This window comes from Perognathus longimembris, chromosome 6 (assembly GCF_023159225.1).
Source record: "Perognathus longimembris pacificus isolate PPM17 chromosome 6, ASM2315922v1, whole genome shotgun sequence".
NCBI lineage: Eukaryota > Metazoa > Chordata > Mammalia > Rodentia > Heteromyidae > Perognathus > Perognathus longimembris.
In genome coordinates this window covers 36,810,178-36,882,266 of record NC_063166.1, presented here as the reverse complement: position 1 = coordinate 36,882,266, position 72,089 = coordinate 36,810,178, and the positions used below count along the sequence as shown (strand labels likewise).

The 72,089-nt window shown below is 44.3% G+C and overlaps 1 long non-coding RNA gene across 1 annotated transcript; it reads right to left on the bottom strand.

Annotated features, from left to right (window-relative positions):
- Window positions 1–20,276: 20,276 nt before the first annotated feature.
- On the bottom strand, window positions 20,277–36,620 carry LOC125353097. The gene is made up of 2 exons (XR_007211263.1): window positions 36,112–36,620; window positions 20,277–20,514 (listed from the first exon to the last, which is right to left on the bottom strand). It is a non-coding gene; the product is annotated as an uncharacterized LOC125353097 (long non-coding RNA).
- Between the last annotated feature and the right edge of the window lie 35,469 nt (window positions 36,621–72,089).

The following is a 72,089-nucleotide window of genomic DNA, read 5'->3' as shown; positions in this document are numbered from 1 at the left end:
ACATAAATCACAATACAATAAGATTTAAAAATAAAAAAAAAATTAGAGACTAGCTCCTATTATGTAGCGCAGGCTAAGGGCTGGATTATAGGTATGTGCCCAGGTTGAATTTTTACTTTCAGTACAGTGGCTTGAACTCAGGGCCTCAGGCTTATTAGGCTGGCACTCAACCACCTAAACCATGCTTCCAACAGATTTTTGCTGGTTAATTGGAGATGGAATCTGCCAGGTTTTTCTGTCCAGGGTGGTCCCAAACCATGGTTTTCTAGATCTCAGAAGTTAGGATTATAGGCATGAGCCTCCAGTGCCTGACTAAAATGTTTTAATCGCATAAAAGATTCCCTTATACCTGGAATTGGAAGGGCCAGGGGCCAGCAGCCCGGCCAGGGCAGGCAGGAGGGTGGCAGCTCCTCCTGAGTGCCATCTGCAGCAGTGGCCACCTCTGAACTATTTTATAGAGGTCACTTGCTGACCTGACAGTTACAGACGCTGTGAATCAAACACCCACAGGAAGCGGAAGCATGGTGCAAGTGAGCACAAAAGCCACCGGGCTCTGGCCCAGAGGCTGGCCTTCTGTACCACCCCCCCCCCCGCCCCCATGCCAGGAGCCTCCAACCCCACAACCCTGGCCACAGGCTGGCAGGATGACAGACGCCACTGGGCGTGGGCAAGACGCTCTAAACCAGCAGCCAGGGATGGGTCTTGACCCAACCAGCACCAACCAGCACCAGGCAAGCCAGCTGCCCAAGGGCTGTGACTGTTCCCCACAATCAGGTATCAGGATTGTGTGAGCATGTATGACCTTTCCCGCTGGGGTAGCACCAGAGAGTGCAAGCTCATGCAGTCAATCAACCGTGCTTAAGGGCGCCCATGTGTCCTAGCAATGTTAAAATACACCAGCAACAGCGGTGCAAGCTGATTATCTGCTTGTCTCAGATCCAGGGCGCAGAAGGAACACCAGACTGTTGGAAGGGGCTGTGGACCAGAGCCCTGAACTCAGAGAAACAGGTTGCCATTCATTACAAACCTCCCACGCCATAATGGCTAGGGCCAATGACCTCTCCTCCTCCTCCCTCTGGCCAGTACCTCAAGTGCCCAGCAGCGCAGAGGCTGGCAGAGGTCCACTTTCACCACCAGGTTGTGTTCATCCCCCATCCCACCCTGCACTCCCCTACACATAGCCAGGAGTTGACACAATAATACACAAGTCCCAGGGCACCCTCCCAAGGCTCAGGAAACCATGGACGCTTGACGGCACTATCACCACACAGAACCCAGACCTCTGCTAGCTGCATTGATCATCTCTTGGATTGATCAGGGGACCAATGCATTGATCCAAAAATACATTTCTCCCTAGAGCTCTGTTTGCAAACTTGACACATGTGACCCCTTCAAGACAAGCAGAGTTCAGATGGCAGCCTCTGGGAGGCAGCAGGAGCCTAGCCTAGTTTTGCTTTGTTTCAACTGCATAAGCTTCCTCCCAATGTTCAGATCTCAGATAAGGGGATGAGCCTGGAGGGCTGCTGTGAGACACTATCACTCTCGCGCGTGTTCCGCCCTGTCCTGCGGGTGGAGCAGCTGGAGTGCAGTCTCACGTGCAAGCCTCGGACCGAGTGTGGAAGCGAAACGCCCCTCCCCGCCTCACACGCTTAAGAATAAGGAAGCAGGACCCGCGGGCTTCTCGGGGGAAAACTTCTTGGAATTGCACCGGTTTACTCATGGGAGGGGTTTATATGACAGTAATGGCGGCAGGAAGGGGAGGGATTTGGAGTGGCTAACTAGGCACTGAAATAGGCTGATTATGAGCTGTCCATCACTGTGATGTCAGGGAACTTCCCCCAGAGGCAGAGATCACAGCCCACAGAACCGCCTCCTGGGCGCCATTTTGACATCCATGTGCTCCGAGGTGGGAGGCAGGGCTGATTGGACCACCTTGCCAGTTTGGGACCCAGGGAAAAGGTAGGAGTGGATAACAGCCACGCATCCCCAGGTCAGGAGAAGGGGTGGTCTCTCAGGACCGCCCCCTCAATGCCAAGCTGATGCCCAACAGGCTGTGTTTCCCTCGCTTCCACCTTGGCAATGTGTCTCCTGTCCATGAAGTGGGCAATATCCTGGTTTTGACCAAAGCTTGGGCCTTAGCAGAGTGTGAGAAGGATATGGACCATTTGAGGATGCCAGGCCCAGCTAGAACTCCAGTCTAACCTTGGCAAAGTCCAGCATCAAAGTGTATTCTTCCACTCTGAGGCCAAAAAGGTCTGGGATACAATGGCTGGAGGATCTAGGGCTGCTGGTGGGACTTCTCAGCAGCTGTCCTCCTGCAAAGTCGGCCCAAACCAGGTCAGAGAGAAAAGCAGGCCAAAGCTGGCATCTGTTGTTTGTAACTGTATTAAAATACTTGAGGCTGGGTTCATGATAAAGGCAAAAGGTTTATTTTGGCTCATAGATCTACCTAAGGTTGGGTGGGGCATATGCAAGCCTTGGCTTTAGCACATGGTAGCAGCAGTGGGGGAGGGGGGCGGGAGGTAGCAAACTGTTTCCAGACAGAGGACCTAGCACACTAAGACTCCATACCAGGTCCTCAATGATGGGCAACCACAGAGCCCATGGCCCTAATAAGAGTTAGCTATGTGACTAGGTGCCTGACTTCCAGGCCTCTCTGTGCCCTCATTTCCATAATGTAAAATGGGGTAATAAAGCCTGAACATTGGCTATAGAACTCATGGGACAATGGCTGCCTGCAGGAAACCCTAACCAGTAGGAGCCTTAAGCAAGAAGAGCTCACAGACATAAACCCAGACCCTTCCCCATCTCCTTTCAAGAGGTCATTCCTTCACATAGAGAGACAAAGAAGCTTGAGTCTTCTTACTTTCCATTTAGAACCACTCTAGTCTGGTTATCATGGCAAAGTTACAATTTAACATGTCCGTAATTTCTCTAAAGCAATGTTTTTTGCCAGGAAGGGGGCATGGAATGATGGACTGCTCCAGGTTAACCTGGCTTGTCACTCAAAGGGTTTCTCTCTCTCCCCCACCTCTTACACACACAAACACACACACACACACATTCACACACTGACCTTCAAAGAATCATATGTTGCTAAGCTAACTCAATACCAGTTTGGTACCAGTTTGGCCTTTTAGCCAAGGGTAACAAATAATTATCACTGCTATGCCATAAATTAAAGGGCACTTGTGGGTGAAGGCATTCATGAGAGGTTAGGCTATGCACTACTGTGGGGTCTTCCTGCCTCAACAGCCTCTCACTTGGCTCCTAGGTAGCCACAGATTTAGATCATCTGCCTACCCATTAAGAGGGTGTGAGGGGGCTGGGAATATGGCCTAGTGGCAAGAGTACTTGCCTCGTATACATGAAGCCCTGGGTTCGATTCCTCAGTGCCACATATATAGAAAATGGCCAGAAGTGGCGCTGTGGCTCAAGTGGCTGAGTGCTAGCCTTGAGCAAAAAGAAGCCAGAGACAGTGCTCAGGCCCTGAGTCCAAGCCCCAGGACTGGCAAAAAAAAAAAAAAAAGAGTGCGTGAGTATGGGTGTGACAACTGAGCAGGCAGAAATGCCGCCCTACTATGTGAGACAGAAGGCCATCCTATGGCTTGAACCTGATCTCCAGGGGTTCATGTGTTGGAAACTTGAGCCCCCAACTCCTATGCTGATGGGATTTGGAGGTGTGGCCTCTTGGACATAATTAGGCCTAGATGAAGTCATCAGGATGGGACCCCCATAAAGGCATTAGTGGCTTTATAAGAAGAGGAAGATACACCCAAACTAGAAATAAACCTCTTTCCCTTTCAAATTTCCCATTTTGTTATGCAACAGAAAATGTATGACAACAGACCTCAATTCTGAATGCTAATATAAAACCTAAGGAAAATTAACACTCAAAATAAGAAAGTAATTCTGATGTATATTATGGATTTGTCTGCTTTCTATGACTATATTGACATACTTGAGGTTGAGTAAGTGATAAAATAAAAAGGTTTCTTTCAGCTTATATAGTTCTGATCCATAGCAAAGGGGCTGGATCTAGTGGTGGCCTTCTTGCTGGCTCATGAGGTAAGGGGCAACAGATGGCAAGAGATAGAGAAACATACATGTGTATATTTTCCAGCCTCTTTCCCTTCTTAAACAGTCACTCAGGCAGTGCACCAGAGGCTCACCTCTGTAACCCTAGCTATTCAGAAGGCTGAGATCTGAAAATCATGGCTCAGAGCCAGCCTTTGAAAAAGGAAAGTCCATGAAACTCATCTCCAAGTAACCACCAAAAATGCTAGCAGTGGAGCTGTGGCTCAAGTGGTAGAAAGGACAGCACCGGAGTTCAAGCCCCAAGACTGGCAAAAAACAAAACAAACAACAACAACAAAAAAAAAGTCACTGCATTCAGATAATTTTTATCTAATCCTAATCACCTCTCAAAAGCCCAACTAGGGTACCAAACTTAGAGAATTTAGTAGATCTAAAGTTCCTCTAAATACCACAGTCAGGTTACATTTCCACCTGCCTCAAACCCCAGTGGGAAAGGAATTTGAAGATGAACCCTTGAGGAACCCACTAAATTATACCCAACCTATACATGCTACATACATAGCATAGGAGCCCAGAGGACCTTGTGTTCAGTGAAACAAACCAGCTCCAAAAGGACAAGCTTTGTATGAATGGACTCAGGAAAAGAAGCAATGATTGTCAAATTCCTAGAGACAGGAAGTAGAATGGGGCTGTCAGGGGCTGGGGGAACATGATCAATGGACAAGCTTTCAGTCTCAGAGGAGGAAACAGTTCTGGATGGTGGCAATGGCCACAGAACATGATGTGCCTATTTCCATTCACCTGCTCCATTTAAATGGCTAAGAAAGAAATTTTATGTTATATACATTTGCCACAATTAAAAACTAAAATTAGCCTGATGCCATTGTCTGTGATCCTAGCTATTCGGGAGCTGAGGATCACAGTTCAAAGCCAGCCTAAGGTAGGAAAGTCTATAAGACACTCATCTCCCAGGACCAGCAAAATAATAATAATAATAACAACAATAATAATAATTTTAAAGGCTGAGGCACCATGCCTCTTTGGAACAATCAGACCTTGTGGAGTGGTCTCTCCTTCCAAGCTGATTAGGGCAGCAATCAGGGAGGGCTCCTCCAGGGCTCTGTTGTACTGGTAAGCCATGGCTGAGCAGGTGCAGGGCGCAAGGCTCATGGACCAGGTGCTGGTATCAGCATAAAAATGACAGGCAAGTGATGATGCCCTTGCTTCAGTTTAACAGATGTCACTTCCCCTAGTCAAAACTCTTGAAGCAACAGAAGAAAGGAGAAGATCTCCTAGCTGGTACTGGTGGGTCAGGCCTGTAATCCTAGCTACTCAGGAGGCTGAGACTTGGAGGTTCTCAGTTCAAGGCTAGCCCTGGCAGAAAAATCCTCAAGACTCCATCTCCAATTAACCAGCTAAAAGCAGGACAGAAGGTATGGCTTAAGTAGTAGAGTATCAGCCCAGCTCTTAAGTAAGCCAAGCACAATTGAGGCCTGAGTTCAAACCCCAAATCTCCTTTTTCTTTTACCTTGGACTCAACTTCCTTTTTCTCCTTCACCTGTTCTTTCAGGCTTTTTTTTTTTTAAGTCAAAGGAAATGCCTTTCTGGATTAGAATATTTGAAATATTTCTGCACATTTACTAGATATTGTGTGTGTGTGTGTGTGTGTGTGTGTGTGTGTGTGTGTGTGTGTGTGAGTGAGAGAGAGAGAGAGAGAATGTCTTTGCCAATAAAATGTGGATAGAGTTGGGTACCAGTGGCTCATACCACTACACAGGAGCTACTCAGGAAGTTGAGACCTGAGAATCGCAGTTCAAAGACAGCCTGGGCAAGAAAGTCCGTGAGACTCTTATCTCCAATTAACCACTAAAAAACAAAAAGAAAGCCAGAAGTAGAGCTGTGGCTCAAGAGGTAGAGCACTAGCCTTAGGGGGAGAAGGGGGAGAGAGGAGAAGCCAAGCCTCAGCACCCAGAACCTGAGTTCAAACCCTGAGCCAGCATGCACTCCCAGACACACACACACACACACACACACACACACACACACACACACACACACACACACACACACACACACACACTGCAAATGATCCTCCTCAGGTTCCAAGTGACCTTGTTCCTGGAGGCACAGCCAGTGGCTTCTCCACTGAAAGCCAGGTCCTGTCCCACACTGAGGTCGTTCACAGGGCTGCCCTGGGTGTCAGGCACGTGTTTGTAAAACAGACTAGGTGCTCTCGGAAATTAGTAGGAAGACAGAGTCCAGCCTGGGCTCTGCAGAGCCATGGAATAGTTATAAGATGTCCGAAAAACTCAAGAGCCTATGGGATTGGTAAACCAGCCCAGCAGGTGGAGCAGGAAGAAGTTTCTACCCACCCTGCCCTAGGCTTGTACCCCAATTCCAGGCTGTCTTGTGGGAGAAGGGCTGTCTAACCACAGAGGACCCTGACCAGCTCAGGCAGAGATACCTGGCTTCTCCCTTCCCTTAGCCCTTCAGTTGATCCTCCTGAACTCTGGGCTGAACACAGCCAGAAGTCGGTGCAAGGCATTCTGGGAAATGTAGTTTAAAGGAGGCAGATCTCTATGCTCCAAAGCAGAGCAGTGGGATCCAGACTTGTGATGCAGTGGCAGTAGTAGGTGGTCCCCAGTTTGGGGGGAGATTTTTTCAGTCAGCCGTGCCCTTTCTACATTACCTGCCCCATATACGAAGGAACTGCATTCATTCTGGCATTTTAATGATCCTGAAGAGTTCACAAGTGACTGATTGTCCACTATATCTTAATTTCCAGTACCAGTTTGCATTCTCTAGCTCCTCAGCTCCAGAGTCCATCTGGCACCCCCTGCTCTGCAAGCAGTAGGCACCAGGTTTACAAGAGCTGAATCCCTGGGGCTGCTGGTGAGGAGGAGCCTGAGCAACTGGTTCCACCCGCCTGGTAGAGATCGGAGGTCACTGTGTCCAGGGGGCAGGGCCATAGATTAGGAACTCAATTGCTCTTTGTTTAAATCCAGCGGAGACTCCCAACCTTGCCTGACCTTGAGCCAAACACAACTCCTCTAATCCAACCGGCTCAACAAGAAGGAAGGATAACAAAGAGTGAAGGCAGGAGGGAGATAAAACCTGGCATTCATGCAGGGCCCTCCCTCCAGGCTGCTTGATCTAGTTTCTTCCGGACATCATCCTGGAAGGAAGGGGAGGGGCCAAGGGTCTCATCTTAGGCCCAGAGAAACCCACACTGGGAACTCCCACCAACCAGCACTGGTGTCTTAAACTGGGATTTGAGGGCCACCATGCTAAGTGACATCCCTGATGACATTCTGTGCCATGAAGTCCAGGAAGGGAAAGAAGAGGGGAAAAAAATGACAGGATCAAAGAATAAAGGAGAGAGGGAGGCCAAGAAAAGGGAAGGAACCACCCATGGTGGCTGCAATGGAAATTTCTGGGCTACCATAATGACAAGATAGTTTACCAGCCTTAGAGGTGCTGCTAACCATCATCCCCCACATCTCACCAGGACTGAAAATATACTACACACTGCATCTAGAAGCCTAGAGAGCCATTCCCTTCACTTTCCTATTGGGAACCCCTATTCTCAATCAGCCCTTTTTCTTCCCCAAGGCAAGTTGAAGACACCTGGCATTTTGTTCCCTCTCCTGGAAGGTGGGAGCAGAGATACCCTCCTGGGCATTTACCTGAATCTCTACAGTGGAATTCTCAGAGGTGGACTGAGTGTGGTGCCCAGGACCTTTCCTTAGGGCTTGTGGGTTCCTCTTCTCCCCACCCACGGTGACAGGTTGGAGCTCTCATTGCAGACAACTGGGTAAATGTCATTTCTCAGGCACAGCCAGGGATGAGAGAGGTATGATCAGAGAGTTTCATTTGTACAGTTACAGCCCCAGCTGACTCTTTGGCTAACATGTGGAACATCAATCTATTGTTCTGACAGCTTCACACAAGCTGACAGGTCCTGAACACACACACACACACACACACACACACACACACACACACACACGCGCGCACTACACTACACTACACTCTGGCTAATTTTCAACCCCAAGAATGTTCCAGAAAGCAGACCTTTTAGACAGAAAAGCCGCCTGGATCACAGCAGAGCCCTGTCTGTGAACCGGAGCCAGAATTATCATTGCACCCTGCAAACCAGTAAAACTCACTCCTGGGTATGTCCACTACACACTTTGCAATTTCCATAGTCCTCTGGATTGCAGCGGCCCACCTACATTGTTACAGGCACACTACAGGCTATGGGTGCAAGGCTCTTTGCAAAGCATGTAGGGAAAATGACTCTGGCTAATGCTTATCTCTCAGGCTGGTCTCCAGAGTTGGTAAACAAATAACTTGTCCTTGGATCAGATACCTCCTGTTTCCTGAGCTTCACACAGCTGTGTAGACTAACTGGTATCCCTGGGCTGGGTACAGAATTGGGAATTCTTGGCCCTGTGAGTCCTGCTACCAAGGTTGGAGGACACCAAGTGATTGATGGGGACAGATGCCTGTCACTCCATGTCACCTGCTTGAGCCTGATTTCACTTTTTCTATAGACCCCTTCATTTGGGAACAGCACTCCTGGCTCTGCCTAGGCTACCCTGTAAGCATCTCAGGCTGAATTTGCCGAGGTGAGTTGCTAAATTTAATTGCCAGTTTCCATGCCGTGTGATGGCCTGTGGCAGGCCAGCTCAGCCAGTGAGGTCGCCAGGCGCTTTAAATAAACGCATTCTGACGGAAAGGATGATAAAGGTTCCTATTATTCACTGGGAGCCTAGAAATCAAGCAGGACCAGTTTGTATGCTGGAGTCACTGCAGTGTCAATCTCATGAGCTCTGTCACTATTTCCCACTATGGTGGTGAAGACAACCAGGCAGTCAGGAAATCCTTGCCAGCCCAGCCTGGCTGAGGTCTCTGTGACCTTGGGATGCAAATAGCTCTGGGGACCAACCTCCGCTAGTCCAGGAAGAGAAATGGATGGTAAAATCTGTAGGACAAGGGCTAGCACTTGGAGTTTTCAGAAAGCATGTTTGAGATGTGCAGAGACATCATTAGTGAACGCATCCACACAGCACCAGGCCACCAAGCACAGAGAGCAGCATTCTTTAAAATCAAGTGAGAAGGAAATGGTTTGCCCCTTGCATTTTTCCCTCATGATTTCCTTACAGAGTTCTCCGACCATGAACTGTTCCCTTAATTTCCCAATGAGAGAGACAACTCAGAGCTGACAAACAGCAGCCCCCACCTCACCTGGGAGAAATTTAGAAACTCACCACCAGTCCTGCTCAGACAGGTTAATTCACACCCCCCCCACCCACAGTGGCGCATGTGTGTTACGTTTTGATAAGCTCTGATCTACTACAGGGGTTGTCAAATGTGACAGCACATTAGAAACGCCTGGGAGGCTCGGTGAAATTTCCCAGGCCCTGCCACAGGGGTCCTGGTCAGGACCTGAAGATTTTACATCCAACACAGCCCCCTGGTGAGGACAATACTGCCAGCCCAGGGACAGGTCTTTGTTACCCCCAGGTCACCCAAAGCCATCATATGTCCCTTTATTGTGTACAATGGCTCCCTTGTTCCTGGAGTTACTGCATCCTCCATGTCTTTCTTTTGCATTTTTAGTGCTGAGGCTCAAACCCAGGCCTTGTGCATGCTGAAGCAAAAGTCCTACCACACCCTAGATTCTTCTTAATATGTCATTAATTCTTCCTCTTATTGTGTGTGTGTGTGTGTGTGTGTGTGTGTGTGTGTGTGTGTGTGTGTTTTTCATACTAGGGTTTGAACTCAAAGCCAGGGCACTATCCCTGAACTTTTTCACTCAAAGCTAGTTCTCAACCACTTGAGCCACAGCTCCACTTTCAGCTATTTTTTTGGTGAAAACTTTTAATTGGAGATAAGAGTCTCCTGCTTGGTCTGGCCTCAAACTGTGATCCTCAGACCTCAGTCTCCTGATTAGCTAGGATTACAGTTGTGAACCACCAGTACTGCTCTGCTTTCTTTTTTCTTTTACAGCATCAGGACTTGAACTCAAGGCTTCTTGCTTGCTTGTTTGGCTGGTACTCTAACCACTTGAGTCTTGCTTCCAATCTAGTTTTTACTGATTAGTTGGAGATTGAGTCTCATAGACTTTAGCACCCAGTCTAGCTTTGAACCATGACCTTCCACATCTTAGCCTCCTTAGTAGCTGGGATTACAAGTATGAGCCACTGGATACCAGCAGATTTCATGACATGTTTCTTCATATCTCTTTCACTCAGATCCTCTTGATTAGAAACACAAGACCAGCCAGTTCTGTATTGTGCACAGAAAAGAGAGAAAAAAATTTCATAAATATTCTACCTTTTCTCCTATGCAGTTACTTTTAAATTCCACTAGTGTTTTTAGCTACAGTTCACATAGCCTTATTATGATGTGAATGCCACAGAATCACCAAACTTATGACCAGAACATCTTTTTAATTTATTTCAAAATAGTAGCATTTGTTTACAACAACCAGCACTGAAGAATAACGAATTAAAAAATAAAAGCCAGCCTTTACATCCCCATACTCCCTGCTACCATTCTCCTCTGTTGCACACATCTAACAAACATTAGCATCTATGTTCATATTTTTCTAGGTACATACATTTGCACGTAGAAATATAGCTGAAAGTTAAAAGAAATAGACTCTGCCAGTTTTCCTTTTTTCTTTTTTTGCAAGGGTATAGGAGCAAAAAAATGCATTTTCTTCAAGCTTCTCCCTCTCCCTCTCCCTCCCTCGTGCCCTCCTTCCTTCCCTCTCTCTCTCTGTCCCTCTCTCTCTCTGTCTCATCAACCCAGCTTCTGAGCCCAAGTGATCCTTCTGCCTCAGCCTCCCCAGATGCTGTGACTGCAGACACACCACATGTGCCAAGCTTCTCAGCTAACTTTTAGTAACTTTATCATTTGTCACATAGGACCTGTAGTTTTTGTATCATACAGTTTTCACAAAAGTCCCACATTGGCTACAAATCAGCAAGCTGTGTTACTGGCAGGGAAAATTATCTCTTGGATATGAATAGAAAGAACTTAGAGGAGGGAGTTGTAAATGAGAAGTCATGAGTAAAATTTAATAAGGAAATAAAGAAATTTTGCAGCCCAGGTATCTCCGGGGGTGAAGCTCTGAGAGGCTGTGTGTAAGGCACAGACACATACATAGGTTCAGGGATGGGAAATCAGCAGAGGAGCTGAAATTAAGTCAGAGGGGCTTGCTGTGCCCTCTGGGCTGTCTCTGTCTGCACCTCTTCCAAGCAGAAGTGCTGGCTGCCCCTGCCCCAGCCTGTTTTTTCAAGACTATTTACATAGCTATTTACATCATGGAAGTTAGCACTGCACACTGGTGCAGGGAGCTGCCTCATTTCCTGCCCAGCAGAATCATAGTGTCTTTCTGCCTCTAGGCAAAGGCTGCCAGGTTTGCTCACAGTAAAGCCCTCATAGAAGACTGTGGGTTCCTAGACTCAGGGCTCTTGTCCTGGCACACACCCACTCCTCTGTGTGTCCCCCGACTCTGTTTGCCAACCTAAGGAAACAGGTCCAGCACAAGACAGTGAGTTCACTCTGCTTTTGCTATTAGTATTAAAGTGTCTTTTTTTAAGCCAGTACTAGAACTTGAACTCAGGACCTTGGCACTATCCCTTAGCTTTTTAATTCAAGATTGGCCTTCTTCCATTTAAGTCATGCCTCTACTTCTGGCTTTTGCTAGTTAATTGGAAATAAGAGTCTCATGGACTTTCCTGCCCAGGCTGGTTCAAACCTCAATCCTTAGATTGCTCAGGCATGAACCATAAATGCCCAGCCATAAAATGTCTTATCTGTACCCTGGGAGGCGTATCTTCTGCCAGAATCCAGGAGATTTTGTGGCAGGATAACTAGCTTTTCAAGAAGGATAAATCTCAGAATGATCACCGTTTTTGGCAGTTGCCATGTAATGACAGGTAAAAAACATTCAGCTCTCCTATTCTCTTTTTATGGTATTAGACTTTGAACTCAGGGCCTTGAGCTTGCAAAGCAGCTTGAGCCACATCCCCACCCCTTTTTACTGTGGCTATTTTTCACATAGAATCTCCTAGGTTGTTCTGGGGTTTTTTTGGTTTTTTTGTTGTTGTTTTTTTTGCTGTGGGCCAACCTCAGACTTCAATCCTTCTACCTCTGCCTCCCATGTAACTGGGATTGTAGGTGTGGGTCACCACACCCACCTCAACTCTTTTTTGGCAATTCTGGTTTGTCTAGGGGTTAATTGGAGCTACAAGTCTCATGACTTTCCTGCCTGGGCTGGCTTCAAACCATGATCCTCAGATCTCAGCCCCCTGAGTAGATAGGATGACAGGCCTGAGCCACTGGTACCTGGTGCCCATCTCAACTCTTGTTTGGCAGACTTTCTTCTGCTGTGACACAAAAAAGCATCTAACCACTGGGCACTGGTGGCTCCTGCCTGTAATGTTAGCTACTCAGAAGACTATATATCAGTTTGAAGCCAGCTTGGCAGAAAAGTCTCCGAGATTTTTTTTTTTTCAGTCGTGGGGATTGAACTCTGGGCCTGGTTGCTGTCCCTGAGCTCTTCAGCTCAAGGCTAGTTCTCTACCACTTTTAGCCACACCACCACTTCCAGTTTTCTGGTGGCTAATTGGAGCTAAGAGTCTCACGGACTTTTCTGCCCTGGCTGGCTTTGAACCGCTAACCTCAGATTTCAGCCTCCTGAGTAGCTAGGATTACAGGCATGTGCCACCAGTTCCCTGCTGTCCCTGCAATTTTTAACCACTAAAGACCAGAAGTGACAGTTCAAGTAGTAGAGGAACACCAGCTTTGAACTAAGGGATGGTGGATTCTAACACTACATCACAACATGGTGGGTGCCATCATGGTGGAAACTTGTGTGAAAAGGAGCACTCATCTGACCAGACAAGAAGCAAGAGGGGTTCAGGGACCAGGCTGGATCTTCTCGGTAACTTGTTCTTGAGGGAGCTACCTGGAACTACATTAGTCCCTGCTGAAGCTGGAACCTGCTGAAATCAAATTATCATTCACTAGCCCTACCTCTTAAATGATCTGCCACCTCAGCACCCCATTATTGGGGCCAGGCTCCCAGCGTATAACCCCTTGGGGGAAACCCTCAAGCCATAACTGAACTCAATCACCCCCTTGCTAGGCCTGAAGAAGCACATCCCCCTTTCATTTGCAGATATTCTTGAATATCCATATGGTACTAGGTTTACATCTTACTTCTGGTTTATCTCTTCTGGGACTGGCTATTTTCTAAAAACAAATCAAACTAAAAATACTTCATAAAATCTAAATATCTAAAATATTCTCTAGGCATCATTGTAGAACTGTAAATAATAGAAGCATATAATATCATGTGGCAATTGAGGGCTTTTGTGAATGCAGCCCATTCTGCCCTCAGTGTGAGGGTCACCTTAGCTTAAACTTTAGGGAATGCTACACTAAAGTGTAGGTTATGGGTATGGTTTGAGTGTCCTTCTAGGGTGGCTTATGATTGAAGGCCCAGTCCAGGGCCTGGAAGTACAGGTGGCTGGCAGCCATATTGGGACATGGGGCCTAGTGGGAGATGTATATATGTGTCCTGGACAGGATTGTAAGAGCCCAGTCTTCTCCCTCCATCCCTTCTTCCTTTTCCCCCCTCACTCCTTCCCTCTCTGTCACCTATCTGTTTGTCTATCTGTCTATCCTCTCTCTGCCCTCCTAGTTCAAGATATATTCATGTGTGTGCTTCAACACACCTTCTGCTATGTCCATTAGCATATGCCACTCCCTTTCACCAGAGCCTGTGCTATTATGTTGTTTAAACCTTGAGCTCCCCAACTGTGGGCCAACTAAACAACATCTTGGGGCTGGGTAAACATGGCCTAATGGTAAAGTGCTCGCCTCGTATACATGAAGCCCTGGGTTCAATTCCTCAGCACCACATATATAGAAAATGCCAGAAGTGGAGCTGTGGCTCAAGTTGGCAGAGTGCTAGCCTTGAGCAAAAAGAAGCCAGGGACAGTGCTCAGGCCCTGAGTTCAAGCCCCAGGACTGGCAAAAAATAAACAAAAAACATCTTCTTCATAAGCAGCCTGTGTCAGGTTACACAAAGTTGGCCAGTACACTATATGTTTTAGTTCTGTCTTATTCTTGACATCCACAGTTGGCTCTGTAAGAACAGAGGGGCTGGGAATGTGGCTCAGTGGTAGAGTGCTTGCCTAGCATGCATGAAGCCCTGGGTTTGATTCCTCAGTACCACATACACAGAAAAAGCCAGAAATGGTGCTCAAGTGATAGAGTGCTAGTCTTGAGCAGAAGAAGCTCAGGGACAGTGCCCAGGCCCTGAGTTCAAGCCCCAGGACTGGGAAAAAAAATAGTATGCATTGAGAAGTTCATGTTCTTGGTGATTTTTCTCCACATTGCTGGACACATAACACACAGGGGGATGTTGTCAAGAGAATCATGCTGTACGAGGAAGATGTGGTATGACAGGTAGAGGCTCCTGTGAGTTCACCCTGAGTCTTTCAACTTGAACAGGATGTTCTGTCAAAGATGAGCAACCAAGGGTGTGGTGAAACGACAAGAGATGTGCCAGGCAAAGCCATGTGGCAGCAGGGAAGGAGGCTGTAGGGCCAACAATGGCAGACCAACCCCAGTGTGCCAGGCTGTCACCTCACTGTCATTCTCATTTTCATCCAGATATCCTTGCTGAAACAAGAAGCTCAGACACTCAAGATCCAAGAGACACACAGACAGACACACAGGAAGAGAAACAGAGAGGTTAGAGATATGGCTGAGTTGGTAGAGTACCAACCAAGGAGTGAAAGAGTTAGGTACCAAGTTCAAGACCAAAAAAGAGAGGGACAGAAAGACAAACAGAAAGAAACGGCTGGAATTCTGAAGAATCTTAAGGTTAAAAGACTTTCAACACAACGGGAAAGAAAGAAAATGACTGTGAATTTCCTCAAGTGTAGTGTATTTGTCTTCAATGCCAAAAATCCAGTTCAAATCTAACACAGTAATCCTCTTACTGTGGTTGAAACCTGAGGTGTAAAAAGTCTTACGATGACAAAGATTTGAGTCAGCTGCTGATTCTAAAACAACCTGTAAAAACTTGTAATTTAATTTTAGCTTTATAATAAATAAGTGTGTTTCTAGCCCTCTCAAGGCCCTGGCTGTCACTTGGTCTACTCTGAAATCAGACACTAGCAAAAGATTTCATTATGCCAAAAAGTGCAGGGGCCAGGACAAAGCCATTCATCATTTTTAATGGTTTTTGTGAGCTGTCTAAACAAGTGTGAAAGTACCCCAACAGCCTCTTCTAGTCAAGTTCTGCTGTGCATCTATACAGCCTGATGTGTGTGTATGTGTTCTATGTTAAAATATATCAGAAAAAAAGATTTTTTAAGGCAGAGATAAAGCACTGAAATTAATAAGACAATCAGGTGGTGAATTCACCTGCTTTCATTAACATAACAAAATACCTGAGGCTGGGTGCTGTGTAAAAGGAAGCATTATATTTAGCTCACAATTTTGAAGACTGAGATTCAACGCAGTGTGGCATCCGTTCTACCTAGGAACTCCTGTTGACATGGCATCATGGTGGGGGATGATCATCAGAGTGTGTGTGAGGCAGCGAGATGGCACAGTGAGACAGGAAGTCAGAGAAGAAGGGAAAGGAGTCCTCCTGCTCTTTTATAACAATCTCCCAAGAGAACTAATCAGGATCCCATGAGAAGCGCGTTCATTCTTTCCCAGAGCTTCAGTGACCTAATTGCCCTACACTAGTCTCTTCCTCCCCATATCACCTCGCTGGGGAGCAAACTTCCAACACAGGAACTCTGGGAACATACCACACGCTACACAAACTACACCAAACCAAACCAAAGTAGATGGTATTCACTTATTCACTCAACAAATGTCATTTCCTGTGCTCCTTGGCCTGTAGCAGGCCCTGTGATGGTCTCAGGGGAGGCACAGAGGTAACCCACACAAATTGCCATGGAAGTTCTAGTCCAATTCTAATTCTAGGGCAAGCATACCTTCTTGTGGGGGTCTGTGGAGAACAATTACCATCACATATCTCCCAGTGGTCCCAGGAACGTCTGGAAAAGACCTCATTGAACAACTCCTTCAAGGATGAAGGGTGTTCAGGCTCTTATTTCAAAGAAATAAAAAGTGTACAGATAGCAGAAGAATAGGGCACATGGATGAATTTATGGAACATAAAAGGGGTGAAAGTGATAGCTACATAAGGAATATGTAAAGTGCTTAATTTTTTTTTACTTTAAAATGCAGTTATTTTTGTTTTAATTTTTTGTTTTTTCTTATTTATTGTCAAAGTGATGTACAGAGAGGTTAGAGTTTCATATGTTAGGCATTGGATACATGTCTTGTACTGTTTGTTACCTCCTCTCACATTCCCCCCCTCCCCCCTCCCCTTTTCCCTCTCCCCCCATGAGTTGTTCAGTTGGTTTACACCAAACAGTTTTGCAAGTATTGCTTTTGGAGTCATTTGTCTTTTTATCCTGTGTCTCTCAATTTTGGTATTCCCTTTCACTTTCCTAGTTCTAATACCAGTAAGTGTGCTTAATTTTAAACTATTGAATTTCAAATCCCAGATTAAATCCTGTCACTGTGAATAAGAAGAATACACAAGACAGAAAGAAATGGGCTTGGGTATCCTAGATGCCATCATCCTAACAAGATGTGTTTCCAAGGACTCTCCTGGTCTCTCCTCTCATGTCTCATCCTAGCATGCGCATTAGTTAGATAATGAGCAGTATGCAAAGCCAGGCGAATTTTTGGTCAGGAAATAAGATCCTCAGCTGCGTGCCGGTAACTCATACCTATAATCCTAGCTACTCAAGAGGCTGAGATCTGAGGTTTGTGGTTCAAAGCCCGCCCAGGCAGGAAAGCTTGTGAGATTTTTATCTCCAATTAATTATCAAGAAAAAAAGTGGAAACTAGGACTGTGGCTCAAGTGGTAGATTGATAACCTTGAGTAACAAAGCTCAGAGACACCGAGCACCAGTGGCTCATGCCAGTAATCCTAGCTACTCATATATACATACACACATATATATTTACATATATGTATATATACATAGATATAGATAGATAGATAGATACATAGATAGATACATAGATAGATCAGGTGTAATGCCCAAGCCCTGAGTTTAAGGCCCAGGATGAAGGCCAGCTGAAAGAAAGGAAGGAAGATGGAAAGGGATGGGAAGGGAAGGGAAGGGGTCATCTCCTCAAAAGAACATCCCTGTGGTTGCTGTTGGCTCATGCCTATAATCCAGACTACTCAGGAGGCTGTGTGATCTGGAGGATCAATAAAGAAAAGTCCTAGAAACTCCACCTGCAAAAATTAAAAAAATCAAAAAGCTAGACGGGAGCCATGGTTCAAGTGGTAAAGCAAGCAAGAAAATGTCATGTCCTGAGTTGAAATCCTTGTCCCAGGTCCCCACCCCACCTCGGCCCCCCCCAAAAAAATTGTAAAAAAAAAATATGGATAAAAGCTGAGGAAGGAACATTTGTTCTATTGATTCTCTCCAGAAAGGAGAGCCTGTGGTAGTACTTAGACTGCAGGGAAAGCCAGGGGCCACTCAGCAGGAAGAATATATTCTGAAAAATATGTCCCTAGATGGTTTTGTTGCTGTGAGAACCCCAGAGGGTACCTGCTCAAACCCAAATGCTGGCAGTCCCTCAACCTGGCCTCCTAAAACAATTGAGAGATGCAGTAAACAAAGATGGGTAAGGTTACAGCCTGTGGCACTAGGCAGACTATTTTTAGCCAAATTTTGGCAGTGTGGGCATTACTGGGGTTTGAGCTTAAGGCCTTGTGTTAGTACCTCCAGACATTGTGCTTGCTAAGCAGGCACTCTCCCATGAGAGCTGCACTCCTAGCCATTTTTGTTTTGGTTGTATTTTACATATGACCTCACATTTATGCCCAGGCAAGCCTGGACTGCTATCCTCCTGTTTACACTTCCCCTGTAGCTGGAATGATAGGCACACACAATCATGCCAAGCTTTTTGTTGACTGAGATGGAATCTTTCAAACTTTTTGTCTGAGCTGACCCTGAACCACGATCCTCCCAATCTCTGCTTCCTTTGTAGCCAGGATTACAGGCAGGAGCTATCTCACTCAGCTTACAGCCAACTTGTTTATACAAGTAGAAGTACTCTCTAATGACCAAAAATACAGTGTAATAAGTACACAAGCGAAGAACATGATCATTTGTGATCATTACCAAGCACCAAGTCCTGTGTACAACTATAGGCATTGTGCTCTTACATGAGTAGAAGTAGAGTAGGTGTGCTTCCATCTGCATCACCTTAAACCTGCAAGCATGCACTGCCTTAGATTGTCATCCAGCAGGAGGAATTTTTCATCCCCATTATAATCTTATGAGACCACAATTGTATATGCAGCCTGTCATCAACCAAAACATAGTTATACATTCATATTTTTATTTGGAGAGGTGATCTCAGGAAACAAATATAATGGGATTTGGAAGGGCAAAAGCTAATCCAAAGGTACTTTGGCAAACTGGTTGGTGTTCTGAGCCTCTCTGAGAGGCCATGGAGAATGCTCGTCTGCTCTAACTCTCCCAAACTCTGTTGGTCCAGAGCTGTCCCAGGCTGCTCATGACTCCTCAGCATCTTCAGGTTTGCACATGCCTGGAACAGCTGAGCAGGCTCTCCCACTCATCCCACACTGTGGCACCAGAGGAGCCCAGATGTAAGGAGGAGATACCAGTGCCACTGAAGGAGGTTATGGTCAGGTTGCACCTTTGCACTGCTGATTGCTGCCATAACCCCTGGAACAAAAGGGTAGGTGTGGCCTGAGAGAAGCAGCAAAAATCCTTCACAGCATGGGGCCTAGTGTTCTTGAAACTAGAGCCTGTCCATGACCCTCACTCTCAGAGCATTCCTAAAGCATTCTCTCCAAGGCCACGAACGCTCTGATACTTGTTATGGTTTGGATCCTAAAGATGTCCCAGTGGCAAGGCATATGCTGAAGTTTTAGTCTCCAGTCTATAGCACTATGAGGAGATGGTAGAAGCTTAAGGAGAAGGAGCCTAATGAGAGGAAGTTAGGTCATTGGTCATGCTGTTGAAGAGGTGTTGGAGGAGCCTAATTTGTATGTTTGTGTCTTTGTGTGTGTCCTTGGATTTACACACACACCCACTTTGCTTCCTAGTTGGGGTAAGATGTACAGTTTTGCTCCCATGGCTTCCCTCCTCCACCCCATAATGTTCTGTCTCACCACAGGCCTGAAGCAATGGCACCAAGTGATGGTAGACAGGAAACTCTGGAACTGTGAACCAAAATAAACCTTTTTTTTTTCTTTCAAGTTGGTTTTCTTAGGTATTCTGTCACTAGGATGGAAATCTACTAACAAGAGCCATCAGCTCCATACACAGACACAGGCTAATAGATAAGAAGAAAGATACATTCTCTAAAATGGAAATTTTTTAAAAGCCATGTGTTTTGAAATGCAAAATTATGGTTAGAAGAGTACTGGCATGCATTCCCATGCACTATCACTATGGAAATCTACTGAGAATTGCACATCTAGGAACAACCTAGGGTAATCCACAACTGGAAGTGAAGAAGACGTGGTCTTGGTGTCTCGAGGGGGTACCTAATCTCCATTTTGATCCATAGGCATTTTATACCTTTGTCGGGGCCAGGAAGTTCAGGCTCCCAAATGGGCCAATTGGAGGCACCATCAGGAAATGGCAAGATGGAGGAGGGAGTGACATTTGTATTCTCCCACTCCCTCCATGTCCCCCACATCTGTGGGTGACTGGTTCCATATGGTTGGCTCATGTTAGAGGATTCTCTAGCACAATCCAGTTCTTATCAGACTGAGAATCCTGCTACCAACAGCCTACAAATGGCAACAACTCCTGGCTGTTTTGGGACCTGGCTGCCTCAGCACACCTGATAAATTTGCCTTAATTCTACCTAAAGTGCTCCATAAAGATTCTTTTCTGTCCAATTACCTTCTTTCTATCAGGATTCTGACTAATAATCATGTCTCAGGAAAAAGAGATATTAGAGCCACCAACAGTACTAGATTGGCATTTCTGAAACTTCTGGCATGAAAAATAACCCTGATAACAGTCAAGTTGATACTGAAAAATTAGGACTTAATACAAGAGGATTAGATGAAATAGGAAATGAATAAACAGATGAATAGTGTGTTTTAAAAAAAAAAAACATGGCTTTGAGATAATTAAGGCAATCAAAGATAGATCCTGAAAGAACTTGATAGAGATGGATTTTTCTTCCAAACCATAAGGAATTTGCCAGAGGCAAGGGAGAGGTCCCCAAAGCTGCTCATTTGTGCTATAGAAAACTTTCCCCTCTCTGCACATCTCTGAGGACATGGAAAACTGGCAGGAGAAAAGAAGGGATGATGGAAGCTATGGGCATGAAACCTTTCAGATGTATCTTGGGAAAGAGGAGATAAGACCAGATCAAAAATTGAATAATCAGAGAACTCACTGATAACCCAACAGGTTGCAATCAGTTTAAAGTTCACATCTAGCTTGATTGATTCATCCATAAGAAAATCAATCAGACAACAGTAGCAGTTGAATCACCTAACTCTATTTCACGGCCCTTCTCCATCACACATGCCCAGCCCAGCCTGTCTCTGACTGGAGCTCCTGATTCCACATCTTTAAGAATGAAGTGATATTGCTGTATCCGTCAGTGTGGCAAGGAGGAGCCCCTGCCCCATCTGCAGCAAAGACCCATGGTTTTAATCTACAAGGATGACTGGTTTCAACCTTTCAAGAACTTTTAAGTGGCACGTTTAAGTTAGACAGTCCATTTTTCACAGCAAAGGAGGATTTTGTCTTAGCTTTATAGCCTTTCTCAAAGGCCCTCTGTTCTGTTTTCCTTCTGTTTATACTGTCCCCTGTTGTTTCCCAGATTTCCAAGGTTAAATCCAGTGCTCCTATTAAGTCTGATCAGAATTCTAGAACTTCTTTGTTAAGCCGACGTGTGAGGTGCTTTTCTTCTAGCTGGACACAGATGTCAGGTACATCACTACTTTGTTCCCCAGAGTCAAATGTTTCTCCTTCCTTATTCTTCTCAGTTAGTTGGTCCAGTTTATTGGTGTCAGAGTTTTGCCTTAATGAGAGGATGCTATTGTGGGCCCCCTTCCACCACAGTTTATATTTATTGAACACTTACAATGTACTGGGCAATACCCATTTGGCATTAAATCCTACAGTGATTCTATGGCACTGTGTCTATATGTCAGCTTTCTGTCTACCAAGATACCTGACACAGGCTACCTATGAAGAAAAGAAGTTTATCGAGCTCACAGTTTGGGAAGTTGAAGGGCTTGTGTGCCTGAACGGGCTTATTTCTGGTGAGGCTTTCCTGGCAGATGGGGAATGGTAGATGGTAGTAGTTGCGGTGGGGGGGGGGGGGGCGCGGTAAAAGTGAATGACCATGTGTGACACCAGAAAACAGAGAGAAATTGGGTCCCGCCATTCCGTAAAGCGCTCTTAGAGATACATGCCATTTTTAATATTGCCAGTTTGGGGAGCAAGTTCTCTATACCCTAAACCTTTGAGAGTGGGGAACAAAAACTACATTTAAATCATAGCACCCTGTCTTTACAGCTGAAGAAACAGTTCAAGAGATTTAACCAAGTCCACAGCTAGAGTGGATGGGCAGGGCTGAAATGTGAACTCATTTAGCCTGTTCTTTAATCATCCTTGATTCTTGGCTGGGGATGTCTTAGCTTCCCACTACTCTGGGGTCATTTAGGGTCTAGAGATATGCTTCCTCATCTCCACATAGGGGATGGCTGGCAGTGGCATTTGGTGAGTGGATGCTAGTAAACATCCTACAGCATACAGGACAGTTCTCATGACAATGAACATGACTCGGGCTGGGGATACGGCCTAGTAGCAAGAGTGCTTGCCTCGTATACATGAGGCCCTGGGTTCAATTCCCCAGCACCACATATACAGAAAAAGGCCAGAAGTGGCGCTGTGGCTCAAGTGGCAGAGTGCTAGCCTTGAGCAAAAAGAAGCCAAGGACAGTGCTCAGGCCCTGAGTCCAAGCCCCAGGACTGGCCAAAAAAACAAAAAAAAACAAACAATGAACCTGACTCAAGTGTCAATACTGCCCAAGCAGACAGCCCCTGGTGTACTATACCAGGCCCTCTGCATTGCTCTAATGCTTTTTGTTTGTTGCGATGTCTTTATGTTTTTCAGTGCATCTTCACTGGAGTAAAATTTACTCTTGATATACGATGGTAGGAAGTTCTATTCTCTCCACCCCATGTTTCCTTCATCTCCCTTCTCTTTCCCAATTGTCAATGAAGGGATGATCAGTTACTTGGCAGAATATTTATTTTACAAGAACAGAGTGACAATCTTGGATGTCTGTGATGTTACCCAGTCCCAGGGTTGATAATATTCTCAAACTGGATTAGCCGTGTGTGTGTGCACGCGCACGCGCATGTGGCGCATGTGTGTCTGTGTGTGCACATGCATGCATGTGTGTCTGTGTGTGTACATGCTCGCATGTGTGTATGTGTGTACTAGTTCTTAAATGCAGGGTTTGGGCACAGTCCTTTTGCTGTTTCCATTTAAGACTGACAATCTGCCACTTGAGCCACAGCTCTACTTCCAGCTTTTCTGCTGGTTAATTGGAAATAAGAGTCTCACAGACTGTCTTGCTCTGACTGGCTTCAAACTGTTCCTCAGATCTCAGTCTCCTAAGTAACTAGGATTACACACATGAGCCACCAGTGCCCAGCATCAAACTGAATGTTTTTTTGAATTATTAGTTAAATGATTTTTTACTTATCGTATTAAGTTGAAGAGGACAAGAAATTGTCTTATAATTCCTTGGCTTTTTCTGTACATTGAAGTATTGTATCATACCAGCCCTACAGTAACTTCAGAAAAGTAAAGGGCAGGGCTATAAACAAAATTTCAGCCTTTGTTTTTTTTGTTTTTTGTTTTTTGTTTTAAGTCTTTGAGGCTCTCTTGAAGAGAGAATCACACAGCCAAATACTGCAGGCTGGCCAGGTCAGGTATCTCTCTTTATGAAGTTACTAATACTACCATGGGGCCTCCTGACTCATCTAATGATACTTACCTCCCAAACCACCACCTCCACATAGATCAATATAAGAACTGAAGGATTTTACTCCCAACATTGGAAGCTTTGTGGGACATGCTGCAGTACAAACTCATATGCTTTGGCTTTGGGTAGAAGCCAGAAAAGCACAGCACCCAAGCATCAGGCTGCATCTTATCCTGCTCCCCAAATCTAGTCTTGCTTCTCTGAGGGTAATATATCCTAAAAAATGACAAGGGCTTTTCCCCCCTCTCACTTGTGTTTTTTATGAATTGAAGGCCGATTAAAATGTGTTTTTTTTTAAGATCTTGTTCTCCAACAACAAATGCTGGCAGGGATGTGTGGGAAAAGGAACCTTATTGCAGTGTTGGTGGGAATGTAAACTAGGTCAACCACTCTGGACAGCAGTCTAGGTTCCTACAAAAACTAAACGTAGAAGATATCACAAGAAATGTACACACTGCCCTACTATGTAACTGTACCCTTTTTGCACAACACCTTGTCAAAAAAAATGTGTTCAATTAATAAATAAATTAAAACAAAAAAAACTAAACATAGATCCTCTCTACAACCCAGTTATACCATTCCTGGGGTCTACCAAGACATCACAAGCCAGGATACTGTAAAGACACATATATCCATGTTCATTGTTGCACTATTCACAATAGCCAAGTTATGGAAACAGCCCAGATGCCTTACAATAGACAAGTGGATCCAAAAAAATGTGGTGCCTATACACAATGGAATTTTACACAGTCATTAGAAAGAATAATATTATGTCATTTGCAGAGTAATGGGTGGACCTAAAACAAATCATGTTAAGTGAAGTAAACCAAGCTCAGAGAGATAAATGGTGTGTTCTCTCATATGTGGAAGCTAGATCTAAAATACACTCAGACATGATGAATTATATAGGACTCTAGGCATTCACACTCAGTGAGACCAAAGGAGAATATTCGTAGGAGACAAATACTAAAGCTCAGTGCCTATGTACCCCGATCATATAAAATAGTATTTATTGAAATGCACACCAGAAAATAAAAACTACAGATATTTTCTTTGTTGCTGTTTTTGTTTTCTTTTCATCTTGTTTGTTTGTTTAATCTGTCTTTGGGAGGGTAAGTAGAGGCACAGAAATGGAGGGGCAAAGGGTGAACAAATGCAGCATTGGTACTCACTGGATACTATGTTGAAAACGAATTTGTGTAATCCAGATGCCCCACTACAGATGAAATGTGGTACCTGTACACAATGGAATTCTACATAGAAATTGGAAATGATAAAATAATGGCAGTCGCAAGGAAATGGACAGATCTTGAACAAATAATGTTGAGCAAGACAAGCCTAGAGCACAGAGAACAAAGGCGCATGGTCTCCCTGATATGTGGATGCTGGGGGTGGGGGGAAGAGAAAAAAACCTAAAAAGCAGAGAGCATGTCTATAAAATAACAAACATCTTTTCAAATGGTATTTCTATATATTTTGTTCATTAACTTTACACCATGTCCCTAAAACCAAACAATTACTAAATAAACATAAAAATGTCTAGGATAGTCCTAGCAGAGGACCACAGTAGCTCAACAGCTAAGATGAGGCTAAGCAAAATGAAATCCAAGATATGGAAATAAGAGGATTTTTTTAAAAAAAAATTTTTATTGTCTGGTGTACAGAGAGGTTACAGTTTCATACGTTAGGCATTGGATACATTTCTTGTACTGTTTGTTACCTCCTCCCTCATTCCCCCCTCCCTTTCCCCCTTTCCCTTTCCCCCATGAGTTATTCAGTTGATTTACACCAAACAGTTTTACAAGTATTGCTTTTGTAGTTGTTTGGCTTTTTATCCCGTGTCTCTTGATTTTGGTATTCCCTTTCAGTTTCCTAGTTCTAATACCACTATACACAGTTTCCAATGTACTCAGATAAAATACAGAGATAGTGCAAGTACAACCATAGGAAGGGGATACAAGAGGGTCATCAGTAATAGACACTACGGTTTCACATCACATGTTGAAAGTAATTACAACAGTGATATAACAGTCGTTTCCATAACATGGAGTTCATTTCACTTATGTGTTCATAAGGGTATAGCTATTGGGCTCTTGTGATCCTCTGCTGTGACTAGCCTAAACCTGGGCTAATTATTCCCTATGAGGGAGACCTTAGAGTCCATGTTTCTTTGTGTCTGGCTTCCAAGTTCTTCCATTTCCTTACGAATGGGGCAATGTCATTATTTCTGATAGAGGCATAAAATTCCATTGTGTATATGTACCACATTTTCCTGATCCATTTGTCTACTGAGGGGCATCTGGGTTGGTTCCAGATTCTAGCTATGACAAATTGTGATGCGATGAACATGGTTGTGCTGGTGGCTTTAGTGTGTTCTTGTTTGTGGTCTTTTGGGTAGATGCCCAAAAGTGGGGCTGCTGGGTCATAGGGGAGCTCTATGTTTAGCCTTCTGAGGAATCTCCATACTGCTTTCCAGAGTGGCTGAACCAGTTTACATTCCTACCAACAATGAAGTAGGGTTCCCTTTTGGCCATCCCCTCCAACATTTGTTATTGTTATTTTTCTTGATATAGGATATTCTTACTGGGGTGAGATGGAATCTCAATGTTGTTTTAATTTGCATTTCTTTTATGGCCAGTGATGTAGAGCACTTTTTCATATGTCTCTTGGCCATTCTCATTTCCTCATCAGAGAAGTCTCTTTGTAAGTCTTTAGCCCACTTGATGAGGGGGCTATTGGTTCTTTATGGTTTTGTTTTGGAAGAAGGTAATTTTTTTTAGTTCTGCATATATTTTAGATATGAGGCCTTTGTCCATTGAATGGCTGGTAAAGATCTTTTCCCAATCTGTGGGCTTTCTGTTTATCTTGTGAGCTATGTCCTTTGCCGTGCAGAAGCTATGTAGTTTAATGCAGTCCCATTTGTCCATCCTTTCTTTGATTTGTGGCATTTCTGGGTCTTTGTTAAGGAAGTACCGTCCTGTGCCAAGGAGCCCAAGTGTTTCTCCTACTCCTTCCTTTAGTGTTTTCAGGGTATATGTTTTGATTCCAAGGTCTTTGATCCATTTGGAATCGATTTGGGTGCAGGGTGATATATAAGGATCTAGTTTTAGTTTGTTGCATGTGTTGACCCAGTTTTGCCAGCACCATTTGTTAAAGAGGCTATCTCTCTTCCAGACTATTTTTTCAGCTCCTTTATCAAAGATTAAGTAGGCATAGTTCTGTTGGTTCATTTCTGGATCTTCAATTCTGTTCCATTGGTCTTCAGGCCTGTTCCGGTGCCAATACCCAGCTGTTTTTATTATTATAGCTTTATAATACAGTTTTAAGTTTGGTATTGTAATTCCTCCAGCACTGTTCTTTCTGCTTAGGATTGTTTTTGCTATTCTGGGTCTTTTATTGTTCCATATGAATTTCTGGATTGCTTCCTCTATTTCATTAAAAAATGGTGTTGGGATATTAATGGGTATTGCATTGAATTTGTAGATAGCCTTTGGCAATATTGCCATTTTGATGATATTAATCCTCCCAATCCAGGAGCATGGGAGGTTTTTCCATTTCCTTAGTTCTGCCTTAATTTCATTTTTCATGTTTTTAAAGTTCTCATCATAGAGGTCTTTCACTTCTTTGGTTAAGATTATTCCTAGGGGGGCTGGGGATATGGCCTAGTGGCAAGACTGCTTGCCTCTTATACATGTGGCCCTGGGTTCAATTCCCCAGCACCATATATACAGAAAATGGCCAGAAGTGGCGCTGTGGCTCAAGTGGCAGAGTGCTAGCCTTGAGCAAGAAGAAGCCAGGAACAGTACTCAGACCCTGAGTCCAAGCCCCAGGACTGGCCCCCCCCCCCAAAAAAAAAGATTATTCCTAGGCATTTTATGTTTTTTGAGGCTATTGCAAAAGGAGTTGCTTTCCTGATTTCAGCCTCAGCTTTCGGGTCATTAGCATATAGAAAGGCCGTTGATTTTTGAGGGTTTATTTTATATCCTGCAACTGTGCCAAAGTTTTGGATCAGCTCTAGTAGCTTGGGAGTAGAGTCTATGAGGTTCTTTAGGTATAGGATCATGTTGTCTGCAAAGAGAGAAAGTTTAACTTCATCTTTTCCTATTTGGATCCCCTTTATATTTTCTTTTTGCCTAATTGCTCTGGCTAGGAATTCTAGTACTATGTTGAAGAGAAGGGGAGAGAGCGGACATCCCTGTCTTGCTCCTGATTTTAAAGGAAATGGCTTTAGTTTTTCAGCATTTAGAATTATGCTTGCTGTTGGTTTGTCATAAACTGCCTTTATTACATTCAGGAGTGTTCCCTGGAATCCCAGCTTTTCCAGGGCTTTTAGCATAAATGGGTGCTGGATAACAAGAGGATTTTATTGTTGTTGTTATCTTTAATGTACTATGTGAATTTCCTATGGCTTATCCCCTCTTGTTACTGTATTTGATTCTGGTACACTGGGCATTGTATATATGTTTATCTGAACTAGGGAAGGGAAAAGGAACACCAGAAGGGCAAGACAAAGAATAAAGGGCGAACCAATGCAGTAGCGATACTCAGAAGACAATAAGTTGGAAGGGAACTGCACAATTAGCAGGCTGGGAGGGAGGGAAGGTTAGAGAAAAATGAGGGAGTGTGTAACAACTATGACTAGAAATGTACTCACTGCTTAACTATGTAACTGTAAACCCTCTGTACATCACCTTGACAATAAAAGTAAATTTAAAAAGAAAAAAGAAAATGAATTTGTGGGTGGAGACTGGAGCGAAAAACAGAGACAGTGAGGAAAGGGGTGACATTGTCCAAAAAGGTATGTATTCTCTACCTGACTCATATAACTGTAACCCCTCTGCACATCACCCTTATAATAACAATTTTAAAAAATTTAAACAAATCTTGTCCTACCCTTGGCTGGGGGGGGGGGGATACTCAAAAGAACTAAAGGCACAATTAGAAACTTCTGGAAAAGTAGAAGAGAAAAGGTTTGGAAGATCAAGGTCCTTAATTAGGAGTGTATGTACTGCAGGAGAAATCCTGACAGGACGGAGAAATATGAGAACAGCTATGACTTCCAGTGCAGCCTCCGGCTGGCTGTGAGGATCTGATGATGATTTGTGGGCATCTTGTGAGCAGAAACATTTTGGAGCAGGCCTGTGTTCTGAGTGATAAGTACAAACACACTGCAGCAAGATGAACGATTCCTACCTTCCATGGACAAGACCCCTGCATGGAGTTTCACCTGAGCAGCCCTCAGCTGCAAAACCCTGCACATTTCTATATACAGTGTCCTGAAGTCTTTCTTAGTCTCCAGCTCATCATGAGGAACTGAAAAGAACACTGGACCCCCACCATGAGGGTGCCTCCTAAAATGGCTCCTCAAGCCCCATTCTAGGCTTTTCCAATTGTTGTGAAGTCAGAAAAGTTTTCAGAGACAGAATTTGAGCACATCTTGCCTCTGATCTTTGCTGCTAGGGTGAAGTTCAAATTCCCAGCTTGACAAATCCAGTCTCCAAACAGCCTGGCATGAACTAGTCTATGCAGCCATCTTCTGCACCAGCTGCATGTCTCCTGCCCATGAGCAGCCTGATTTCTTCTGTCCTTTGTTGCCTTTTCATTCTTCCCTCCCCACCTGCATCACCTGCTCACATCTGCCTCACCTTTGGACACCCTCCCCACCAAAACCTTCCCCAGCACGTTAGCATGGCCATCCTCCAATGCCTCTAACACAGAATCTCCTCTCGTCCAGTTTTGCCTTCTGTGGTGTACAGCACCTGGAGCCAACCATAGTCCAAACTTATAAATGGAATTCTAGGACTCAACATATCTAAGTTATAAACTTTAAGCCCTTCTGAAGAGAGTGATGAAATTTCATACCCTCTCAGTTCTTTGCAGAAATTTCATACCCTCTCAGTTCTTTGTCTGGCATGTTCATATTGTATATACTTCCCTCCTGTTGGTCACTTGGTGGCTTTCTCAGTTATCAGAGTGCCTGTGTTCAAGTATCTCTGATTTTACTTAATAATTGCCCAGAGCAGCAAACGCAAGTCATAAGGTGGCTCCTTTAAGTGTCACCTCACATCAACATGAGAAGACCAAGAAGAGCATCAGAAGATATTTTGAAAACCTATGACCACATTCACCTAATTTTCCCTACAGTATATCTTTCTATTTATTACATATTTTTCTGTTTATTTTTTATAATGTTTCTGTTTTCTTATTATTATGGTCAGTCTCTTCCTGTGCCTAATTTATACATTGAATTTTTTTATAGATGTGCAAGGACAGGAAAATGGTGCACATAGAAGCTTCAGTGCTGCCCACATTTTCCAGCACTCACTGGAGTTGGGGTGGAACATTTTCCAGCATGGCTACAGGGGATGACTACATAGCTCAGTATATTGAAACATTTTGGTTAATTTTGTATAGCCCATTAAACCATTAAGCCTGTGGAGCAGGAACTATATCTTACTTAGGGAACCTCCTTTCTTCACACCATACCAGACACCTGGGACATGTTACAAAAGATTAAGTAAATGGAATTAAGCTCACCTCCACTGCCACCTTTCCCTTCCCATCCCATCCTCTTTTGTTCTTTAGAAAAAGGACTTGTTGAGAATACTTACAACATTAAAAGCCATTCAAAGCACTTTAGTCAGGGTCTTTAATTTTCATAATCATTTCCACAACTTGAAGAAGTTATCATCATTATTGTTCCCATTTTAAATGTGAGGAAAGTAGCACAGAGTAGTGAAGTAACTTGACCAAAGTCAGACAGAAAAGGACTCATGCCAAGCTCCAAACTCAGACAGATGGGATTAAATTCAAGAGTAAATCTTTGGCAACTCTGTTCTGTGTTCTGTTCCCCTGGCCATTCTTCAGCCTTATCCAGCTGATAAAAATAATAATAATAATATTCTTAAAACACAACAACAACACAACCACACAGCCCTCAGTCAACATTTTGCTTTACAAGGAATTCACACTGGAGCTTTTCCTTCACATGTAGCTCAAAGCCATTTGAAATGTCAAGCATGATGGCCTGGATGATGGTGCAACATCAAGGGCATGGGGAGGGAAGTAAGGCACTCACACTAAGGCTCACAACCAAGCCAAGGGCAGTGAACATGACCTCCATCCTCCAGACAGCTTGCCCTCTGGCCTATAACTGCAGTGCCTTTTAGCTATAGCAAGCCCTTTGTCAACTTCCAGATACGCATCTCCGGCCTGCATTATCCCAGAAGGACAATTAAAATCCAGTCTCTCATTAGACGATGCCACTACCCCAAGAACCTTGAGCAGCACAGAGGGCTGATTTCCTGCCGTGTGATTAGCCTTTAGACTTTCTCTGTCACACATCCAGAAAGTGGATTAAACTTTGCATGTGTGTGTACTGGATCTTGAACTCGGAGCCTCACACTCTAGCTTGGCTCTTTTGCTTAAGGCTAATGTTCTACCACTTGAGCCACACCTCCTTTTCTGGCTTTTAACTAGTTAATTGGAGATATGAATCTCATGGACTTAGGCTCATGCTTAGGCTGGTTTCAAATCTTGATCCTTAGATCTCAGCCTCCTGAGTAGCTAGGATGACAAGTATGAGCCACTGGCACCCAGTAGATAGATTTATATTCTTAACATGAATGAGTAATCTAAAACTACACATTCCTTTAAACTTCTTCCAATCCCACACCTAGAATGAAGGGATCCACAATGACACATGTGTGACCAACACACCACATTAAGCTCAACCTGTCAAGAGAGCTGGAGAACACACACACACACACACACACACACACACACACACACACACACACACACTCCACAACCCAAAGCTTCCATATGGAGATGTGAGAGTGTCAACCACTACTACATGACCTTTGGCTCCCTGCTTCCTTCCCCTCCCTTAGGATGATAAGTGGGGTACCTCTCCTTTGCCTAAGATCCCTTTCTCTCACACATCACAGCTTGGCCCATGACTGCCATCATACAGCTATATCATCCCTCTGACTTGCTGGCCAGGTCACAGAGAATGCATAAATTCCCTTGGCTTTGACCAAATACCATCTTTTTAGCATTCCAATATCACCACCACCCTCTGCCAGCTAATGAGACAAAATCAGAAGAGTAAAAACTAAAAGGAAACTCTGACAGAGATGATTCCTGCAGATACACAAAGCTGTTTCCACAATGTGGATTTAGAGAGAGGAAGAGCAGGGCAAATACTAGGTACTGAATACTGGTATCTCCCAAAACATTCACATATTGAGCTGAGCGGTGGTGGCTCATACCTGTAATCCTTGCTAGTCACAAGGTTGCAATCTGAGATTCACAGTTCCAAGCCAGCCCAAGCAAGAAAGTCCGTATCTGTAATTAACTAACTAAAAACCAGAAGTGGAGCTGTGGCTCAAACTGATAGAACACCAGCCTTGAGCAAAAAAGCTCACAGACAGTGCCCAGACTGAGCCCACAACCACCACAAAAACAAACCAACAAACAAAAAAACACATATTGAAATCCTAAATGCCAAAATGATGGTATTGGGAGATGCAGCCTTTGATTATGAGGATGGAGCCCTCACGAATGGGATTAGTGCCCTTCTAAGGGAGACTGCTCCTTTTGCTCCTTCTAACAAGTGAGGCTGGCATGAGATGGGGCCGTCCACGTCCCTAAGGTGGGCCTCAACCAGCCTTCAGAACCATCAGCAATAAGTTTTTGTTGTAAAAAGTCATCTAGCTGGGAACTGATGGCTCATGTTTGTAACCCTAGCTACTCAGAAGACTAAGATCTGAGGATCAAGGTTCAAGCCCAGGTAGAAAAGTCCATGAGACCCTTATCTCCAATTAACCACCAAAAAGCAGGTAGAGGTGTTGCTCAAATGGTAGATTGCCAGTTTTAAGTTAAAAAAAAAGCCAAGCAAAAGCACAAGGCTCTACATTCAAGCCTCAGTGCCAGAAAAAAAAATAAAAAAAAAATCCCCTCAGAGACCACAAACTTCATCTAACATCAGGGTCACAAGCCACCTGCATGGTGGTCTTTACCAAAATGAAGAGGAGTTCCAGTGTTTGTTATGAGGAGGAAAGAGATTTGTTGTCATTGTTTATTGACCATTTCTGACCAGTATGTTCTTCATCCTTTTACTAAATGTGATTGTTTAAAAATAAAATAATAATAATTCATTGACTACTGAACATGTAAGGTGTTATACAAAGACTTAAAGGTGGAAGTAAATCTCCCTAGGCATCTCCATGCCCACAAAAAACTGAGCTAGCCAGTCAAAGTTCACCACTTGATCCAGGGCTTATTATTCAACTTCCAGTTACCATCAGGAAATATCACCAGTCAGGATCTGGGACATAGCTCAGAGGCAGGGTGCTTGCTTAGCATGTGCCACACCAGCACCACAAAAATGAAAAAAGAGGAAAAGAAGAAAAGGAAAGAAGGAACAGAATGAAGATGAGAGAAAAGGGAGGGAGGGGTAAGGCATGGAGGAAGAAAAGAAGGCAGGAGGGAAGGAAAGAAGAAAAGGAGGAAGGGAGGGAAGGAGGGAGGGAGGGAAGGAGGGAGGGAGAGAGAGAGGGAAAGGAACCGAGAGAGGGAGAGAGGGAGGGAGGAAGAGAGGAAGGAGAGGAAGGAAGAAGCAGAAGGGAGGGAGATAGACTTGATTTTGTTTTCTGATTCTCCACCCATTATAATAAGGACTGAGGTTCACTGGAACATCTTGGTGTCCAATCGCATTGCCCTTTCTCTGAGCCTCTCTGTCAGTGTCCACAGGTCCACATGCTAAGTTCTTTGTTCTTCGCACAGGTCCACATGCTAAGTTCTCTGTTCTTCGCCGTGCATCAGAATTCAGGGGCTGCACAGTGTCCCAGCTGATACCAGGAGGAACTTCATTATCAAGAGGACTCATTGCTTTACCTCCTAAAGTCCAATGCCTCAGGAGAGGGAGAGGGTCAAACTCTGTGGAGAATTTATTCACAGTTCTCAATCAGACTGTGCCCACTGGGCCAGCTCTGACAGCTGAACCAGCATCTGGTCACTTACATGGACAAAGAGAATCATCTTTATGTAACAAAGAAACAAACAGACAAGGTTGAACTGAAAACTTCCTAGAACGAAAATACCAAAGTGTAGGCCAGGCACTGGTGGCTCATGCCTGCACTCCTAGCTACACAGAAGGCTGAGATCTGAGGCCCATGTTTTGAAGCTAGCCTGGGCAAAAAAATTCATGAGATTCTTATTTACAACTAACCACCAAAAAGCCAGAAGTGGAGCTATGACTCAAGCCCTAGTCTTAAGCAAAAAAGGTCAAGGGGCTGGGAATATGGCCTCGTGGCAACGGTGCTTGTCTCATAAACATGAAGCCCTGGGTTCAATTCCCCAGCACCACATATACAGAAAATGGCCAGAAGTGGCGCTGTGGCCCAAGTGGCAGAGTACTAACCTTGAGCAAAAAGAAGCCAGGGACAGTGCCCAGGCCCTGAGTCCAAGCCGTAGGAATGGCAAAAAAAAAAAAAAAAAAAGGTCAGGGATAGCACCCAGGCCCTGAGTTCAAGCCCCAGGACCAGAACACACACACACACACACACACACACACACACACACACACACACACACACCCTACTGAATAAAAAAAAATCTTAATTTTCTATAACTCATTTTTATTTTCATCTTTTTATCTTTTAGTAGTTGAACAAAAGGGTTCCATTCAACATGTCAATTTATAAGTACAATGCATCTTAATCAGTATAACCCTTTCCATTGTCTCCCCCACTTTTTCTACAAATTATTAGTGAGGATTTGTGCTCTTTCTATCCAGAAATACTTAATGATTGAGTATTTATGAGCTTGATATCCTTTCTCAATATTAATTGAATAATGAATAGCTATATAGATTTCTCAAAGTGCTTTTGTAGAGCTAGGGATGTACAGCATGTACATCACAGGCATAGGCCCTGCATTCAACTCCCAACTCCAAAATAAATGCTTTCCTATCTAACATTTTCTTTCATTGTTACAGTAAGCCAATGAGGTGTTGATGTTTTCACAAATACAGGAACTAGAAATGTGTAATAACTGGGATCAGTGCCTCACAACTATAATCCTAGCTTTTAGGAGGCTGAATCTGAGAATCACAGTTCAAAGCCAGCACAGGCAAGAAAGTCCGTGAGACTTGCATCTACAATTAACCACCAAAAAAAAAAAAAAAAATCTGGAAGTGGAGCTGTGGCTCAAGTGGTAGAGGGCTAATCTTGAGCCAAAAAAAAAAAAAAAAAAAAAAAAAGGCTTGGGGACAGCACATAGGCCCTGAATGCAAGCCCCAGAACTGGCACAAAAAAAGAAGAAAAGAAAGAAGAAGAAGACAACGAGAAAGGAGAAGGAGGAAGATAGGAGGAGGACAGGAACATGAGAAGTGAAGAATAGGAAAAGGAGATGGAGGAGGAGGAGGAAGGTGAAGATGAAGACATGTTGTACAGTGGCCATCAGGTATTAACCAACTTTTTCTCCAAAGGACCAAGTAATGAGCCAGCGTCTGAGCTGTATAGAGCTGGTACAGTGCAACCCCTCCACTCTTCCACTAAATGGGACAATAGCCAGAGACAATATACAAATGAACACATGGAAGGGGAATAATAAAGTTTTGTTGGTGGACACTGAAATTTGAAGACGTAAAAGTAGCCAGAGACAATATGATTTATGTGGGTGTAACAAGAAAGCTTCATGTTACATATTGAGAACTTTAAAGTCTGATTATTCTCATGACACGTAACATTATTTGGGGAGTGGGTATGATGGTGCATACTGCAATTCCAGCTTGTCAGGAGGCAGATAGGAGTACTACGATCTGAAAACAACTCAGGCAAAAGTTAGCCAGTCTCTAGTTCAAAAGCCAGGCATAGCATACGTCTGGGTGCCAGCCACTTGAGAAACAGAGGTAGGAACATTGCAGAGTGAGGCTGGCCCAGGCAAAAGTGTGAGACCCTGCCTGGAAAAGAAACTAAAAGCAAAAAGATGGAAGATAATGGTTTAAGTGGCAGAACAAGGATCTGTGTTCATTCTGTCCAACAAATGATTGTTTCTCATGCCCTCTGAAAGTATGCCAAACACTACATGCAAAAGTGAAAGCTAGCAGCAGCATGGAGTGCATGTGTGCATGTTTATGTGCATTAAAAAATACAGACAAGCTGGGTGACAGTGGCTCACACCTGTAATCCTAACTACTCAGGAGGCTGAGATCTGAGGACAGATGTTCAAAGCCAGCCTGGGCAGGAACGTCTGTGAGACTCTTATCTCCAATTGACCACCAAAAAACTAGAAGTGGAGGTGTGGCTCAAAGTGGTAATTAACTAGCCTTGATCAAGAGAGCTCTGGGACAAGCACCCATGCCCTGAGTTTACGTCCCACAATCAACAAAAAGAAGAAGGGGAGAGGGGAGAAGGGAGGAAGGGAGGCCAAGAACAAGAGGATAAGAGCTCGAGACCAGCATAGACAAAACAGTGCACAAGACCCTTTCTAAACCCGTAGCTGGTTGGAAGCCTAAACTAGGCAGATCATAACCCAGGTGTACGCCTAGGCAGGAAGCAAAACCCTATCCTAAAAATAACCAATGAAAACCAGGACTCGTGCTTTGATTCCTCAGCACCACAGATATAGAAAAATGCCAGAAGGGGCACTGTGGCTCAAGAGGTAAAGTGCTAGCCTTGAGCAAAAAGAAGCCAGGGACAGTGCTCAGGCCCTGAGTTGAAGCCCCAGGACTGGCAAAAAAAAAAAAAAAAGAAAAGAAATGTGGCTCAGCAGTAAAGCACCAGCTCAGCAATCATGAGGCCCTAAGTTCAAACCCAAAGAAGGAAAAGGAGGAGGAAGGGGTGGTGGGAAGGACAGAAGGAAGAGAGGGAGGGAAGGAGAGAGGATGAGACAATAGCCACACAATAGGACACACTGGCCTACCTCTGGACTGTTGTTTTCCAACTCCTGGTCTTGAACTGTGGACCTAAGCAACACCACTAAAGAGCCCTGATATAATAACCTCCACTTGCCCCTCAATGGCAGCTGAGAGCTCCAGAAGGTGAGTTAGCCTGCTGTAGTCTCTGGATGAGCACCCAGGTACTCAGAGTCTTAAGTTCAGTGTACTTTCCACCAAAAGACCCTGCTTAAAATAAAAGCAAATGAGATGCCAATTGAAAAGATAACTGTAAAAGCTGCTTGGCATTGTGCCCGGAGACTGGAACAGCCCGTGCTGGCTGCTGGCCGGCCACTGCCTCTGCAGGTAGCTTTTGGCATGCTTTCAGAGGGCTTGAGAAACGGTAACTGGTTAGGCAGAAACCAGTCCAAGAAATAACACAGTGACTTTTGCTCTGCTATGTTCTTACACTATTGCAATTTAACCCTTCTTCTGCCTGACTCCTGAAACAGTGAGTTAAGGCAATCAGTGTTGGCAGTTTGGAACATTTAGACTTCACTTTCTGTATCACCTTCACCTGTCCCCAAATAGAATGCAGGTATACATTCTAGTTAGCAGCACAATGATCACAACAAAATAGTTTGACTCTCTGCCTTCCTTCTGTTTCTTTAACTTCATGTTTTCTATGCCTTGTCTTAGTTTGCCACTGTTTCAGTGGAAGGGGTGGGGAGAGCAACTGCCCTGAAAGTCACTCACATTGAGAGAAGAGAGGTGAATCTGCACTGGGATCAGATATTCTGAAAGCTGAAGTAGAGGCAAGTGTGTGTATGTGTGTGTGTGTGTGTGTGTGTGTGTGTGTGTGTGTGTGTGTGTGTGTGTGTTCAAAAAGGGAGAGAGGGTTAAACACTTCAGGGGACAGGAGGGGAATGAGCCAGGATGCAATGGAACAGGAGGTAAGCTACCTGAGCCCAAAGTTTCACCTTGCCATGTGGGTAGAGCAGTGAACTCTACACAGCCTCTCCTCCTTCCTGAACTGCTTTCTCTGGCTGACTCACCTCAGTTTCTCTCTGTCTCTTTGGTCCAGGGGCCAAATCACATCTCCATCCCTCTGCCCTGATCCTTGTTTTGGGCTCCTGTTGTCCCATCACCAGAACACAGCATGGATCTCCTGGGTGTTTGACAGGCATAGGTCAACTTGAGTACCTGCTAGCCTTGCCTTCTGGCCTAGGAGCCTCCTGAGACCAAGAACCATGTGTCCTTCACCCTCACTTGGTGCTAGCCCCCAGCAAAATGCCTGGCATGCCCCAGCTGAAGTCACTGTTACTAAGTGAGCATGGTCTAGAAAATGAGCCTGACCCACACTGTTTAATGAAGCCTTTTGTAAAGGTCCTGCTGTGCTGTAGGGAGCTGCACTGAGCAGGGGCCCATTTTGATCTCCAATGGAGCAGAAACAGCCAGAGCTGTGGGAGTCATGTAGTAAAGGAGACCCAGCCCTCTGGGAAAGAGGGCTGAGGTGCAGGGGGTTGCCCACTATTTGTCTATATTCAGAATCACCAGTGTGATGCACTAACTGCCAAGACCTCTTGGTACTCCCAAGATGCTAAGATTTCCTTGAAATGGGAATCTTGTGGCATCCCCTGAGTTCATCAGCCTGGCCCCCAACAAGACTTCTGGAAGTATCCAGAGAAAAATAAGGAACAACAACCACAATTCAAGAATAAGGTCCACTGGATACCCTCTTCATCAGACTCTTCACCCCTAAAATAGGCAGTACCCATCCTTCTACTACTAGATCTCCTAGCTTATACTATGGACACCGGCATGCTTGCTTGGTTCAGACTGTTTTTTGTCTCACTTCACCACTTTCAGTATTTATTGGGCTTCTTCTATGTGGCAGGCACCAATTTGATTTCTCCAATAAAAAGGAAGAAAGTCAGAATCACTGCCCCTGCAAAACTCATAGTCAACTATTATTAAGCACCTACTGAATGCCAGATGCAAGAACAGGAGTTAAATTGATTAGGCCCCATAATGTGGTAAAAAAGATAAGCACATATGCAAAGAAATGTAACATTATAGCATTGTAGCATAGCATGGTTGAGATAAACCTTGGCTTTGAGCAGAGTTCAGGGAACTCTCACATGAATTAGACATGAAGAAAGGATAGGAAGTGATGAGGGAGGAGGGAGAGGGAGAACGTGAAGGAGAGATAGGAAGTGGTGAGGAAGAGGGAAGAGGGAGAATTTGGATGGAGGGATCTTAGGGACCAAGTACATGAGATTCCAGCCTAAACTACTACTGTTGAGAGACTGGTAGGCAGCCTCATCCTTGGGTCAGAGGATTTCCTCAAATAGCAAAAACTGTGCATATTCCGGTCCATGTAAAATTGAGCAGTATTTGTATATAATCTATGCATGCCTTCCTTTATATATTAAATTATTAGATTACTTCACTTACAAAATGATATGCTGCATTATTGAGAGAGTAATGACATGAAGGTCTATCTATCCCTGTTAGTAAACATGTTTTTCGGAACAACTCTTGTTTTCAATTCATAGCTGATTGAATGTGGAAACACAGAGCTGGCAAATATAAGAGGCTGATGGTCCTCCATCAGCTCAGAGTTAGACAGAGAAGGAGGAAATGAACCAAGCTACAAATAAAATCAACAAGCCAGGCACCAAAGGCTCACACCTATAATCCTAGTTACTCAAGAGGCTAAGATCTGAAGATTGTGGTTCAAAGCCAGTCCAGGCAGAAAAGTCCATGAAATTCATTATCAATTAATCAGTAGAAAACCAGAAGTGGAACTGTGGCTCAAAGTGATAGAGTACTAGCCTCGAGGAGGAAAAAAAAAAAAAAAAAAGCTCAGGATCTGAGTTCAAGCCCCATGATTAACAAAAAATAAAATAAAATTAGTAATATACCCCACACACCATGGAAAAATGAGAAAGGCTCTCAGATGATGAAAAGTAATCATGTGCTTGGGAAAAAAGAATAAAGCAACAAAGAATGAACACTGAGAAAACTTTTCAATGCTAGTATTTGAACTCCCCTTCAAGGGCTCTTCCTACCACACTGAGAAAAGAGAGTAAGACTTGAGAGGATGCCACCGAGCTTCCGCCAACTGGATGTTGCAGGGATCTCCCTGGGAGCAGCAAGGACAGACTGTGGTTTGTGTTGTGTCAGAGGAGAGCTGGGAAGGAGCGGTGAGCATGAGAGATGAAGAGGGGCATGCCTTTCCAGGGTTCATGTATGCCCTGCTTACAATGAGCTCCATGTTTTCTGGGTCTAAACAGACACAAGGTGCTCCCTGGGAAGGAGCCCACTTGCAGCTCTCCAGCAGGCAGGAGCCTGGCAGTGGTGAGAGATAGATGTGGCCCACCTTGTGGTCTCTGATGTGGGGTTGCCACCAGCTCCTCCTCACTGTCACCTGCATCACAGCCACTGGCAAGGATGTTCAAACCATGATCCATATTTGCTTGTGCAGAAGTGGCTACTGGAGCTGGTAACTCACACCTGTATTCCTAGCTATTCAGGAGGCTGAAATCTGAGGACCATGGTTCAAAGCCAGGCCTGGCAGAAAAGTTCATGAAATTCTTATGTCCAATTAACCACTAAAAAGCCAGAAGTGAAGCTGGGGCTCAAGTTGTAGAGTACCAGCCTTGAGCGAAGAAGCTAAGAGACAGCACCCAGGCCCTAAGTTCAAGCCCCAGTACCAACACATACACGGGGGTTAGGGGCGGGGGGAAGAATGACATGGCTATTGGAGAAAATAGGGATGGAGACATCTTCACCTTGGAAGGAGGACCTAAGCTAGACACTAAGGCAAAATGATACCACAGGCATTCAAGAAAGGGCCATTCATGGCTGACAGGTGTGAGACATTTGTAACTCAGAGGTTTATTAACAACAGCAGGACTACAAAGCATTCCTCCCTGTCCATCTAACAACCAAAACACAAAAGAATTCCATACGTGTTAGCAAATACATACACAGACTGGTTATTTAGATAACCAGGATTCGTTTATATTTTGCATTAAGTCCTGAGTTTAAATTTTTTTAACTTCTATATTGTTCTTACATGCACTGTAGGTCCTACTGTTTTTGTACGGCATACAACACAATTCCTGAGTGTTAAACTGAAGTACAAGAATGCTAAGCCAGGGTCATAGGCTTATACCCAAGCACCAGCCCTGAAAATATGACAGTGTAACTGAATTTGGCAATATAATGATTATCAATAATAAATATGATTGTATTTTAAGGGCTAGCTAAATGCTCACTAGAGGGTTGGGAATATGGCCTAGTGGCAAGAGTGCTTGCCTAGTATACACGAAGCCCAGGGTTCGGTTTCCCAGCACCACATATATAGAAAATGGCCAGAAGTGGCACTGTGGCTCAAGTGGCAGAGTGCTAGCCTTGAGCAAAAAGAAACCAGGGACAGTGCTCAGGCCCTGAGTCCAAGGCCCAGGACTGGCAAAAAAAAAAAAAAAAAAGATATATATATAGTCACTAGAGTATTGGAGCTAAGCAATCTCATGGCATACACTTCGGTCATACAAAGAAAATATGATAAATATTGTAAAAGATGGTATGGTTAGGGTTATGGCTCTCAACTCTGGGCAGGCTAGTGTTAAAATTGATCATTAGTCTTTGGGTTTTTATGGTTGCTGTCAAGAAAATATATAATGCATCAATAAAATAAAACAAAAACTCATCTCCTACTGTGAAGTCAAGAAACATCTCTAGATTGACCTTATTTGGAGGAGAAAATAGAAGATTTTCTTAAGACCTCATGATTTCTACCACCAATACTTTCTCCTCAAAAAAAATACACTCATCATAAATGCACAATTGTATTAGAACATTCAGTATGATGAATTATACTTGGTCCAAGACTTAGTCATAAATTAATGGAATGTTCCAGAATCCACCTTGCCCCTGGTAGGTCACACCTGTAATCCTACCTATTTAGGAGGCTGAGATTCAAAGGAGGGTGAAGATTCAAAGCAAGCCTGGGCAAAAGAGTCTCCAATTAAACAACAAAAATCTGGACCAGAGGCATGCTTCAACTGAGCCAGCAAGCTGAGGGAGTACAAGGACTTGACTTCAAGCACTGACACAAGCAAAGTAAGAGTCATAATAATACCAACACCAATGTTAAAGAGTCAGTTGATATGATTATTTTATGACTTCTAAGATATACTTTTTCTAGTTATAACTATTCACACTCCTGCCTGAAAAATGAGAGAATATCTCATAGCAATCACACCAACACTAATTGCACATAGAATGGTTGGATAGTAGCATATCATTACAATATTGATTAGTATTGCTTTGAGACTATGTGATTTGAAAGATTTTAAGTCATCTATAGTTCTGTGATTTTCTAGTACTTGTCTTTCACTCACCACCAGTTTCAAGGCTTGAACAATTCCAGCTTTTTCTGTGTATGTGGTACTGAAGAATCGAACCCAGGGCTTCATGCATGCTAGCCAAGCACTCTACCACATTCCCAGTCCTCAGCTTTTTTATTTTGTGTTTTGAGAATTTTGTTTGTTTATTTTTTTCCTTGGGTTTTGTTTGGTTTATTTTGTTGGGCTTGGGTTTTTGTTTGCTTGTTTTTGTTTTGTTTTGTCTTGTTTGATAGGTCATGGAGCTTAAACTCTGTGCCTGGATGCTGTCCCTGAGCTCTTTAGCTCAAGGCTAGCGGTCTACCACTTTGAGCAACACTGCCACTTCCAGTTTTCTGGTAGTTAACTGGAGATAAGAGTCTCATGGACTTTTCCTAGTTGGGCTGGCTCTGAACCATGATCCTCAGATCTCAACCGCCTGAGAAGCTAGGATTACAGGCATGAGCCACCAGCACCTGGCTTGGCTTGAATTTTATTAAGACACAGTCTACGTAGCCCAAGCTGACCTGAAATTCAAGATTCATCCGCCTCACTCTCCTGCATGCTAAGATTAGCGGCCTCCACCACCATGCCCAGCTTGTTTTTTCTGTATTGTTTTTATGAACACAATAATAAGTTTTCTTAATGCTGTCTTTAGACTCCCTGATTGATTGCTTCATTTTCCAAGTGTTGGCTGGGTATGGTAGGGTGTGAGGCAGTGGTCTGAGCCCTGGAAGGAACAGAAGAAATGGCCCTTCCTCCCTCACAACTGACCCAAGTCACATCTGATAGATCAGATGATATTAGGAGGTCCATGTGCTGCTATGTGCTTTGCCTGGCACTGCTTAGGCGGTAACCCCACACAGTGAACTCGGAGAACAAGGCTCAGCTATGCTCCGGTACAGCAGTGAGGGAGGACTCACATACCCTGAAGACACACACACACCTCAAAGACACACACACACACACACACACACACACACACACCCCAAAGACACACACACCCCCGAAGACACACACATACACCCCAAGGACACACACAGCCAGAGGACACACATACACACATCGAAGACACATACTCCAAGGACACACACACACACCTAGAGGACACACACACACACACTGAAGACACACATACACCAAGGACACACACACATACTCTAAGGACACACACACCTTTTCCTTAACCAGCGATTACCCTAGCATGCTACCCCCTCCAAAACTTCTGCCCAGGTCAGTTGTTGACCTTCCATTTCATTTCCCAAGGATTTTACTCAAAGCTCTTACACACGTCCCTCTGTTGTAGAAAGCTCCAAGCAAGATCAAAACTTAAGCCTCAGAATGAGTCAGAGCAGGAGAGAATTGAAACATTCATATTTTAGCATAAACAAAAAGCAAATCAGAAGCAGGTTGTCTTCCAAAATAGCTATGATGCAGGTCCTGACCATAATAGGTCTCAAGGGCCAATCACATTCAAGACACCTCCCCCCACCAAGAATGCCAAACTTTCCTGTTTGAGCAGGCACAGAGCAACTTGGCAAAGGGGTCCCTCTGACATGACATGTAAGATTCCTTTGTCCCAGAGTCCCAAGACTTACCTCACACAAAACAAGTGTGTATGTGTGTGTGTGTTCATGTGTCTGTGTCTGTTTCTCTATGTGTGTGTTCCTTTTTATTCTGCTTCCTCAGTCAATTCCTATGAGGACATTGACCAAGCTTTGCCACCTCCTCTCTGCCTCTAACATGACTGCTCTGGCTCCATCCAGTGCTTCAGTGACATTGTTATCTGCATCCTTTACATGCCATGGGATGTCTTTACTGTTATCCCTGTACTGGTACCCAAACCTCACACCCACCCCTCCTGTGCCCACCTCCTCAGCTGTGCTCTCCCTCCTTATCTTTGCACAGTACACTGATGACTTCCCCTACTTTTCATGATGCCAGCCCTCTTTCACACCTCTTTCTTCAGCCCTCTTAGTCTCCTTAACAGATCCTTCTTTCATCCCCCTGCATTTTCTCCCTTACCACCATCCATGGCAATGTTGAGCGGGGCTGGCCTTCTCTTTGAAAGTGAGTACTGGTCCACTCTCCTTGTCATCCAAGTGAATGACACTTAAAGTATTTCTGTATCCTATGGCTTGGCCACAATGAGTTCTCACCCATCTAACCATTCTCCATTTCATCTTTCCAAGGACTATCTCTCCTGAGCTACCAGCTTTGTTCTGATCTCAATATGACTTGTAATTAATCAACCTCATTATATATTGGCAGCCCTTGAGGCCTTGGCTAGCTACACCACCTACCTGTCCTTTCTGGAATTCATAGCCAAGTCTGAATACTGCCCTTTCCAGAACCCTGTGTGCATCACAGCACCACAAATCAGCCCATGCTGACAGAACAATCTATTCTACTGTTTATGTACTGCATCCATGCTGGCCAATTTTGGCTTGTCAGTGTCAGTGCCAAATGTTCACCCTACATAGGTCTGTTTCTCCTTCCATCAACCACTTCTATTCCCAACCCTACCCCTTTCCTCAAAGAACCTGCCCTCACCAGCTCAGCCAGAGAGAGAAACTCATCCTCCAGCTCCAACTGATCAGATCCATGGGGGACATTTGCCTTAAGAATTTCTTATAGATCACCTTGTGAGAGAGCTGCTGGAAAGTATTAGCCACCTTACTGGAGCATATCATAAAACTATTGAGTGGAGCCTTCTAGTTGCCATGGCAACTAAAAATCCTCATACAGGCCCATGTGATGGGAATGAGACCTTACAAGGACACAATCTGCAGAGAGAGAGAACGAGAGAGAGAGTCTTGATCAAGATGGGAGAGCAGAGATCAGAGCGGAAGAAGCTACAGGACCCATTTTCTAGTTCCCACAGCATCAGCCTCTGCTTCCTTCCTTGGTCCTGAGTGTCCCCTGACTGTGTACAAAAAATATCCCACTTTACTTAAGCTAAGCAAGGTTTTGTGTCTTATCACCAAACCATCCTTAACTAAGACATCTTTCAACACAGCTGGCTAGTAACGCATCGCCCACTTTTTCCTTCTTTTCTTCTCCGGGCATCTGTTTGCCTGTTTCTATTGATGCTGTCTCAGAGCACACAGAGCCTCCTTTCTCCCTAGAACAAATGCTGCCTGGCTTCCTCCCAAAGAGAGCAAGCGGCAGCCCCATGGCTTAATCACACAACAGGTGAGCCAGGCCGTGCCAACGTTGACACCAACTTGCCTCAGACTTGCTCCAGTTCTCGGCCTGATGTTTTTCCCACCACAATCCCAACAACTTAGCTTCCTTTGTGGGATCCCCAGAATGTGCAGCACCTGTGACCCCACAGCAGGAGGCATTCTGGCCAGGAGGGCAGAGTCATGTGTGGGAAGAAGGGAGTGGGGCAAAATGTGTCCAAGTGAACATTCTTCCTCTCAAATCACTGCAAACTTCAGCAAAGAGATTAATGGTTCCCATAGCAACTGATAAGCTGGGAAGCCTGTGGAAGGAAGGCTATAGCATTTTCAAAACTTGTCAGGAGAAAGATACCTTCCTTGTGAGATATTTCATGCCACCACAAGCCAACACTTCACCTTTTAGCTTTGATGAAAAGTAAACTTTTTTCTTGCATGTTTTATGATGACTGAGTCATACACAGAAAATCTACTTTCATCTCTGAGTGGGCTTTCTGATTCTACTCTATTCTACTGTATCATAAGATAGAAAGTTCTTAAAGCTATTCTGGAATTCTTTTTTCCCCCAGTCCTGGGGATTGAACTCAGGACCTGGGCACCGTCCCTGAGCTTCTTTTGCCCAAGGCTAGCACTCCACCACTTGAGTCACAGCTCCACTTCTAGCCTTTTCTGTGTATGTGGTATTGAGGAATTGAACCCAGGGCTTCATGCATGATAGGCAAGCACTTTACCACTAAGCCACATCCCCAGCCCTATTCTGGAATTCTTCTATCCAGTGTTAGAAGAAAATTGTTTTATCAGTTTTGTTCCTTTACTCTTAGTGCCTGTCTCTGTCTCTGTCTCTGTCTACCTGCTTTCATGTCTGCCTGTCTATCTGTCCCTTCTTCCCTCCCCCATACACCCACTCTTTTCTACCCTTCATCTCATTATTCACTTTTCTATAAAGTACTAAATATTTAGTACACCTGGCCTTTAGTGTGTCATACCTCCCTTTGGGAGCATTCCAAATGAAAGGGACATGCTGTGGCAAGCATTCAGTTCTCACAAATGACAAGTACCTCCCCTCCTTTGGCGGACACACACAGCTTTAAGAGTCTGGAGTCACATTACCCAGTGCCTTCACCATTGCACTCCCCTGCCCCCTGTTCTTTCAGGAACTCCTGTTAGAAACAAAGATTCCACATTAGAAAGGGCAGACGCGTGTGGTTTTGTTTGGGGGTTCTGTTTAGTTTTTTGCTTGTTTATTTCATTGTTTGTGAATTTTGATTCTTTAGTTAACACATTAAAATGACATATATTTACAGGATACTATCTGAGATTTCAAAGCATGTGTATATTATGTAATGTTCAAATCAGGTTAAGCATATAAATATCCTCAAACACTTATCATTGGCATATGGTTAAAAAAAATCAAGGTCTTTTCTTCTAGCTTTCTGAAATGTACAGTATGTTATTGTTATCTGTAGTCATTCTTCTGTGTGAAAGCATCCTAGAACTTCTCTCTCCTATCTAACTGTAATGTGGGACCCCTTGATCAACTTCAGGTTCACTTTATTTTTCTGGTTAATTCGTAGAAATGATAGTAACTATAAATACAGCTCCTTGTTCACATTGGGTTTTTGTTGTTGTTGTTGTTTTGTTTTGTTTTGTTTATTGTCAGTTGTGCAGCTTGAACTCAGAGCCTGGCACTGTCCCTGAACTTTTTCACTCAAGGTTAGCACTCTACTACTTTGAGCCACAGTTCCACTTCCAGTTTTCTGGTGATTAATTGAAGACAAGGCTCTCACAGACTTTCCTGCTCAGGCTGGCTTCAAATTGTGATCCTCAGACACTAGGCTCCTAAGTAGCTAGGATTACAAGCATGAGCCACTGGCACCCGACCATACTGTTTTCATAATGTGAATTCAAAACTCATAATGATGGGGAATGTGATTTGCATTATATTTACCATCTTAGTCTGTTATGTGCTGCTACTACAAAATACCTGAGATCAAGAATTTATAATGAGGGGCTGGGAATATGGCCTAGTAGCAAGAGCGCTTGCCTCATATACATGAAGCCCTGGGTTTGATTCCCCAGCACCACGTATATAGAAAATGGCCAGAAGTGGCACTGTGGCTCAAGTGGCAGAGTGCTAGCCTTGAGCAAAAAGAAACCAGGGACAGTGCTCAGGCCCTGAGTCCAAGGCCCAGGACTGGCAAAAAAAAAGAATTTATAATGAGTAGAAATGTATTGGCTCATGGTTCCAGAAGCTGTCACAGCAGAGGGGGAAATAGAACAAAAGAGAGAGATGAGAGGGAAAGGGAAATTGCCTTGTATAAGAAACCCATTCCCCGGGCTGGGAATATGGCCTAGTGGCAAGAGTGCTTGCCTCATATACATCAAGCCCTGGGCTCAATTCCTTAGCACCACATATATAGAAAAGGTCAGAAGTGGTGCTGTGGCTCAAGTGGCAGAGTCTTAGTAGCATTGAGCAAAAAGAAGCCAGGGACAGTGCTCAGACACTGAGTTCAAGCCCCGGAACTGGCAAAAAAATAAAAGAAAGAGAGAGAGAGAGAGAGAGAGAGAGAGAGAGAGAGAGAGAGAGAGAGAGAGAGAGAGAAAGAAGACCACTCCCAAGATAATGGCTTCAATCTAGTCATGGTGGTCATGATTTCATGATTCAGATGCCTCCCCATCAGGCCTCATCTCCCATCATGAGGCGTAAGTCTCCATCCAATACACATTTTGGGGACACATTTTAATCACAGTACTTATCATACTTGGTTTAACATGATCACAATAAGGTATTGATATGAGAAAAAGAGGGATTGTGTAGAGTCATAGGCACCATTGCCTAGGTATCAATGTGCTTCTTTACTTACCATTGGTGGTCATGAGCTACACTATAATTCATTTTTCTGATTTTTAACTAATTGGGTTATACTTTTCATCTTTTGTGTTATATTGCCTTTCTTCTCTTCCATTTAGAATTTTTGTCTGTTTTAATTACACAGTTCACAGTTTTACATATCCAATAACATTTAAAATACAAACACTACAAGACAAACAATTTAATCAATGGGAATGTGTCAGCTTTCTGTCACTAAAGAAATATCTGAGATTATCTCCCCTATGGAGAAAATGTTTACTTGTGTCACAATTGTGGCAATTTCTATCCATGATTGATTGGCCCTGTTGCTTTGGGCCCAGGTAGAGTAGAGTGTCTAGCAAAAGCAGTGGGAAAATGACCGGGAAATGAGGAGAGAAGGGGCTGTATCCTCCAAAGGTACAACCCCTAAAGACAGGAAGACTTCACTAGGCCAATCTCTTAAAGTGTCCACCCCTTGTCAACAGTGCCAAGCTGTTTAACTAAGCCTTTAACATGGGCTGTTGGGTCATTCCAGATCTAACTGCAGCCAACAGTATGTAAGCTTAACACTTTTTTAAAAATAAAAACTATCAAAAGAATTTTTTGTTCTATTAGTCTTGGGGCTTGAACTCAGGCTTGGGAGCTGTCCTTGAGCGTTTGTGCCCAAGGCTACAGCTGTACCACTTGAGCCACAGCTCCATTTCCAGTTTTCTGGTCATTATTTGGGGATAAGAATCTTATGAATTTTTTTGCCAGGGATGGCTTCGAACTGTGGTCCTTATATCTCAGCCTCCTAAGTAGCTAGGATTACAGGTGTGAGCCATCAGCACCCAGCCTAAAATTTTTTTTAATATGGCTTTGTGTGTCTGTGTGAATGTGTGTCTGTGTGGGCACGCACTCACTTGCACATGAACATGCAAGTACTGGGGCTTAAACTCAGGGCCTCACACTCTTGTTTGGCTTTTTCACTTAAAGTTGGCACTGCACCACTTGACCTACACCTCCACTTCTGGTTTTATGTTGGTTAATTGGAAATAAGAGTCTTCCCAATTTGTCTGCCCAAGTTGACTTCAAACCACAGTCCTCACTTGTAATAGCCTGAGGTTTCTTGGAGGTGCATCTGCAGTCTTACTATCAAGCCAATGTTTGATTAAATCCAAACAAGAATGGTATTTCTTCTGCTTAAGCAAGCATGAGCAGTCCTATAGGCTGGCAGGGATTGAGTTAGGAGTTAAGAAGCTTGACAACCTATCAGGGCGCCACTGCTAGGAGAAGATATCCTCTGCAGATGTTGTTCATCTTCTTCTAATTCTTCTAATTCTCTGACCATCCAATCCTCCCCTGACCACCTCTTTGATGGAAAGAACCCCATTGAGAGCAAGGGCCTTGAGCAAATGATTTGCCCTGATTTTCAAACCTTGTTCCTCCAGTGAAAATTTTACTAAATATTTCCAATATATTGTTAATTGAAATCTCCGTTTTATAAAGGTACATACCAGCATTCAAGTAGGTTGGGGAAGCAAAGCTCCTGAGGGGAAGTTGGCACATCAACTGACTTTTCACTGACTGGATAACAAGGCATTGAGATTTTCATGTAGACCTGATGGGCATATCTTACTCTGGTTCTAGCACACCTCTTCTTCATAAGCTGGGCACAGGGAGTTAGCCACTGTAGTCTAAGAAAGAGTAGCCAATTTATTCTATCATTCAGGATAAAGTAGGCTGTATACATAAGAATTACCCCCATCATCTCTGTGCATTAAATAGCGAGTCTTTCGTCTTCTGCCCAGCATAGGTGGGTTCACCTGCATCATTTAGTAACCCAGGATGGCAGATCTTCATCTCAACATGCACTCCCCCAATCACCACTGCAGGAAGGGAGGAAACAGTGGATTTCATCCCATCCGTTGAAAATAATAAAGCTATGCATTCTACTCTAGCCGTAGCTAGTATTTTCATTTAATTTCATGAGCCTTTTGTTTTAATAATTATCTCCCTTCATCTTCTGGGACAAGCCATCCCTTCAGTCCCTGGTCATCTCATTCACCCAAAATTTGGTTAGCAATATTTCAACTGTCCATCAGATGTCAATCAGCCCATAACCTTGTATAATTTTTCCTCACAGTACATCATTAGACTGACTCTGTCATAAAAATGGATTACTTAACTTGATGCTAATACCTATAAAATGGGTCCAAATTAGAACAATGCTTCCTGCTCTAGGCCTCTAATAGTGTTCACTTACCTTCCTGGATATGCAAATCTAAATCGAGAATGAGCATTTGCCTATGCCAGCCAAACCCCTTAACTCTCTACCTGGAGCTGGGAGTCAAAAGGCAAAAGCATCGAGCTCCCACTTTGGAACTATTCTGGCTTTCTCAGTAGATGGCCCACTACCAATTTCAGTCTCTGACACTTTTTGTGGACATGGAATATGTGTTAGTCACATCTTGAGTTTGTGATAGATTACATAATATATACCACACCTCCTAGTAAATATACTAATTGAAACTAATTCAAAATTCCTTTGGCTATAGCACTGTGAGTTCAAATTTCATGCAAGCACATGGAAATAGTCAGTGAGCATGTGTTAGTGGCATCCGAATGGCACCTAGTAGACTGGGCTGGAGGGAGAAAAGTGACATGATTTATTTACCTTCCTTAATCTGATGTGTTATTTCAGTCCCTGTGCCTCTTCCATCTTCTTGCCCCAGGTGACCGTGGAAGCATGCTTATCCTTGCAGGAAGGTTGTCCAGACTCTGCTGGCAAGCCAAAGCCATCTGTAGGGGCAGTGAAAGGCCTGACAAAACACCACTTCAATCACTTATGCTCTGCTCTAACCTTCAGCACCCCTAGATGACCCAACACTGAGGCCTCCAGGCCCCAAAGAAGCTTTGCCACTCCTTAGCCAAGAAGAGTGCTTAGAACTAAGAACTGTTGTTATCCTCTCTTCTATCCATGTTGGAGGACAGGAGTGGGGGGAACATGCAGCTGGCCATACAAACCCACAGGTTCTGAAATACTGCCATGTACAGTACATTTACACTCTAGTAGGAATAAGTCATGTAGAAATGAGTTGAGAGTCTATGGAAGGACACATGGGGGCTCTATGAAAAAACACCACTTGGTATGAGTGATTCGAGCATCATGGATTTTGGTGTCCACAGAAATTCTGGAACCAATTCCTCATGCAAATGCTAAAGGACAACCATAGAAGTCAGAAATCAGGCCCTGACCCTCACTATAAGATAGAGCTTTCCCATCCAGGCCTGGTGTCCATTACTAGGTGTTGATTTGAGATGATGAGATAAACCTAAATCTCTGCTGGCCTAGCTCTAAGAAGGAATAAAGCTCTCCACAGACTACCATGACTCATAAAGTGAGTCCCTGCTCAGAAGAGCTTACAGACTAATATGTATATGGCCAAAAGCAAAACATGTTTCTCCCCATAGAGCATGTTGCTGAGATCTTACTCTTAATGACATAAATCTTTGTAAATCCTCTGGACTGAAAGATGAATTTAGGGAAGCTGGTGTGTGGCAGGAAGCATCTCAGGCTGCCTCTTCATAATGCGACAAGCCAGAGACATGTGACCAGAGTCACCATCTGGGAAGACCTGCCAGAAGGGGCAGGTGCGACTACGGCTGAAGACTGTCCCTCAGCCTGTCCTCTAGGACAATCATTAAGCCCAGGCAGCTTCCCAGTCCCCAGCCCACCTCCACACATCCGTCTTCCCTTCCCAAGAATAGCTTGTCTGTGCCAACAGGGCTCCAGTGAAACTGAATTTGACTCACTGTATTCCCAGCGCCTAATGCCAAGTCAGGCCCACACAGCCATGCTAAATAATTATAGCATGCACAAATAAATGAACTAATGCATCTTCCAAAATGAGCCCCTAAGAGAATTTTCAGAGTTCTCCTGTAGTGAAAATTCTTCCAGTGGGCATATTTTGGAAGGTACGTTAATTTATTATGTACACACACAACAACAACAACAAAAACATGTATGTGTGTGGTGTGTGTGTATGAGTGTGTGTCAGTATTAGGGCTTGAATTCAGGGTCTTGCACTCACACTTGGCTTTTTCGCTCAATGCTGGTGCTCTACAACTTGAGCTGCACCTCTACTTCCAGCTTTTTACTGATTAATTGGAGCTAAGAGTCTCACAGAATTTCCTACCTGGACTGACTTTGGGTCTCAATCCTCAGCCTCCTGAGTAGCTAGGGTTACAGGTATGAGTTGCTGGCACCCAGCTTGCATATCTGTTTTAATTACATCACCATCAAGATATACAATCACTGAGGCACAGTTTGTAAAAGCTATCCAGGATCTCTGATACCAGCTAGCCTGGCCATTTCCTTCCACCCGTGACGAATGTGATAGATTCCAAGTGAGGATAGTCTTTACTACTTGTCAGTGGTACTTTTGTAACCTAATGAGAAATAATTTCCAGAGGTAGCCAGAAAAACCCAAAAGTCTGCTAGATCCCAGTCTTGATAAAATTTGTTCAGATCTTTACATAGTCCCTAGTTTATGGTAAATTCCACAAATTTAGGAAGTTTCTTCACAATGGGATAACAGATACAAAAAAAATTTTAGTGTGTTGGAGGTTATAAAGACATACCTAGCAAAAAGTAACGTTTGGGAAATTCTACATTTACTGAAGTGATGAATTTTTGTAAGAACCACTTTCCTTCTGGAACGCTAGAGGACACAAAGGTAAATTCAACATCCCTGCTCCTAGAGAAAAAGTGAGAGACTCTACCTTTAAAAAAAAAAAATGACAAAAGCAAAAAGGGCTGAAGCTGGGGTAGAGCACTTGCTTAGCTAGTACAAAGCCTGGGTTCCAGTTCCAACAGCGCGCACACACACACACACACACACACATCTCTATAGCTCTGTTTCATAAGCAACAAGATAGCAATGTACAAAATGATCTTCACAAGACAAACTATAGCACCTGTGCACTAGAGGAAGTTCCTCTAGAGAAAAGGAATTGGGGGGGATGGGCTTGAACTCAGCAAGTGGCAAGGGAGAGATTTAAGAAGCCTTGGAAGAGAGATGGAGTGTGAACAGGTCAGCAGAAGAAAGCAAATGGCCAGCACACTAAGGAATCAGCACGAAAGCAAAGGATGCATAGGAATATTTTTGTTATGTGTTGGGTATATAAGAGATGTAGCTTCACTCATATTCACAGCAACCCAATGAATTAGGTAACAAAGCTTCCAGTGTTCAGAGACCTTGAGAAGATTAATAATTTGCCAAGTGACAGTCAAGATTATCTAATACAAGTAGGGCAGAAATTAGCCTTAAACCCTTACGTGGCTGACTCCACTTCCCCAGGCTGCTTCTCTTGGATGGCCTTACTGCAGTCAGTTCCAGGGGACAGGGCAGAAAACTGGAACTTGGCTGGCAAAGGGGTGAGAGAACAAAGAAGGCCTGGAAAAGGAAAATAGGGAGGAGGAAAGCCAAAGAATGGCCTTGCTTCTGGCTGTTTCTTTTGTTTTCTTTTTTTCTTTTTTTTCTGCCAATCCTAGAGCTTGAGCTCAGGGCCTGAGCACTGTCCCTGGCTTCCTTTTGCTCTACCACTTGAGCCACAGCACGACTTCTGGCTTTTTCTGTTTATGTGGTAATGAGGAATCAAACCCAGAGCTTCATGCATGCTAGGCAAGCACTCTACCACTAAGCCACATTCCCAGCCCTGTTTCTTTTTTAAAAAAAATTTTTATTTTACTGTTATTATGAAGGTGATGTACTGAGGGGCAACAGTGACATAAGTAGGGTGATGAGTACATTTCTTTTTGGACAATAGCACCACTTCTCTCCCTCTCTTTTCTGACTGTTTTTTAAGATGGAGAAAATTGGAGGAGGGCTGGCCATGGAGGGACCAGAGGAAAGGGAGGCTGAGAATAGGAAAACTTGAGCAAGATGGCACAGAGAAGATAGGTGAAGATTAGGAGCCCAGAAGGAAGTTTTAGCTTTGAAATAAAAAGAAATGTCTCTGCCTCAGATAGGATAAAAGGAAAATGAGAAACTGGCCATGGTTTAAGAGAGGAAGGGAGCATAGTGGTTTGGGCTATGGCTTTCTCCCTTCCAGAGAGAGGAGGCCGCAGGGTCAGCTGGGGCTGGACAGAGTGGGAAAGATTCGGACTCGAAGCAGCTGTCGTGGGAATCCGATAGGGAGCTAAAAATGGACCTGCAGGAGGACGCGTGTGGCACCCAGACAGCCCGAGGACAGCCCAACGCAGGGCAGGGACGCTCCCAGGATCTGGTTACCTCCCCAGGCACGAACCTCCCCAATGGAGTCGGCATTCGGGAATCAGGAGAAGATGAAAGGCTTGTCCAAGAGGCCCCAGTATGAAGTCGATGGGTAAGAAATGGAGGCGCTTTTGGGAACCTGGCCACCTCAGCTCAGCAAGGACCCGAATTCCACAGGAAGGAACACATCCGGCCAGATGAGTCCCCAGTGCCAAAACCTGAGGTAGCCCAAAGGCCCAGCAGGAGTGGGGAGCGAAGGGCTCCCCAGCCTGGGGCTACAGAAGCACTCCCAGAGTGGGTTCCAGGAAAGAAGAAGCCATAGAATAAGGCCCCGGGTGGCTGGCTGTGCCTGAGATAGAGATGCTGGGGCTAGAAAGGTCACCAGGGTTGAGAAGGTCAGAAATAAAGGAGAAAAAGAAGGCTTACTTCCTTGAAAGCAGAGCAGGAACACAGGCAGGACAGAATAAATCCCAGGCTCAATGGCAGAGTCACCCACCAAGCACACGCAGGGATGTGGCAGGATGGGTGCTGGGCAGCCCTGAAGGGAGGCTTCTCTTCAAGGGGAAATTCCGCTGGAGAGCAGCGAGATACCATCATTCCTCGTCATCTGGTGTGGACTGGCTCCCAGTCACTGCAAGAGTACCAAAGTCTGTGGTTGCTCAAGTTCTGTACATAAAATGGTGTCGTGGAAGGCAGGCATGGCAGCACACACTTGTAATCCCAGAACTCGGAAGTTGAGTCCAAGGCCAGCCTGGGATACACAGCAAGACCTTCCCTCTGGAAACTAAAATCCAACTAAATAAATAAGTAGACTGGAGGCTGGGAATATGGCTTAGTGGCAAGAGGGCTTGCCTAGCATGCATGAAGCCCTGGGTTCAATTCCCCAGCACCACATATATAGAAAACGGCCAGAAGTGGCGCTGTGGCTCAAGTGGCAGAGTGCTAGCCTTGAGCAAAAAAAAAACTAGGGACAGTGCTCAGGCCCTGAGTTCAAGCTCCAGAACTGGCAAAAAAAAAAAAAAAAAAAAAGTAAAATGCCATAATATTTGCACACAACCTAACTTCCACAGACTTTATAGACTCCATAACTTCCTATAGACTTTTAGTTTTTTTTTACTTATTTCTATTCTCATTTTGTGCATGAATTAGTTCTACCAAAGAGGTTACATTGTGATATTTATATAGGTGTATGTAATGTTCTTGGATCAAATTTAGCCTGCCTCTTTCTTAACCTTTTTCCCTCCCTCTTTTCAACAGACTTTACTGGGTTTATTACTGTATTTTCCTATATCTACGTAAGATGCCTTGACTGTCTTCCTCCCAATGACCCTCCCTTCTCCTGGTCTCCTCCCATGCAGATTCCTCCACCAAATAGACCTCCTTTCACAATCATGTCAGGACAATTCATTATTTTTTGGAAGTACTAGGGTTTGAACTGAAGGCCTTACACGGTCACTCCACTACTTCAGCTTCTTAATATCATCTCTAGGATGATTTCAAATACCTAATATGATGTCTTTTCTCTGTCAGTAGCTGTTACAATTTGTAACAGGGAATCATGGCAAGAAAAAAAATCTATGCTTGGGTCAAGACAGATGCAACTTTATGTTTCCTGGTCCTAGAGCTTGAACTCAGGGCCTAGGCGCTGTTCCTAAGCCTCTTTGTGCTCAAGGTTAGCGCTCTACCACTTAAGCCACAGTACCACTTCCAGCTTTTTCTGGGTAGTTTTTTGGAGTTAAAAGTCTCACAGACTTTCCTACCCAGGCTGGCTTTGAACCACAATCCTCAGATCTCAGCCCCCTGAATAGTTAGGATTACAGGCATGAGCTACCAGCGCCCAACATGATATTCCTTTTTAAAATATCTCTTTATTGTCTTTAAGTAGTTGTGCAAAGGGGTTCTACTTGAATGTGTTATCAGATGCAACTTGTAAAAATATATTTTCAGTCTGGGATTGACTGAATCTACAGATGCAGAACCTTGGAAAGAGAGACCAAACTGGTACTGACCACCACACCACTGACTGTCCCCCTTGTCAAGGTCCTTAAGATGAACAGCTTTGTCTCATAAATGGCAAATGCCTGGAGAATGCTTACTAAGTACCAACCACTTTCTTAGCCCTTTGTGCACTTAATTCATTTAATGTCCACTCACAGTATCCTTTTGGTCTCTTTACCATTCACAATTTACAGATGAGGAAACCGAGGCAGAGAGTGGGAAATAACTGAACCAGTTCTACCAATCTGGATCTGCTCAGAAAGGACTTTCATGTCAGCCCTCCAACTTGGCAGCCATTAGAATCACTCTAGAGATTTCTTAAAAACTACTGAGTATGAGATACACCCCTAGAGATTCTGATTTGATTACAATGTCATTAGGGTGATGGAGCTTTGAAAAGACTTCTGGACAGCAGTCTGGAGATTCCTCAAAACATTAAACATAAATCTTCTTTTTGTTTTCTTTTATTTTTCCTTTTGCCAATCCTGGGGCTTGAACTTTGGGCGTGGGCACTGTCCCTGAGCTTCAAAGCTAGTGCTCTACCACTTGAGCCACAGCACACCTCCAGCACACTTTTGCTCTGTATGTGGTACTGAAGAATTGAACCCAGGGCTTCACACATAACAGGCAAGCACTCTACCACTAAGCCACATTTCCAGTCCCAACATAAATCTCCTCTACAACCCAGCCATACCACTCCTGGCTATTCACCCAGAATATTACAAGCCAGGATACTGTAAACACACTTGCACATGTAGCACCTATACACAATGGAATTTTACACAGCCATTAGAATAATATTATGTCATTTGCAGAGAAATAGATGGTTCTAGAACAAATCATGTTAAGTGAAGTAAGCCAAGCTCAGAGAGACAAATGGTGTGTGTTTTCTCCCATATGCAGAAGTTGGATCTAGTATACACTGGGACATGATAAATTATACAGGACTCCAGTCATTCACACACAGCGAGACCAAAGGTGGGTACACTTAGGGAAAGAACACAAAGGCACAATGCCTATGTACCTTAGACCATATAAAATTATATTTATAGAAATGAATTCCAAAAAATTGAAACAAGGATTTTTTTTCCTTTTTGTCTTGTTTATCTGTCTTTGGAGTGAGGGAGGTCACAGAAATGGAGGGACAAAGGGTGAACAAATGCAGCAGTGGTACTCACTAGATTATACTATGTTGAAAATGAACTATATAACTTGTGTCCAGGACTGAGAGGGAAAATTGAGAGAAAGCAAAGGAAGGGGTAACATTGTCCAAAAAGAAATGTACTCATGCTGGGTGTTGGTGGCTCACACCTGTAATCCTAGCTACTTGGGAGGCTGATTTCTGAGGGTCACGGTTAAGAGCCAGCCCTGGCAGGAAAGGCCATGAGACTTTTTATCCCCAACAAACTACTCAGAAAAGGCTGGAAGTGGCCCTGTGTCTCAAGTGGTAGAGCTCTATCCTTGAGCAAAAGAAACTCAAGGACAGCACCCAGGCCCTGGGTTCAAGCCCCAGGACTAGGACCAACAAAAAGAGAGAGGAAGAGAGTGAGAAAGAGAGAACTATACTCATTACCTGGCTTATAAAACAGTAACCCCTCTATAAATCACCATTATAATAATGATTTTTTAAGTTAAAAAATGTTTGAAGGCACCTGTGAGAAGACAGAAATGATTGCTTTGTGCAGTCAAGCTGCCATACCCTGGGGCAGGGCAGAGATGGATGGATGGCAGCAATGGAAATTTCCAGGGTTCCCTGGTAGAAGGTAAGCCCAAGAGGGGCTCAGACTTAGATGACAAGAGTCAGCCTTGCAAGAAAGCCAAGTAATCACCAGACCCTGTGAGTTTTAAGGCACACAAGGCATGGTGAGAATAGAGTCCATTCAGAGGACTCTATTCTAGGAAGGAAGGAGAAAAGGAAGGAGGAGAAGGGAAGGGAGGGGAAGGAGGGGAAAGAAAGGAGAGGACAGGAGAGAAGAGGAGAAGAGAGGCTTGATCCCTAGTCTCAGACAAAAATGAAAAAGAAAGAAAAAGAGAGGAAAGATGATGGAGGAGAGGTGAGGGGGAGGCAGACCGGGAGGGGAGGGGAGTGAAGGGAGCACAACAACCTCTTCTTATGGGACCCTTGGCTTCAATAACCTGACTGATCCTAAACACACTACAGCCACAAAACTGTCATTTGCTCAAAGCAACAATTGCCTCTGCCAGGCTTCGCTCTACCTCCCCTCCGCGTGGAGGTCCTGGGCCTGTCCGCCTCTCCCGTGTGGTCCTCTCTTGCTCTCACGCATCCCCTGGCCAGTAGGGATTAACTGCAGGAGCAAAGGCCACGTGCAGCCTCGGTTAGCGTGTGGTCACAGGACGCGCCATACCCAATAAGGAAGACACGGATGCCTGGGGCCCCAGAGAAGCCTCAGGGGCGTTCTGGTTTAATAAGGGAGGGGCTAACAGTCTTATACGAGCAGAGATGCGCAAAGGAGAGGGACTGTCCAGGTGCCAACGATAGGCTAAAGAGCTGTCCATCATGGTGATGTCACGGAACTTCCTCTATGGGCGGAGACCACAGCCCCCCAAGGACCGGGCCCCTGGGGTCTCGGGCCGCCAAGGTGGCACAGGTGGCTAAGACAGAAGGTGGGGCTGGTTTGCTTCTCTTCTGGCAGAACCCGGAAGATGGGAGTGGCTAGCTTCCACACTGCCCCAGGGCAGGAGGAAAGGCAGCGTCTCAGGACCACCCTCTCCCCCTCAATGCCATGCTGAATCCCCAACATGCCTCCATGCCCCCAACTGCACAACTTCCTGGCTTCTTCTGACACTTGGAGTGGGTAAAGAAGGGTGCCAGTCCCCCTCACTCCCCATTCACTGTCCTCTTGGTTGATTTCCTAGATCAGCATTTGGAGGTGGGTAAAGAAGGATGCCAGTCCCCACCCCCACCCCCATGCCCTGTCCTCTTGGTTGATATCCTAGATTAGCAAGAGAAAGCCTGAGCAGTCAGCTCTGTGAGTGGAGGCTTTCTCTGGCTCCCAACAGGACAGGTTCCAGCTCTTGCCTCTGAGGCATTCATAGAACAACCCCCATCTTAAGTGTCTGAACTTGGACTTCCCTGTACTGACCATTGGCTTCCTGCCCTTCCATTGGTACTCCCTGCACAGACTACATTCAGGTTATTGCTTTTAAAACATGGTGATGTTTCATTGGTTAAAAAGAGAGACCACCAGGAGTTCTCTGCCTAGTGCTGGAAACATCTGCTTTTCAGTTCCTTGAACTTACTGTTCAGACTCAGCCACAGAGCCAGGGCACAAGTTGAGGATCTGACCTCGAACTGCTCACAGGTTACGGTCACCTTTCTCCTTCCCCTCTGCCCACGGCAAGATCCAAAAAGCCCAGACAGCTATGGCAACCTACGAATAAAACACACACACACACACACACACACACACACACACACACACACACACAGCCCTTTTAATATTTAATGCAAACATCTGAATGCAAATTAACTTCATTTTTGTTTTATTCCCCACCTTCCACTCTTGCCCAAAGAAGAAGAAGCCTTTCATCCAAACAGCATTGTCCCTTGGTCTGCTAGAAGGGAGAGGCACATGCTGCACATGCTCAGAGCAGATCCTGGCTCCAAACTCCATGTGTTCACTGCATTTCCAAATAAGAGTGTGTTTCCCTCTACCCAGGTCACGGTGTCTGGTTCACTCTGTGCCAGAATCCTAGCACAAACTAGGGTAGAATATTAGGAGCCTGAAGCCCCTGAAAATTAATCTCCCCCTAAACCTATAAATCCTCTCTTTTCTAGGGCTAAGGATGGTTTAGCACACATCCTGTGCCCATATCACCACAGTCAAGGCAACTGGCTAGCCCTGGTCTGCATTGCAAGTCTGAGGTGCAGAGAGTTAACGTTTAACAGGAGAGCAAGGAAGGCAAATGTTGTTAGGAAGATATTTAGTGGTTGAGGATGATGAAAATGAAGTAGGTGGGCTGGGAATATGGCCTAGTGGCAAAAGTGCTTGCCTCGTATACATGAAGTCATGGGTTCAATTCCCCAGCACCACATATATAGAAAAGGCCAGAAGTGGCGCTGTGTCTCAAGTGGCAGAGTGCTAGCCTTGAGCAAAAAAGAAGCCAGGGACAGTGCTCAGGCCCTGAGTCCAAGGCCCAGGACTGGCAAATAAATAAATAAATAACTTTGAACAAAAAAAAAAAAAAAAAAAAAGAAAATGAAGTAGGTGCTTGAGGACTAAGAGGTGTGAACATGGGGTCAGGCACTGGTGGCTCATACCTATAATCCTGGCTTCTCAGGAGGCTGAGATCTGAGGATCATCATTCAAAGCCAGCTAGGGCAGAAAAAGTCCATGAAACTCCTGTCTCCAATGAATCACTAAAGAAGCTGAAGTGAATCTGTGACTCAAGTAGAGCACTAGTCTTAAGTGAACAAGTTAAGTAAGAGCATAGGCCCTTTCTCATAAGAGAAAGAAGGAAGGAGGGAAGGAGAGAGGAAAGGAGGGGCAAGACTGGGAAAGGGGCTCAAGTGGTAGAGCAGCTATCTAACAGTCTTGAAGTCCCTAAGTTCAAATCTCTGTACTTCCAAAAGGGAGAGGAAAGAAAGAGAGCAGGAGAGGGAGAAGAGTTTTGAAGACCAACAAATTTGTTGTTGAAAACAACAAATGTCAGCTGCTGTAGGTAGATGGAATGTCTCTTGAAGGTCCATATGTTAAATAGCTTGATGTTACTGGGAGATGGTAGACCTTGGAAGAGGGGACCTAGAAGGTGGCTGTCAGGCCATTGGAGGTGTGGTAATCCAACCCTTCCTATCTCTCTCTTTCACTTCCCAGGTACTCTGAGACGACCAGCTTGGCTTGCCACGCACACTCTGGCCATTATATTCTGCCTTACCACAGGCCTAAAAGCAAAGGGTCAATCATGGACTTAAACTTCCAAACTATGAATCAAAATTATCTTTTTTCTTGTCTTGGGTATTTTGTCACAATAATAGAAAGCCAGTGAACTCATCAGCCTCTGACAAGGGCTTGTTTCTTCTTTGGTTTCAATTAAATGTAAATTATTATTTGGAACTTTATTTTATCAAAGCTTTGCATCTCTTCCATAAGAGGAAGGAGAATTTTAAGTTTCTAAATGAGAGCAGTGTGAGAGATACAACATGATAATCACACAAATGGCCATCTAGGAAGAAGCATGGGCTAGGCTGTGACCCACCTCTCTGTGCTTCCTGAATAAAGATGACATGTGTGTATGACCACACTCAGCTTCTTCTGTTCAACTAGACTCTCAAGAACCTTTTTCTAGGGCTAGCCTAGAAGACCATCCTCCTGATCTTAGTAGCTGTTAGTTGAGAGTCTTATAGTGTTTTCCCCCAGGTAGGCCTCAAAACCACAATCCTCCTGGTCTCAAAGTAAGGATTTTTTAAATGCGTTAATAGCCCTAATCTGTTTTGTAAGTACTTGGTGGTTGGTTTTGCCTGCCTGCCTGATTGCCTTCCTTCTTTCTTTCCTTCCTTCCTTCTTTCCCTTTTCCTTTCTCTCTCTCTCTCTCCTCTCTGTCTCTGTCTTTGTCTCTCTCTGTCTCTCTCTCTGTGTCTCTCTCTGTCTCTCTTGCTTTCCTTCTTTCTTTCTCTCTTTCTTTTTCAGTGTTTTCTTAAACCAGGCAGCTGCTGGGGCTTTGAATGCTCTCTGTGAAATACAACAAGAAGGGCCAGTGATGCAGCAGGGCAGGTCTCACATGCAGCACATTGTGAAGGCAGAGAGCTGGCTGGAGCCCCAACTTGGAGCCAAGGAGGCCACCCCACTCTCCACAGAATCCCTTACAACTTGCTGTCAGTAGGGAACAGAAGGCCCAGCTGTTTAGCTCCTCCTGAAACCGAATCACAAGTTGAAATAATTTAAAAGATGACTCACTGCAGAAGGCAAAGCAGGGGGCAACACAAACTGACTGTCTAATACATTTTTCCCAACATTTTTTGCTTTGTGTTCCATTATAGTATACAAAGGCCCAGGCAGCAAAGTCTATGAGACTCTGACCTCCAATTAACCACCAGAAAACCAGAAGTGGCACTGACTCAAAGTGGTAGAGTGCTAGCCTTGAGCAAAAAGCTCAGAGATCATGTTCAGGCCCTGAGTTCAAGCCCACAGCTGACCCCCCCCCCCAAAAAAAAAAGGAAAAAGAAAAGTCTTCATGAATCCCATCTCCAATTAACCAGCAAAATACTAGACTGGAGGTATGGTTTAAATGATAGAGTACCTCCTGAACAAGCAAGCCAAGCAAACCCAAGGCCCCTGTACCAGTGAAGAGGAGGACAAAGGAGGAGAGGGAAAAGGAGGAAGAGGAAGAAGAAGGAGAAAGAGTTGTTGTCAAGGGCTGGGGGAAGAGAAGTAGAAACTAGTGTTCAATGGGGTAAGGGTTTGGAGATGATGAAAACCTCTGGAGATGAATAGCGATGTTAGTTTTTCAATGATATGAACATACTTAATGCCAGGTGACTGTCCACTTCAAAGTGTCCAGAATGGTCAAATTCATGTTGTATACGTTTCCCACAATCAAACAGTCAGTGCTATGTTCTGCAGAGCTCCACCAAGCTCCCCTTGAGGCCCAGGTCCCTCTGAAGTGCATGCCCACAAGCACAGCCATGCATGTTAACAAAAGTTAAAGCAAGGAAGTATACTGGGTCCTCGAACTTTCCCTCACAATGTTTGGAGCCCTGATGACAGAAGACCTACTCCAAAAATCTGATTCACTCCTATGCAAAGTTCATTTCCAGACTTACATCATTGTAGCCTATGGCCAATAATGTATTTGCAAATAACCAATTAAAATGTTTTCAGGGGCTGGGAGTATGGCCTAGTGGCAAGAGTACTTGCCTCCTACACATGAAGCTCTCAGTTCGATTCCCCAGCACCACATATATGGAAAACAGCCAGAGGGGGCGCTGTGGCTCAAGTGGCAGAGTGCTAGCCTTGAGCAAGAAGAGGCCAGGGACAGTGCTCAGGCCCTGAGTCCAAGGCCCAGGACTGGCCAAAAAAATTAACTAATTAATTAATTAAAATGTTTTCAGAGCATCCAGCACATTGTATTAAACCTAACCTTGAACCCATGTGCCTGTATCAATCCTTCTGAGTTCTCCAACCACAGCCTGAGACCACAGGCCAGGTGCAGGGGAGACTCCTTCAGAGACTGGGGAGGAGGAGTCATCATGGATGACAGAGAGATCAATAGTAAAGTGAAAGATAAATCCAGTTCTCTTTAAGCTCCAGGTCACACACAAAAAAGGTATATATTGGAAGTGGCACCATGGCTCAAGTGGTAGAGTGCTAGCCTTGAGCTGAAGAGCTCAGGGACAGAGCCCAGGCCCAGAGTTCAAGCCCCACGACCAACAAAACAAACAAACAAATTTATATAGCAGTGAATGGAAGTGAGAAAAGCTAGAAAGAGGTGGTCATCCATCTTATTTCTGCCAGGTAATGCCATCTTGAAGCCTACAGACTTCAGATGAGGGGAATACATTGGTCCTTTGGAACCCTAGGAATTGGTTCTAAGACCTCTTCAGAAACCCAAATCCAAGGATGCTCAGGACTGGGGATATGGCCTAGTGGCAAGAGTGCTTGCCTTGTATACATGAAGCCCTGGGTTCAATTCCCCAGCACCACATATACAGAAAACGGCCAGAAGTGGTGCTGTGGCTCAAGTGGCAGAGTGCTAGCCTTGAGCAAAAAGAAGCCAGGGACAGTGCTCAGGCCCTGAGTCCAAGCCCAGGACTGGCCAAAAAAAGAAAAAAAAAAGAAAAAAAGTGCTTGCCAAATCCAAGGATGCTCAAGTTCCTTCTATAAATGCTGCAATATTTACATAGAACCTAGCACATTCTCCTGTGTTTTTGTTGTTGTTGTTGTTTGATTGTTTTTGTTTTTTTTTTTTGCCAATCCTGGGGCTTGAACTCAGGGCCTGGGCACTGTCCCTGGCTTCCTTTTTGCTCAAGGCTAGCACTCTACCACTTGAGCCACAGCATCCCTCCAGCTTTTTCTGCTTACGTGGTGCTGAGGAATCAAACCCAGGGCTTCATGCATGCTAAGCAAGCACTCCACCACTAAGCCACATTCCCAGCCTCCTCCTGTGTATTTTATCTCATCAACATGACTTTTTTGTTGTTGTTGTTGCTGTTGCTGCTACTAATGTTTGAATTCAGGGCTTCTCATTTGCTCAGCTTGTTTGCTTGAGCCATGCCTCCAGCCTGGCTTTTTGCTGGCTATTTTGCAGATGGGGGTCTCCTGGACTTTTCTGCCCATCTGTCTTTGAGTGGTAACCCTTTAGATCTCAATATTCTGAATAGTTAAGATTAAAGGTGTGAGCTATTAGCTCACCTGGCTAGGGGACTTCCTGTGCCTAATAGAATGTAAGTGCTATATAAACGTTGCTATTTGAGAATAGAAGTGAGAAAAACATTTCTGTACATGTTCTGTTCAGAGAGAATTTGTTTTGTTTTCATTTTGCCTAAGGCAAGGTAGTCCTGTAGCTTGAACTTAGGGTTTGGCACCACCCGTAAGCTTTTTTGTTCAAGGCTAGCTCTCTACCACTCGAGCCACAGCTCCACTTCTGCATTATTTTTTTTTGTAGTTCATTATAGATAAGAATCTCACAGACTTTCCTACCCAAGCTGTCTTTGTATCATGATCATCAGATCTCAGCCTCCTGAGTAGCTAGGATTACAGGCCCAAAGCACCAGCACTCTGCAAGATGGAGCTGTTTTATTGAAGTGTTGGTTGACTCCTCAGATATGAAACCTATAGAGTCCACCTGTGATTGTGACTTCATAAGGTAGAGTTCTCAAGAGGTGAGGCTGGCAAGGAGGGGAAGCTGCACTGGGCCCAACCTCACTCCTTCACCCAGTCCTGCTGAGGGCACAGGGGCAGACCACAACTGACACATACCCACAATCATTCTAGTAATATACTGTGGATTCCCCAGAGGGTCATTATCTTTACAGCTCTCAGAGGATTTAGTGAGGGAAGAAAATAAATGCATCTGGCAGCATTCCTAATGAGTCGTCAATATTATTAATATTAATTTCTCACTGGGACATAATAAATTAAATAGGACTCTAGGCCTTCACACAGAGTGAGACCAAAGAAGGACACTCTTAGGAAAACAAAGGCACAATGCCTAAATGTATCTAATCATACAAAACAATATTTATCGAAATGGAGTCCAGGAAATGGAAACAAGAGGTTTTTTCGTGTGTGTGTGTGTGTGTGTGTGTGTGTGTGTGTGTGTGTGTGTGTACGCGCTTCTTACAAGTTTTTTGGGCACTGAGGGGGTGGGGACATGAATAGAGGGAGTAACGGTGAGCAAATGCAGTCATTATATTCATGTGCGTTATGGGAAACATGACTTATGTAAGGAGGGGAGGAAGGGAGAGGGTCAATGGGGGAGAACAATGGAAACAATGACAATGATCAAAACGCATTGTACTCATAATCTGACTTACAGAGTTGTAACTTCTTTGTGCAACTGCTGTTCTTTCTGTCTTACTTGTACTGGGGGTTCAGCTCAGGACAGAGCCCTTCCACTTGACTTTTCTGCTCAAGGCCAGCCCTCCACCACTAGAGCCACAGCTCTCTACTCTCAGCTTTTTCCTGGCTATTTAGAGACAAGAGTCTCAAGGACTTTTCTGCCTGAGCTGGCTTCAAACCATGATTCTCAGATCTCAGCTTTCTGCGTAGCTACGATTACAGGTGTGAGCCACTGGTGCCCAATTTATAATGTTTATATCCTTTCAAATCTCCTTCCATGTGTCAGAACATGAGTCTCAGCCTTCAACACTTCTATAGTCACTCACAGGAGATGTTTTGCTTTTGTTGTCTTTTGTTCAATTTTGCAGTGCTGGAGAAGGAGCCCAGAGCCTCAAGCATACTGCACATGTGTTCTACCGCTGAGCTTCACCCTCAGTCCCTATAAGTGGAATTTCTTTCTATGGTTTTTTTTTTCCTGATACCAGAGCTCAAAGTCAGAGCCTCATGCTCTTATTTGGATTTCTTGTTCACAGCTGGTGCTCTGCCACTTGAGCTATGCCTCTAGCCCAAACTTTTGCTGGTTAATTAGAGATACAGTCTCAAGGAATTTTCTTCTCAGGCTGGCTTCAAACTGTGATCCACTGAATCTTGGTCTGCTGAGTAGCTCAGATTATAGGCTTGAGCCACAAGAACCTAGCCAGACAGTATTTTTTTTTTCCAGTCCTGGGGCTTGAACTCAGGGCCTGAGCACCATCCCTGGCTTCCCTTGTGCTCAAGTCTAGCACTCTACCATTTGGGCCACAGCACCACGTCTGGCTTTTTCTGTTTATGTGATGCTGGTGGGCTTCATGCATGCTAGGTACTCTATCGCTAAGCCACATTCCCAGCCACAGTGCAATACATCTTGATCAATGTCACCCCTTCTATCATTTTCTCCCATCTCCCCCAAGTTCACCCATCCTCCAGATGAGAGTACTTGAGCACTGTCTAGGTGCAAGTGGCTTGAGCTTGGTAGCCCATGGTCTGCTGCTGAGATGGTGAAAAGCAGACAGAAGCTATCTTGCCCCACTGCTCATGGGGGCCCCACGTTGCAGATACAGCCCAGTCCCTGTCTGGGGAAGCTCTGAGAAAGCCTTGGAGATGGCCCGTGCACTCTTCCAGGTCCTTAACTCTCTACTTGGCACCCTTGGGTGGGCTAAACATAAACCAAATCAAAAGCAACACAGGCAGAGCCGGAAACATCACTCTTGCCTATCTTTGAACTGAGAGCTAAGCTCAGGCTACAAGGAAAGTAGAAGCCTGAAAATCCTGGGGAGACAACTTAGGGCCATCTTAAGAAGCTTATTCATTGTCCATTATTAGGAAATCCAACAATAACAAATGCTGGAGAGAATGTGGCCAAAAGGGAACCCTACTACACTGGTTGGTGGGAATCAAACTTGTTCAACCCCTCTGGAAAGCAGTATGGAGGTTCCTAAGAAGGCTAAACATAGATCCCCTATGACCCAGCAGCCCCACTTTTGGGAATCTACCCAAAAGACTACAAACAAGACCACACTAAAGCCACCAGCACAACTATGTTCATCGCAGCACAATTTGTCATTGCTAAAACATGGAACCAACCTAGAGGCCCCTCAATAGACAATTGGATCAGGAAAATGTGGTACATATACACAATGGAATTCTATGCCTCCATCAGAAGGAATGACACTGCCCCATTCGCAAGGAAATGGAAGGACTTAGAAAAAAATCATATTAAGTGAAGTAACCCAGACCCAAAGAAGCATAAACCCTATGGTGTCCCTCATAGAGAATAGCTAGTACATGATTAGGCCAGTCATGGTAGAAGATCAAACGACCCCAATCACTGCACCCATATGATCACATAAGATGATGCCAAGCAAAATGAACTCCACGTTACAGAGACAAGAGTTATACCACTGTTGTAACTATTATCATCATCATCCCATGTGAAACCATACCTTTTGTATTTTTTTATTTTTTCTTGTCTGTTTGTTTGTTCAATTGTTCAGTTTTGTTTCTCTTGTATTCTCTTCTTGTGGTTGTACCCCTGCTACCACTATATCTCATCCGAATACCCTGGATACTGTTTATATGGGTATTAGAACTGGGGAAGGGAAAGATAGACAAAGCACAAAAAGACAAACCATTCTAAAAGCAATACCAACAAAATCATTTGGTGTAAATCAACTGCACAACCCCCAGGGGTGGGGGGGAGGAGAGGGTAAGGGGAAGGAGGGAGGTGAGGGAAAAATGAGGGAGGAAGTAACGAAGTAACAAGTTGAACAAGAAATGTACTCACTGCCTTACATATGTATCTGTAACCCCTCTGTACCACACATTGACAATAAAGAAAAAAGTTTAAATAAATAAATAAAAGCAAACACAAAGAAGCCTATAGTATTACCAAGTCCGTATGACATAAGGAATTCAGGCTCAGAAATATCCAAGAACAGCAACAAACTGGAGACTGAAGCAGGAGGATCATGAGTTCTTAGCCAGGCTGGGCCACATAGTGAGACCCTATCTCAATAAAAAGTAAAACAAAATAAAAAGGCTGAAAAAAAAAAGAAGCTTATTCATGTATGGGAGGAAGACTCATTCAGGAGACTCAGCAATCACCTCTGTAAGTCTGAATTCTCTTCAGCTAAAAAAAAAAAAAAAGAGAGAGAGAGAGAAACAGAGCGAGGGAATGGGGTGGCATTATCCAAAATGAAATGTACTTGTTACCTGACTTATGTGACTGAAGCCCCTCTGTACATCATCTTCATACTAACAAGCAAAAAAGAAAAGAAAGCTGGGTGCCGATGACTCACTCCTGTAGTCCAAGCTACTCAGGAGGCTGAAATCTAAGGATCATGGTTCAGAGCCAGTGGGGCAGGAAAGTCCAAGAGACTCTTATCTCCAATTAATCACCAGAATACTAGAAGTGGTGTTGTGGCTCAACTGGTAGAGTGCTAGTCTTGAGCTGGAGAGTTCAGGAACAGTACCCAGGCCCAGAGTTCAGCCCAACGACTAACAAAAAGAAAAAAGAAAGAAAGAATAAAATAAAAGAAAAAAATAGAAAAGAAAAACACAAGCTCACAGAGTTTTGTGAGAATCATCTGGAACAAAGAAAGACTTAGCTTCTAGAAATGGCTGAGTAAATAACAATAACATCACAGCTATATGACTAACATTCCTTGGGCTTTACTATATGAAAAGTACAGTGCTAAATTTTATATATAAACAATATCAAGTCTCACAGGAATTTTATGAGTCTTTTGTGTGTGTGTGTTTGTTGTTATAGTTGTTGTTTTGCTTTTGTAGAGGAAAAGACTACAATATACAGTGTAATATAGGCCACAAGCCGGCAATGAGCAGAGCCAGGGTTCAAAACTGGCCTCTGAGCCAAGGATGGATCACACCTGTAATCCTAGTTACTTAGAAGGCTGAGATCCAGAGGATTCGAAATTGAGGCTCTCAGGGAAGCCTGCAGACCCTTCCCTGTGAACCTATCCCAGCCTTGGCATGCAGGATCAGAAGCAGATACCAACTATCTCCTGTCTCCTCCAACTCCCCCTACCTCAGCCTTGGTCTTGTGCTCTGCTCCATCTCCCCTGCCCTGACCTACATTTCCCTTCTAGGAAAGGAAATCTCATCTCATTCTCCTCCTCTAGAAATCTCTTGAGTAACTGTTAACATCCCACTCTAGTCCTTCTAAATTCTCCCCTAGGACACTGGCTCTGCTTTGCTTTTGTAAGCATATAGGGCACACACCCTGAGGGCTGCTGTTCCTGAGGCCACGGCAGCTCAGGTCACCAGTGCTGAGTCTCACCCTGCCACCTTAACCTCAGCTTAGGGGATCCAGTATCACACATGGCTCAGCAGCCTCCTTCCTGCGCCCCAGCTAGGCAGTGCATTGCAACCCCTCCCCCTCTTCACCTCATCTTCACACTCGGTCTTTTTTCAATGACTTCAAATAGGGAAAGGACTGGCACACAAGGCAGAGAATGAACATAGGTAAAGGCAAGAAGCAGAAGCCACAAGGTGGCAGGCAGGACATTTAGGAGAGGCAGACAAGGGGGAGCTAAACCCCTCTCCCCAGAGAGAGCATAGCCAAGGTAGTGAATCCATGAGCCACATCAGAAGGCAGTTAGCAGAGGAAGCTGGCCTAGCCCACCCACTGGCCAGGAGAAAACTGGCTTCCGAGCATGGCTAGGCCCAAATAAGAAGCTCTTTCAAAGCACGCCTGTGTCCTTTGATTGCCTGGCTCTGCAGCTCCTGGCCCCATGCACCTGCAGACACCTGCCCCTGTTTCTGCTCTTCTCCACACAAAACATCCAAACTAACTCTTCCACTATCCTATCTGTTAGCATTTCCCTAGCCTCAGGTCCTCAGCTCCTCCCACTAGCCATATATACATTACACAGTGTAACAAAAACATGTACAGTAGCCACATGGCCTACGCCAAAGGAAATTCACCTAGGGCTTTAAATGTAATGTCATCAATAGAGTTTGCTTATCCTTGTCTTATATGAACGTACATACATAGCTTTTGAGCTACTGTGATCCACTGAGAGGTCTATTTTTGACCTTTATATGTTGAGTAGCTGTTTGGTTTTAGTTACATAATGTAGGGTCGCTGACCCAAACCTGTGGGAAATAACATTTGACAAGAAGTTTTTGGTTTCACAGACCTGGTCTCTACTGTCTCCCCCTCCCCCCACCTTAACAGTCATATATCAGGGAGATCATGCCCCTTCGTTTACTGTGTTCTAGGCTTGTCTTGCTCAACATTATTTGTTCAAGTTCTGACCATTTCCCTGCGAATACCAATATTTCACCATTTCTAATCGCTATGTAGTATTCCATTGTGTATAGGTACCATATGTTTTGGATCCATTCATCTGTGGAGGGGCATCTGAGTTGTTTCCATATTTTGGCTATTGTGAATTGTGCAGCAATAAACATGGAAGTGCAGATGTCTTTTTGATATCTTGGGACCTGTTGTTCAGGATAGATGCCTAGGAGTGATATGGCTGGGTCATAGGGTAGGTCTATATTGAGCTTTTTGAGAAACCTCCATACTGTTCTCCAAAGTGGTTGTACTAATTTGCACTCCCACCAACAGTGGAGGAGGGTTCCTCTTTCCACACACACCCTCCAGCATTTGTTGCTGCCTGAGTTCAGAGTATAGGCCATTCTAACTGGGGTGAGGTGGTGTCTCAGGGTTGTTTTTATTTGCATTTCTTTTACTACCAGGGATGTTGAACATTTCCTCATATGTTTCTTTGCCATTTTTATCTCTTCTCTTGTGAAGTCTCTCTTTAGCTCCTTTGCCCATTTAACAATTGGTTTACTGGGTTTGGAGGGGGTTTCTTGAGTTCTCTGTAGATGATGGATATTAGGCTTCTATCTGTTGCTGTGCTGGTGAAGATCCTTTTCCATATGGTTGGCTGTCTTTCTAGTTTAGTGGCTATGTCTTTAGCTATGAAGAAACTTTTTATTTTGTAGTAGTCCCATTTGTCTAGTCTCTCCCCTATCTGTTGTGCCCCTACTCTGTCCTTCAGTAGTTTCAAGGATTCAGGTCTGATGTTGAGGTCCTTGATCCATTTTGAGTTGATCTTGGGGCATGGTGATAGGCTTGGGTCTACTTTGAGTTTTCTGCATATGGCTGCCCAGTTCTCCCAGCACCAGTAGTTGAAGAGGCTATGTTTATTCCATTGTATGTCCTTAGCTCCTTTGTCGAATATCAGCTGACTGTAAGAGTGTGGTTTTATTTCTGGATCTTCAATTCTAATTCATTGGTCTTCAGGTCTGTTTTCCTACCAATACCAGGCTGTTTTTGTTATGATGGCTCTATAGTAGAGCTTGAAGTCTGGTATTGTGATACCTCCTGCACTGCTTTTTTTGCCTAGAATTGCTTTGGCTATTCTAGGTCTTCTGCTGTTCCATGTGAATTTATGGGTTGCTTTCTCTATTTCAGTGAAGAATGTAGTTGGGATCTTGATGGGGATTGCATTGAATTTGTATAACAATTTGGGCAATATGGCCATCTTCACTATATTGATTCTGCCTACCCATGAGCATGGGAGGTCTTTCCATCTCCTTGTGTCTTCTTTGATTTCCCTTATTAGATTTTTATAGTTCTCATTAAATAGGTCTGTCACGTCCTTGGTTAGGTTGATCCCTAGGTACTTTATTCTTTTTTTGGCTACTGTAAATGGATTATTTCCATAATTTCCTTTTCTGCTTGTACATTGCTGGTGTACAGAAAAGCTGCTGACTTTTGTGGATTGATTTTGTATCCTGCTACTTTGCCAAAATGGTTTATTAGATATAGGAGTTTGGGGACTGAGTTTTTTTGGTCCTTCAGATATAAGAACCTGTCATCTGCGAATAGGGATAGCTTGATTTCTTCCTTGCCGATGTGGATCCCTTTGATGTCCTCCTCTTGCCTTATTGCTATGGCTAGGGATTCCAATACTATGTTGAAAAGAAGTGGGGAGAGTGGGCATCCTTGTCTTGTTCCTGAGTTTAGGGGGAATGATTTTAGTTTCTCCCCATTTAATACGATATTAGCAGTTGGTCTGTTGTATATGGCTTTTATTGTTTTGAGAAATGTTCCATGTATTCCTGTTCTCTCCAGAGCTTTTAGTAAGTATGGATGTTGTATTTTGTCAAAGGCTTTTTGGGCATCGACTGAGATAACAATGTGATTCTTGATTTTAGTTCTGTTGATGTGGTGAATTACATTGATTGATTTACAGATGTTGAACCATCCTTGTGACTGTGGGATGAAGCCTACTTGGTCATGATG